The 72,089-nt window shown below is 42.2% G+C and overlaps 1 protein-coding gene across 2 annotated transcripts; it reads right to left on the bottom strand.

Annotated features, from left to right (window-relative positions):
* Positions 1-27,463: 27,463 nt before the first annotated feature.
* Positions 27,464-68,940, bottom strand: LOC117740581 (LIM/homeobox protein LMX-1.2-like). 2 transcript variants are annotated; one of them, XM_034547065.1, is made up of 8 exons: positions 68,874-68,940; positions 67,504-67,690; positions 35,787-36,019; positions 35,443-35,618; positions 34,917-34,994; positions 31,095-31,161; positions 30,000-30,170; positions 27,464-27,621 (listed from the first exon to the last, which is right to left on the bottom strand). In XM_034547065.1, exons 1-8 carry the CDS (start codon positions 68,938-68,940, stop codon positions 27,464-27,466), a joined length of 1,137 nt encoding a protein of 378 aa, XP_034402956.1. The 2 variants fall into 2 exon arrangements, with proteins under 2 accessions (XP_034402956.1, XP_034402957.1); XM_034547066.1 differs by having other exon boundaries at positions 67,504-67,684.
* Between the last annotated feature and the right edge of the window lie 3,149 nt (positions 68,941-72,089).

Raw genomic sequence — 72,089 nt, 5'->3', positions numbered from 1 at the left:
CATGCTCTTTATTAATACTCTCTGCTTGTGAATTACAGATTGAATGGGCTGGTTACCATAACATATGCTGAACACATTCACGGTCCTCAGATGATGAACCAATTGGTTGTAACTCACCTCTGGCAAGACTCTGATCAACATGGGAGTTCTTTCTTCCTCGTGGGTCCGCTTCCAGACCTGAAACAGGAACCCCCTCTGGGCCTCACGTGTGTAGCTCCACATTGGAACACCGAAGCCTCCTCTGGTGAGAGTTGGCCATCAACAGTAAACACTTCAGTGTTTCTTCATCCAGTAGATGGCGCTGTTGTATTACACGATATGTCCATCCATCCATCCATCCATTTTCAATACCGCTTATCCTCATTAGGGTCGCAGGGGCGCTGGAGCCTATCCCAGCTGACATAGGGCGAAGGCAGGGGACACCCTGGACAGGCCGCCAGTCCATCGAGGGCACATGTAGGGACATACAACCATTCACTCTCACATTCACACCTATGGGACATTTAGAGATCAATTAACCTGCAGCATGTCTTTGGACTGTGGGAGAAAGCCGGAGAGCCCGGAGAGAACCCACGCTGCCACGGGGAGAACATGCAAACTCCACACAGAAGGACCGCTACGATATGTCCATTGTAGTTTTATTTTTCAGACACTGGGTATTATTTTCCCACAACTCCTCCCACCTTCACAGAGAAGCCGATTTTGTATGATTCTCGTTTTAAACCTAGTTCATGAGGCATTTTTGCTTTTATTTGATCCCAGGGGTTGTTTTGAATACATATTCACTCTAGACAACAAGACTATACATGCCCCTGTTTTAGATATATGTTTTTTAAATTCCTACTTTATCATTATCATTAGCTTGTTTATTTCTTTGTCCAAAATCTTAGAAACACACACACACACACACACACACACACACACACACACACACACACACACACACACACACACACACATGTTGCAGATCAAATATAGAATATATAACTCACTGCTCTTAAGCCAATACATCCCAAAGACTTGCTTGTATATATATTCTTTATATATTCTTATCTTATTCACCTTCTTTCCTCGTCTTCTCTATTTGATATTTATTTTTCTGTCCCGTTCTTTCAACCCTGCCACGTCCATACTCACACGGTGTCTTCCTGTCGGTCCAAAGCCGAAGCAGAAGTTCAGAGTCACTTCAATCGTAGCCGAAGAACGACGCTCTCGACCAGGGATTTCAGGGACCTTACTACATCTATTGATGACATCCTTTATTGAATACACTATATAGAATACACCACGATATTTATTGACATAAATATATCGGTATTGCTGTGCCAGCTCACCAAAGTCCCCCTAACCTTCCAACAGCTTTGGTTTTCCATCTTGCATATTTTCAGATATGAGGTTGCAAAATGGGGGAAGAAAATGTGATTTGAGTGAACATAACTCTTGATAACCGCCTGAAAACTGCAGACAGATGATGACAACGTCGTAAATATCAGAGATACATTCAGTGAGTATGAATTATAATAGATCATCTCAAAAGATGATGGACAACTGGCAAACAGTAACTATATCCATGTGACTTCCATAATGGTTTGTGAAAATGACAATCCACATTGTTGATGCGTGGCCTTGTGGCTAGACTTTGTCATAGATGTGTATATTCACAAGTGTTTATGATAAGTTTTTACAATGCTATTAGCAGAATGTGTGTAACATGTTTTGGAAGGAGCCATTCAAATTCAACAAGATATGACTATAAAACAATGATATTGTGTAATCTTTAGCATGGATAGCATGTCTAAGCCTCCATATGAAACAAGCATGTCTTAAGCACGAGGTTATCCAGAAATATGACATGGCAATCACATCTAGCTTTCAGATATTTCATGGAGATAAAGTCACGGTTGTCATTTCGTTTTGTCAACATCTGGTCTTTATCTTGTATCTCTAGGTTGTTGATAAATCATTTTTCATTTTCAATCATGCCTCAGTGTTCTACTGAACGACTCAGAAAGTATTTTGTTCCAGCAGCACCTTTAGTTTTTTTTAGAAATAGATTTAGCATCTTTGTGATGGTCATGTTTTATGTCTATTGTTGTCTGTACGAATCTTTGGTGGCTAATGAGTTTCCCTACTGGGGATTAATAAAGTGTTCTAATCTAATCTAATCTAATTATCGTCAACACAATGAAAACTATTTCTAAAAGGTTTTGCGGTGCAAAAACCAAATCAAGCTGCTTCCACTTCTGATTCTGAGAGACAGCTGTCAGTATTCGCATGGCCAAAAGAAGTCACTTAGAAAAAGTTCAACATTTCGTTGGTGAGGACAGAGTCCGTCTATAGATGTCCAAATGATTCCGTACTTTTACTTTGTAGACAACATGTTTAACACCTCACTACGTGCCAAACAAAAAGGGTTTAAAGAGATAGCAGCACTAAGTGAACTCTCATGATAACCGTTACAAGTGTGCATTTCTCACTTGTAACGGTTACGACTTACTTGTTGGTCTAAGACTCTTTTGTGGTGTTAACCCTATAGTTGGACATCTAAGAGGTTCATAAAAGCAGGAATAGTGAGGATACAAAGGAGATCAGGCAGCAGGAGCTGTTTGAACTTTTGGTCCTTCCAGTGTGATTCCTGAGAGCTTGAGCATCTGGATGCGGTTCACAGGCGGCCGGAGCATCTGCTGGGATATGGGGCAGCTTTGCGTGATCCAGGAGCTCAGGGGGACTGCAGGCACTTCTGGCAGGAGCGGAGGTAGCCAGGCTGCTCAGGGTTCCTGCACAAAGTGTATCCAAGCTTTCTTTACTGGCAGTGGCCACAGACAGAGGTGAACGCTCTCCTCCATCTGTTTGACCACGGAATGTATGCAGAAAGTATGCTGCATGCTACTGATCCGATATGTAACCACGGCCTTTTGAATGCCTCGTGGTTTAGCCACCATTTTAAGTTATGGAATGGAATATCATACAGTCAGAGTAACACTTTTCCTTTAGGATTCTGTCACATGATGTATAGGTGACAGAGATGCAGACAACCCAAAGCAATCATTGTTTCATTAAACAATAAAGTATTACACGTGTTTGAGCAATGAGCAAATCTTTTCATCTGTATTCCTGTCTCACCAGATCCCTTGGTGTGTGTGTGTGTGTGTGTGTGTGTAGGTGTGTGTGTGTGTGTGTGCACAGTCACTGTATGTATAAAGGGTACACAGAATATCCACTTCTAAAGGACAGGTATATTAAGGAAGTGTTGGGATTATTTATACAGCTTTATTCGTATGTCACAAAAATGTGTGTGTTTGTGTGTGTGTATATATATATATATATATATATATATACTTATGAATTAAAGAGCTTAGTAACTACAAACAATGGCAATGGTAGCAAAACACAAATGCAAAAAATAGTACAATCTCTGTCCTCATTTAGGCCTGGGTGTCAATTTGTAGATCCAAAAGGCTTCCTGTTGGTTCCTTCATCATTTGGTATGAATGATGGGAGGATTATTCAACCCCGCAGTGTGAAGGAGTGAAGCAGGAGCTCATTCATGTCGGTGCTTTCGGACTTCACAACTCTACTTATTGCATATCCAGAACATTGAATAACATTTGAATCATTTATGATTTCTTCTAATTGACCAACTTCTGTATAGCTGCTTTTAATATTTTTAATTCCCCGTCTATATGGGGTCCATAGGGGTCATAGGCTATAGATCACAAATGAGGTTTTACAGGTAATGAAATGAATAATGGTTAACTACTTCTGGGGTGTAAAATCATACATATTTTGGTCTGGTTTACCTTTGCGCACTGGTTACAATAGTTACACTGTTTCTGTTCATGTGCGGCTGTAGCCAAGTCTCCTCCTGTCTTCACTGTAACAACCTCCTAGATCCCCACCAGTCTGGATTCAAGACAGGCCACTCAACAGAGACTGCCCTCCTTGCTGTCTCTGAGCAGCTTCACACTGCTAGAGCAGCCTCTCTCTCCTCTGTCCTCATCCTTCTAGACCTTTCCGCTGCCTTTGACACAGTGAACCACCAGATCCTCTTGTCCTCCCTCCAGGACCTGGTATCTCAGGCACCGCGCTCTCACTCTTCTCATCCTACCTCACCAACCGCTCTTACCGGGTAACCTGGAGAGGATCTGTGTCTGAGCCTTGTCCTCTGACTACTGGGGTCCCTCAGGGTTCAGTCCTTGGTCCTCTTCTCTTCTCTCTGTACACCAACTCTCTTGGCTCTGTCATTCGCTCGCATGGCTTCACCTACCACAGCTATGCTGATGACACCCAACTGATCCTCTCATTTCCCCAATCTGAAACACGGGTAGCAGCACGAATCTCTGCCTGTCTGACCGACATCTCTCAGTGGATGTCCGCACACCACCTGAAAATTAACCCGGACAAGACTGAACTTCTCCTCCTTCCAGGAAAAGGCTCTCCCACCCACGACCTAACTATTAACTTCAACAACTCAGTGCTGGCTCCGACTCCGTCTGCCAGGAACCTCAGTGTGACACTTGACAGTCAACTCTCCCTGACTGCCAACATTACCACAACAACACGCTCCTGTAGGTACATGCTGTACAACATCAGGATAATACGACCTCTTCTCACTCAGAAGGCGGCACAGGTTCTGGTCCAGGCTCTGGTCATCTCACGGCTGGACTATTGCAACTCCCTCTTGGCAGGTCTACCTGCTAATGCCATTCGACCTCTACAGCTCATCCAGAATGCAGCTGCTCGACTGGTCTTCAACCGACCGAAATTTACCCACACTACTCCGCTCCTCCGTGACCTTCACTGGTTACCGGTGGCCGCCCGCATCCGCTTCAAAACATTGGTACTTGCGTACCGTGCTGCGAACAGATCGGGTCCGGTCTACATCCAGGACATGGTCTAACCTCACATCCAGGACATGGTCTAACCTCACATCCAGGACATGGTCTAACCTCACACCCAGGACATGGTCAAACCGTACACCCCAGCCCGTTCACTTCGCTCGGCTTCTGCCAATCGGCTTGTAGCTCCTTCACTTCGAGCTAAACACTCAACAAAATCACGACTGTTTGCTGTGCTGGCTCCTCATTGGTGGAACGAGCTCCCCATTGACATCAGGACAGCAGAAAGTCTCTACATCTTCCGTCGCAAACTAAAAACACATCTTTTTCGACTATACCTTGAATAGGTAGCACTTAAATGCCGTAGGAGCACTTAAATGTCCCTTACCAATAGCACTTTGTTGTTTAGCACTTTAGTAGCACTTAAATGGCACTTACGGATAGTACTTTGTAGTTTAACTTTATTGAAGAAATTGTACTTGCTTGATTCTTGTTGCTCTGAGTTTGGACTCATGGTTTAATGCACTTATTGTAAGTCGCTTTGGATAAAAGCGTCAGCTAAATGACATGTAATGTAATGTAATGTAATGTAGCTTATGTGGTCGTCCTGAGACCACAAGGTAGCTGGTTCGATCCCCGCTCTCCCCATAGTTCATGTTGAAGTGTCCTTGAGCAAGACACTGAACCCCCAGTTGCTCCCCGGGCGCTTCACTGCAGCCCACTGCTCCTAAGGATGGGTTAAATGCAGAGAAGACATTTCATATATGTAATATGACAAAAAAAATATGGTTTTCATCTCTTTGGTTTTGGACCCAACCAAGTCTTTTGGATGTTAGGTTGTTGATGGCTGTGTACCAGTATGTCTTGTAGTCAGGCAACTCCTGAACTGGTTCAGGGAAGATCTGAATGAGTATATCATCACTCTCAATAATACACCAATTCCTATTCGGAATCTATTTGATGTTCTCTGCTTTTGTACTGTATTAACTATCTTTTGTTTGTTTTGAAGCATTTCTTTGTAGTGATTTCTAGTTTGCCTGTCCAGTTGTTTAGCTCTGGTGCATTTGTGTTGTGTTGGGAAGTATTTCTATATCCTCATTATTAAAAGCGTGTCACCATTTCCTTGGATTTGGCCTCAAACTCAAATTCTCCACAGTCTTTGGAACAGGCACACATTCTAACTGAGCCACGTGGAATAGAAGCTTCTGGCATGTAGTCTGGTGTTTCTGTCTGTTGGTATTCTAAATATAGATGAACGTTAAGTCCCTTTATTGTCTTTAAAGATTTTAAGATCTAAAAAATGTATGCTCTCCTTGCTATAATCCAGAGACAGTTATAGGTTAAGGTAATAACATTCAAAAACCTCTGCCCCGGGGTCTGGTTTGGTTTTATTCATTTACACTGAATGTTACCAAAAGCCTTAGGGAGGAGGAAACAGACAGACAGACAGACAGACATGCAGACAGACACACAGACAGGCAGAGAGACAGACAGACAAACAGAGAGAGAGAGAGAGACAGACATGCAGACAGACACACAGACAGGCATAGAGAAAGACAGACAAACAGAGAGAGAGAGAGAGAGACAGACATGCAGACAGACAGAGAGACAGACAGACATGCAGACAGACACACAGACAGGCAGAGAGACAGACAGACAAACAGAGAGAGAGAGAGACAGACATGCAGACAGACACACAGACAGGCATAGAGACAGACAGACAAACAGAGAGAGAGACAGACAGACAGACATACAGACAGACAAACAGAGAGAGAGACAGACAGACAGACAGACAGACAAACAGAGAGAGAGACAGACAGACAGACATACAGAGAGACAAACAGAGAGAGAGACAGACAGACAGACATACAGACAGACAAACAGAGAGAGAGACAGACAGACAAACAGAGAGAGAGAGAGACAGACATGCAGACAGACACACAGACAGGCATAGAGACAGACAGACAAACAGAGAGAGAGACAGACAGACAGACATACAGACAGACAAACAGAGAGAGAGAGACAGACAGACAAACAGAGAGAGAGAGAGACAGACATGCAGACAGACACACAGACAGGCATAGAGACAGACAGACAAACAGAGAGAGAGACAGACAGACAGACATACAGACAGACAAACAGAGAGAGAGACAGACAGACAGACAGACAGACAAACAGAGAGAGAGACAGACAGACAGACATACAGACAGACAAACAGAGAGAGAGACAGACAGACAGACATACAGACAGACAAACAGAGAGAGAGACAGACAGACAAACAGAGAGAGAGAGAGACAGACATGCAGACAGACACACAGACAGGCATAGAGACAGACAGACAAACAGAGAGAGAGACAGACAGACAGACATACAGACAGACAAACAGAGAGAGAGAGACAGACAGACAGACAGACAGACAAACAGAGAGAGAGACAGACAGACAGACATACAGACAGACAAACAGAGAGAGAGACAGACAGACATACAGACAGACAAACAGAGAGAGAGACAGACAGACAGACAGACAGACAAACAGAGAGAGAGACAGACAGACAAACAGAGAGAGAGACAGACAGACAGGGAAACAGAGAGAGAGACAGACAGACAGACAGACAGACAGGGAAACAGAGAGAGAGAGACAGACAGACAGACAGACAGACAGACAGACTGGTTTAAAGAGACCCGTAGCACAAAGCTTGTTAAGATATAGTGATCATGTCCATATCGTCCAATGAAGAGGATGCATCATTGGTACATTTTAAAATAGGAGTGGTTGCAGAGGATTTAGGTCGGACACCAGATTAGAATGATAGGATGTGAAAGTCATTATTATATTGAAATTTAGTTGATGTACTTTTACGATACTGTGAATAATAGAGATGGACAGGGGTTGAAGCGGACAAGCTGGAACAGATCCCATCCCTCCTACCAGCTGATGCCCTTGAGATACTCACTCAACCAATCAGAAAGGTCCTTTCCCCCTGACCATGTGTGTAATATTAGGTCTGGAGAGGAAATGTATTTGTGGGCAGTGATGAATAAAACATACGTTAACATTGAATTAGTATTCCTGTGTTTATTAATATATCTATTAATAGTATTTTTTTTAACCAAATCTTAGGACTGGTGGTAACAGTTTGACTATTTATTTTCCTAGAAAGGGTTAGGGTGCATGTGGCCCCAGCCTGTCGCCAACACCATCGGGTTCACCTGCCAGATCCTACTTCAACACCTGAAAAGGGGGCTATGGTCATAGAGATCGAGAGGATATCAAATTTATTATAATATTTATAACAATAAACTATGTGTCTTAGCTGAGGTTAATCAATATCGACCTCAGCTTCACCGTTTCCAATTATTGGCTGGATGAACATAGCTAACTTAAATTTGACAGTTCAAACACTCATAATCCAATATCTAAAATGAAAGTCCTCAATAAATGTCATGAAAATTTGTTGGATTTATTGAACTATTTGTTGTGTACATGTGCAAAATATGGCCTACAGCTAAAAGTTGACCTTTGTGATTCATCATCTGGTCATTATGAATCACCACATAAAATTTAACTTTTTTAAAATTAATATATACTACATTGTTATGAACCAAGTCCTTTTCAAGAATGAAAAAGAAATACAAAAATCGTTAGGAATTGTCCTCCGGGGACCATGAATAATGACATACCCAATTTAATAACAATCTAGTTTTCAAGAGCTCCTGGACTGAGCCAAACTGTTGGATAGATAGATGGAATGTCATTCCTTATCCAACCAGTACGGTATATGTTAAATGGTTCATAAGAAAATTGGATTGGTTGGTTAAGACAAGTGGACACATATAAAAATAATTTTGTATTCAATTTCTGTAACACAAATCACTCCTCATTTTCCATTCCTCTCAGAATGAACAGGTGGCATGTTCCCTCAGTTCGGTTTTGTAATATTTTCATTTCAAAGGCCACATTTTGGCCTCGAGCAGCCTTCGTAAGCATCCACTGCAAACATGTCCATAATGCTTTAATAAGAAGCCGAGTTTGTCTGGGGGACAAGGTCCCGTTTATCTCCCTGTGTATCTAACTTGGGATTTACGCACTGAAGCACTCTGTTTGAGAAGCACCTAAGTCGGGTTTAGAGGAGAAAATATGAACCATGTGTATTTAGACTGAAGAGCACAGGGCAATGCAACTTTCACCATTTGTTCCTATGTTTATGTATTCTCTGGGTTGTGTTTCTTTGTCTGGATGATCGGTGATAGTTCAGGCATTATATAGTGTCAGAAAGCCATCACATTCATATAAGACGAGATGAAAGCCAAAGCTGATGGTTAAAAAAACAAGTCCAACGACCCGATTGATTTGTAGATAATTGAGAACCATGACAGGAACCTCCGTATCCCCTTTACGGTTTCAGCTAAAGAAAAAAAATGGATGAATCAAATATGTTTTCACCTGCCTTTAATCAGTATCAAAAGAACATTTATCTGTATCTTACAAGTTGTTATTATTTGAATATTCTATACCATGCAATGTATGTCTGGTACCAGTGTAATAAGTTGCGTGGCCTTTATTTCTTATCTTATCATTCATATACATATAAATATATATTTAACCATAACTATATTGTTCACCAATCCCTAAGCATTTATTTTTATGATTGTTTATTTGCCATAATAACAATCACGTGATATATAGTGTGGAAAGAAAGATAATAATTTAAATTATTTAGAAACACTGATTGACGTCTTACATTTTACCATTAAACCAGTCAATTAGTTTCGGTATTTTTATATTTCATATTCGGTTTAGGTATTTTATTTTATTGATTTTTTGTTTGTAGTTTTGACCATTCATTTTTTTGTTGGTATAGATAGTGAGGAATAATCGGCAAATCATTTGTGTTTTCTCTTCTCTTATTACTTTTCTTCTTGAAGCAGGAAGCATGTTGGATGCAACAATCAGTCTTTTATTTTGAAAAATGTCCTGTATTCTTCAATACATATCCCAACACTTGGGGCATTTTGGGCTAATGGTGATGCTCGAATAAAGGTCACAGGGTCACAATAATCCTTAGATGTCATGAATATCCATACACAATGTCATGGTAATGTCAGTGACAGCAATTTACCGATGATGAAAAAGTCATTGTTTACATTACATAATCACAATATAATTAATATGAGTAAAGAATTGAATAATGCCTCAAAACTATTTTTTCTTAAAGTCAGTTAATACAAATTTGTGGGGAATATTAAAGTGACTTCATCAGTTTTACAGTGGACATATTTCAGTCTTCCAAGCGTTCATGTTTATAAGACAACCTTTTCTCCTCGAGAGCTCTGTACTTATTCCCCAACTAATAACAAACCAATCAATACATGGAGCAAATGTAACGCTGGAGCCGTGGGACCGCCCGGGGATTGAACCATTTTATGAGAAGAGACACCAGTGCTTCAGGTGAGAAATCACTTTGCTCTTTGAGAAAGCTTTCATGAAGCAGCATGACATACATATATCATTAGAAAGCTGTAATTACCTCCTCACCTGCAGTGACTGATCGTACAGTAAATGCTGAAGCTTACTGAACGGTTGACAACCTCGGTACATGACCGCAAGAACGTAAGATATGAACAACATGGGGTACATTGCATTTCCTTCAGAGAGAATATTCATATTGAACATTTCTTAAATATCTTCACTGCCAATGCTCAGTGACTGGATATTCTGTTAATATCATGTTTGGAAGCCAAATTATAGTTAGAGTTGTTTAACTGACAACAACATTGTTGCTTATCATTAATCATTTGCCCTCTATTTTCCCTTCATAAATAACAATCAATTTAAGAATGTGGTCAAACCTCATACGCTTTCCAAGACAAATTAACCTTGTATGATCAATGCAAATAAATCCAAGATTGACAATATACAGGTGTTTGCACATATAAATGAGTTGAACATAATACTTTTATTTGCACAGTAATTGTGGTACTTGTGGGTGACGTGGTACCTTAAGCATCATCAAATGTAAATTCCACTTGTGAAATGGTTTCGTAAATGTTAAAGCTGCATTAAGGGATTTTTTAGAGGTAGCGACACTGACATATCATCATTGAGAATGTGTAAGCAAACAGTGGGCAGAGTATTTGGGGTGGTGTTTGTGTCCATCTGATAAGTGTAAATCTAATATTCACTCTCCTTTTAACTCGGTTTTGGTCTCCACCAACTCCTGAGGTTAATATCTGTCTCATCTTGACAGGTAGAGTTCATCAGAGCTTTTCCACTGAAGGTTGATGTGAACAGAGATGGAGGACTGGTGTATTTTAATAAAACAATCACAATTGTCTTGGGCAGTGCAGCAACACAATATATAGCACAGATAGAGGAGGAGAATTCCAGATGTAATATGCAGCCAATGGCAGGCTTTTAACCAGTCTTCATCAGGCCTGCAGACTAATGGCACTGCATTAAGAGAACACTTGAACATTGAACATTCTTGAATTTTGTTCTGCTTTTTTCATGGGTAAAACAACAAGGACAAAGTGGCCTGCCCCGGGTTTTGCAGTGTAAGAAATCAAATAAACTAATACATATCTATATCTTTTTCAACTGCACCCATGCCTCAGTATGGGTGCTTTCGTATTTCAGCATTAGTTGATGCTCTTAGATGTTGACCTGACTGCTAAGGAATACATGAAAAAACATGTCAACTCACATGGTATAAACCAGCAGTCTGCGTCTCGGTGCCAGCTGGTGACAAACGTCTGTCAGACTCACCTGAAGACGCAGGTAACCGAAGGACTAGCCTTTTATATACACTCCTGGCACTCTAGCACGCTGCTAATGTAGCCGAAGACAGGTGTCAGCCATCTTTAATGTTTATGACAGGGCTCTTTTTCCCTGTGTGCTGCTGATGTCATCAGGAGCCTGCTGTTATTAATGAATAATGTCTGGCAGCGGGAGCTTAGGTTTCAGTGCAAGTTCAGGCCTAAAATGAGTCCATAGCTTCAAATGATCTTAGCAGAGAAGGAGCTCTTTGTAAAACAATAAACGAATCAGCGTCATAAGTTGGGGAAACTACTCATATTACAGGCCACGACAGGACCACAGGGGCCTCATGCAATGACAGACTTGTAGAATGGGGCCACGAATACTCAAATATTAGGTTCATATAGTACGGCACTATAAAATAATGTTCTGATACGCAGCTATTTAAGTCATTCAAAAATAGAAATCATTTTTTCAGATTTCTGTTTGTCTGGCTTGAAGTTGTTATGGTATGAGAGGTGTCCCCTCAAGAAGAACTTCAGCATCACAACCTCGCCGGGAGGAAAGTGTGTGACTCAGAGCCCTGGGGCAGGGTTTTGTACCAAAGCGTCATCCGCCTTCCGGTGCTGACAAACGCTGTACGCCCGGCCAAGTTGCCGCCTGGCGGGGTCGAGGACGAGGCGTGGCAGTGGTAGTAGTAGGAGTTTCTCATTGAATTTAAACCAATTGAATTCAGACCAATAAACAAATTATCAAAACGCACACAGACTGAGGACAGACTGGATGTTAAGATGACTCACTATCGCCTCTCGAAGTATAAATAGTATTACAAGACAGGACAGGCCAGCGCTAGCTAGCTAGTATGCTAATTTCAGTAGTAGCTATCTCTACAAAGCAACACAAAATAACCACATAATGTCCACAATGTAAACGCTTCACATTCTGTTGATAATGTTAGTTACAAAGCACAGTAGCTTCAGTCACTTACAGGCTTCTGGAGGGACATTTTGAAGCTTGGATTTGGTTCACTCGTCATTACTATTATTGTCAGTTTCTTGAGTCAGAAAATCAGAATTGTGTCAAACTGAGTGGAGGCAAGCAGCATAGAATTATATGATATGCTATGAATATGTGTTTACTCATCAATAAGCAGTGGGTGTATCCTAGCAGGTTGGAGCATATCGGATGACAATTCCCTCTGAAATATCATAGGAGTAGATTCCACAAATTAAAAATCCTCAACGCCCAGCTTCAGATCGGGTGCCACGCAGCATGAATTAGTTGATGAAATGTTGGGGGGAAATCGGACAAGAGAGCTTGACACAGTTTTAGAGAATGCAGTCAGGCTCTTTTTGAAGTCTACCATTTTGTGTACACTTCAAAAGAAAAAGGTAGAAGGTGTCCAACAAGAAATGTGAAGAGTGCAGCCATGGTTTTAAGGAGGGGGTGAAAACCATCCAACGTGGAGAGTGTGTACAACTACCTGCCCTCTGGCAGCCCTTCATCTGTCTGAGACACAGACTCAATCAGTGGTTTTCTCCAAGGTGTGGAAAAGTATGGTAGTAATGTGACTGAGGGCAACAGGTTACGGAGCTGAGCTGAAAGTGAGTTTGTTTCCAAGGTGTCAGCCACTGTCTCAGGGTCAGCCAATAGCAGGCCTGCCGTAGACAGCCCCCTTGTCCCCGGGGTAGAGAGCTGTATTGTGCCTGCGTGGTGGCTCGGCCAGATTGACTGCTCTGTTCGCTCACACCTGTGATGTCAGATTACCCTCGGATAAGACGGGTAGAAACGGTGCACTGTCAGAAGCTGTCTCACAGCTCAGTGCAGTGGGCCCAGAGCGGAGCCCTAGGGGCCTCTAGCAACAGACACTCACTATTTATCTCATATTTACAGAAGAGCGCCAAGAATGTGACATGTGTGAGGATTAGAATTCCTGTAAGTGAGATCAAATCTACAGACGCGGAAGAGGCAAAGCTGCCTTCACTCATGTTTAGCAATCAAATCTCACCTGATTCTTTACTGCAACACGCAGTTTGTTTTTTACTGTCAACATCCACTTGATCTATTTCTGAGCTTGACAACAAAGATATATATATTTGATGTACTCTAACTGAAAATTATATTTTGATATGTTGACACGAGAATAAAAGTATCATACACTGAATGTATGTATCAATCAAAAAATAATTATAAAAAATATTTATAATATGTTTGTTTAAAATAATCCAGTAGTTTTAGCAAAATATGGGTCTATTTATTACATTCCTTTAGATCCTTGAGAAATCACTTTTACAACTTTATACATAACAGTAGTTGCGTTACGCCGCTACGTCGTTGGGTTCCGACTGTAGGGTTACGCCATCACGTTACACCGTGGGTTCCGCCGTCGTTGCGTTACGCCGTTACGCCGTTGCGTTATGGAGGTTTCTCAGTTATTTCGAAAAAAATTTCCCTTACAGTGTAACAGAGCTGCCAGTATGGTTGTGGTCTTAAAGTTTCTTATTGGTTAACTTGTACTTAAACTCATTGCTGTTTGTTGATCATGACACACTTTCTAAAAAAAAGTAGAAATATTCAAATGTTTTAAAAAATACTTAAGATAAATGTTACTCCCTCTTATGAGGTGTCTGTTGAAAGCCCAGCAAGGAGTTGTGCGTACACGTTGCGTCACTTTGGCCTCTGAATCACCTGGGAAATTTTTGACGGTAACACCCAAGCCAAACGTTGTTGGGCGGCAGGTTTCATCGTGCAGAAAGCCACTGACATCTGTCTCCCTCTGTACCTTACACCTGACTGAACTCAAACCATGAGCTGTCTTTGTGTGCTGCCGTGTATACGCATCATTTCTTTATGATCAATTGTTTGGCAAAGAGGCAGCTGTTTGTCTTTCATCCAGCAGCTTGTCGGAGCGGAACAAATGGGAGTTATTCCACTCATGCTCACTCACAGCTCATAGAGGAGGAAGGGATTTGTTGCGCGGTAGGTAAATATTGTTGCCGTCTGTCAGTCATGAAACCAGGTTGAGAGGCAGGAGGACCACATGCACTTTTTAGTGAACCAGATACTGCATGTGCACCTGCCAGGTATAAACTCAAGAAGGGAAATCACACTGCAGGGATTACTGGATTCAAATCTGAGGTGTGAGGGTTTGCAGAACCTGTCTGGGCTGATGGAAGCAGTGCATATCTGCTGGTGTGCGTGTGTATACCAGGGAGGAAACCAAAGGGTTAGTTTAGACAATAAGATTTAGATTAGGTGTATTAGTTTGATGCAGCTATAACTTGGGTCAAGGGATGATGTGTTAGTTATGAATCCAATAGAAAATCCAATAAATAATCAATAAGATGTTGCATTTGTAACATTTTATTTAGAAATTCAAATTCAAAGCGTGTCTCTTTTTTCACAGATTTACAAACAAAACGTCACCGAACTAGAACCTACAGCCCATACGACGTCACCGAACTAGAACCTACAGCCCATACGACGTCACCGAACTAGAACCTACAGCCCATACGACGTCATCGAACTAGAACCTACAGCCCACACGACGTCACCGAACTAGAGCCTACAGCCCATACGACGTTACCGAACTAGAACCTACAGCCCACACAACGTCATCGAACTAGAACCTACATCCCATACGACGTCATCGAACTAGAACCTACAGCCCATACGACGTCACCGAACTAGAGCCTACAGCCCATACGACGTCATCGAACTAGAACCTACAGCCCATACGACGTCACCGAACTAGAGCCTATAGCCCATACGACGTCATCGAACTAGAACCTACATCCCATATGACGTCATCGAACTAGAACCTACAGCCCAAACGACGTCACCAAACTAGAGCCTAAAGCCCATACGACGTCATCGAACTAGAACCTACAGCCCATACGACGTCATCGAACTAGAAGCTACAGCCAACGTCACCAAACTAGAGCCTACAGCCCATACAACGTCACCGAACTAGAGCCTACAGCCCATACAACGTCATTGAACTAGAACCTACAGCCCATACAACGTCATCGAACTAGAACCTACAGCCCATACAACGTCACCGAACTAGAGCCTACAGCCCATACAACGTCATTGAACTAGAACCTACAGCCCATACGACGTCATCGAACTAGAACCTACAGCCCATACGACGTCACCGAACTAGAACCTACAACCCATACGACGTCATCGAACTAGAACCTACAGCCCATACGACGTCATCGAACTAGAAGCTACAACCAATGTCACCAAACTAGAGCCTACAGCCCATACAACGTCATCGAACTAGAACCTACAGCCAATACGACATCACCGAACTAGAACCTACAGCCCATACGACGTCAGCGAACTAGAACCTACAGCCCATACGACGTCATCGAACTAGAACCTACAGCCCATACGACGTCATCGAACTAGAACCTACAGCCCATACAACGTCATTGAACTAGAACCTACAGCCCATACAACGTCATTGAACTAGAACCTACAGCCCATACGTCACCGAACTAGAACCTACAGCCCATACGACGTCATCGAACTAGAACCTACAGCCCATACGACGTCACCGAACTAGAACCTACAGCCCATACGACGTCATCGAACTAGAACCTACAGCCCATACGACGTCATCGAACTAGAAGCTACAGCCAACGTCACCAAACTAGAGCCTACAGCCCATACAACGTCATCGAACTAGAACCTACAGCCAATACGACGTCACCGAACTAGAACCTACAGCCCATACGACGTCAGCGAACTAGAACCTACAGCCCATACAACGTCATCGAACTAGAACCTACAGCCCATACAACGTCACCGAACTAGAGCCTACAGCCCATACAACATCATTGAACTAGAACCTACAGCCCATACGACGTCATCGAACTAGAACCTACAGCCCATACGATGTCATCGAACTAGAACCTACAGCCCATACAACGTCACCGAACTAGAACCTACATCCCATACGACGTCATCGAACTAGAACCTACAGCCCATACGACGTCACCGAACTAGAGCCTACAGCCCATACGACGTCATCGAACTAGAACCTACAGCCCATACGACGTCACCGAACTAGAGCCTATAGCCCATACGACGTCATCGAACTAGAACCTACATCCCATATGACGTCATCGAACTAGAACCTACAGCCCAAACGACGTCACCAAACTAGAGCCTAAAGCCCATACGACGTCATCGAACTAGAACCTACAGCCCATACGACGTCATCGAACTAGAAGCTACAGCCAACGTCACCAAACTAGAGCCTACAGCCCATACAACGTCACCGAACTAGAGCCTACAGCCCATACAACGTCATTGAACTAGAACCTACAGCCCATACAACGTCATCGAACTAGAACCTACAGCCCATACAACGTCACCGAACTAGAGCCTACAGCCCATACAACGTCATTGAACTAGAACCTACAGCCCATACAACGTCATCGAACTAGAACCTACAGCCCATACGACGTCACCGAACTAGAACCTACAGCCCATACGACGTCATCGAACTAGAACCTACAGCCCATACGACGTCACCGAACTAGAACCTACAGCCCATACGACGTCATCGAACTAGAACCTACAGCCCATACGACGTCACCGAACTAGAACCTACAACCCATACGACGTCATCGAACTAGAACCTACAGCCCATACAACGTCACCGAACTAGAACCTACAGCCCATACAACGTCATTGAACTAGAACCTACAACCCATACGACGTCATCGAACTAGAACCTACAGCCCATACGACGTCACCGAACTAGAACCTACAACCCATACGACGTCATCGAACTAGAACCTACAGCCCATACAACGTCACCGAACTAGAACCTACAGCCCATACAACGTCATTGAACTAGAACCTACAGCCCATACAACGTCACCGAACTAGAACCTACAGCCCATACGACGTCATCGAACTAGAACCTACAGCCCATACGACGTCACCGAACTAGAACCTACAGCCCATACGACGTCACCGAACTAGAACCTACAGCCCATACGACGTCATCGAACTAGAACCTACAACCCATACGACGTCATCGAACTAGAAGCTACAGCCAACGTCACCAAACTAGAGCCTACAGCCCATACAACGTCATCGAACTAGAACCTACAGCCAATACGACGTCACCGAACTAGAACCTACAGCCCATACGACGTCAGCGAACTAGAACCTACAGCCCATACAACGTCATCGAACTAGAACCTACAGCCCATACAACGTCACCGAACTAGAGCCTACAGCCCATACAACGTCATTGAACTAGAACCTACAGCCCATACTTCTCCTCTCAAACCATGTCCTGACGGGGAAATGTGGAAAATGCATTACATTCCACAACCCCAATTTGCACCAGTTATTTTGACATGCCTTTGTATCATTCAGAGCCCTTTCTCATCTATATACATGGTCCCATAACTTTCTCATTTACCATTACATTAGCATTGCATGCTAATGTAATGGTAAATATGAGACCCCTTTACATCGTAATACAATCCACATCAACAGTCCTTTAATAAAACTCAGAGATCCCTGCTGACCGACAGGTGCATTAAATGTCCATTAAAGATGGACAAAATATTAGACCCTTTAAAAGTTATAATCCTAAAATTATAACTTTTTAAATCATAATCTAACTATGAAGCAGGGAATCTGTCTGTCTGTGTGTTCTTCGGATATTTGAATTTGGTGTAAATGGGAAACGCAACACGTTTGATATTAACAAACTTTAAACAGACATACAGGAAAAGCGCCATTATGGTAAATGGACTGTACTTTTCTAGTCTTTCAATTCAATTCAGTTTATTTTGTATAGCCCAATATCACAAATTACAAATTTGCCTCAGAGGGACCTCACATCGGATCAGGAAACACTCCCCAAAAAATAGAAAAATACCTTTCACAGGGAAAAAAGGGAAGAAACCTTCAGTAGATCAACAGAGGAGGATCCCTCTCCCCGGATGGACAGAAGCAATAGATGTCATGTGTACAGATGAACAGCGTTACAGAGTTACAACACATTCAATGAATATGAAAGAAATGTATGAATAATTAGTAGTAGGCATGGACCACGATCCAGACCTCCACGATCCATGAAACAGAAGGAGGTAGAGAAGAAGGCTACAGAGGCATCAGGACCCAGGACCAGCTTCAGACACAGCCAGGTCCAATGGACCCTACGAAACGTGAAGTCGCAAAGACTGCAGGGAGGAAATAGAGTTAGTAAGGTGCAATGGAGAGATGTAAATTCATCCATAAGGAGAGAGAGAAGAGGAGATAGGTGCTCAGTGTATCCTAAAACATCCCCCCGCAGCCTATAAGCCTATAGCAGCATATCTAGGGGCTGGACCAGGGCAAACCTGATTCAGTCCTAACTATAAGCACTATCAAACAGGAAAGTGACTGTGTCTGCCTCCCGGACTGAAAGTGGAAGCTGGTTCCATAAAAGAGGAGCTTGATAACTGAAGGCTCTGGCTCCCATCCTACTTTTTAGGAACCACGAGTAGCCCCGCATTTAGTGAGCGCAGCTCTCTAGTGGGGCAATATGGTACTACAAGCTCCTTAAGATATGATGGTGCATCACCAATCAAGGCTTTGTAGGTGAGGAGAAGAATTTTAAATGTGATTCTTGATTTTACAGGGAGCCAGTGCAGAGCAGCTAATACAGGAGTCATGTGATCTCTTTTCTTAGTTTTTGTGAGTATACAAGCTGCAGCATTCTGGATCAACTGGAGGAAAAACAGGACACCCTGAACGCATCGCTCTCTCTCTTCCGGTAAGCGTATTGCATCACTTCCGGTTGCCAGCTTAGCAGCTCGCGATGTCTTCCTCACCCCCTCCCGCTCCCTCTTGCTCAGAGTGTCTCATGTATAGCTATTCCTCTGCCTCCCTTAATGATAACGGTACATGCAACAAGTGTAGTTCAGTTGCTGGTTGGAGGCAGTTCTAAGTGGGTTAGATGCACGGCTCCGCACCACCGAAGCGCAGACAGTTACGTTAGTTAGCCCGCCTCCCCCCATAGCCGGTGCGAAACCGCTAGCGTTAACCTCTGTTAGCTCTCCCCCGGCAGCCCCCGAGCAGCCGGATGGCTGGGTGACTGTTCGAAGGCGTTTTAAGTCTAAACAGAAGTCCACTGAGCACCACCAACCTCTTCACGTTTCGAACCAGTTTTCCCCACTCAGTGACACACCCGCTGAGAAACCCACTCTTTTAACTATTAGAGGCAAGATTGATGATCTCTTGCCCTCATCCAGTGTCGATCTGTCATCAAGTGGCGTTGCCTTGGAAACGGCTGTATGCCCTGGTGTATATTTGGATGGCTTTTCTCCCATTAACCTAGACCAATTGTCCTCAACCTGTCTCTTAGACCCCATCACAACGAGGCTTCTTAAAGACGTGTTGCCTTTATTTGGCACCTCTCTGCTGGATATTGTTAATGTGTCTTTGCTAACAGGCCATGTACCACATTCCTTCAAAGTAGCTGTAATTAAACCTCTCCTGAAAAAGCCCACTCTTAATCCAGAGGTGTTGGCTAACTACAGAACGATCTCTAACCTTCCCTTCCTCTCTAAGATCCTTGAGAAAGTAGTCGCAAATCAGTTGTGTGACTTTCTACATCAGAATAGTTTATTTGAGGAGTTTCAGTCAGGATTTAGAAAACACCACAGCACAGAGACAGCACTGGCAAAAATTACAAATGACCTCCTAATTGGATCAGATAAAGGACTCATACTGGTATTATTAGACCTTAGTGCTGCGTTCGACACCATTGATCATGACATCCTATTACAGAGACTGGATCAGTCGATTGGCATTTCAGGTACCGCACTAAGTTGGTTTAAATCCTATTTATCAGATCGATCTCAATTTGTATTTGTAAACGATGAAGCCTCAATGACCACCAACGTTAATCACGGAGTTCCACAAGGTTCTGTGCTTGGACCAATTTTATTTACCTTATATATGCTTCCTTTGGGCAATATTATCACGAAACACTCCATAAACTTTCATTGCTATGCAGATGATACTCAATTATATCTATCGATCAAACCAGAGGAGACCAACCAGCTCGCTAAAATTCAAGAATGTCTTAAAGACATAAAAACATGGATGACCTGCAACTTCCTAATGTTAAACTCAGACAGAACTGAAGTTATTTTACTGGGCCCTGAACACCTCAGAGATCAATTATCTGGTGATGTGGTTTCTGTAGATGGCATTTCCCTGGCATCCAACACCACTGTAAAGAATGTCGGCGTTATCTTTGACCGAGACTTGTCCTTGGTTCCTAGAGTCCTAAAAAGTAGGATGGGAGCCAGAGCCTTCAGTTATCAAGATCTTCTTTTATGGTACCAGCTTCCACTTTCAGTCCGGGAGGCAGACAGTCACCTCATTTAAGAATAGACTTTCCTCCTTAATAGTGCTTATAGTTAGGACTGAATCAGGTTTGCCCTGGTCCAGCCACTAGATATGCTGCTATAGGCTTATAGGCTGCTGGGGGATGTTTTACATTACATTACATGTCATTTAGCTGACGCTTTTATCCAAAGCGACTTACAATAAGTGCATAAAACCGTGAGTCCAAACTCAGAACAACAAGAATCAAGCAAGTACAATTTCTTCAATAAAGTTAAACTACAAAGTACTATCCGTAAGTGCCATTTAAGTGCTACTAAAGTGCTATCGGTAAGGGACATTTAAGTGCTACTACGGCATTTAAGTGCTACCTATTCAAGGTATAGTCGAAAAAGATGTGTTTTTAGTTTGCGCCGGAAGATGTAGAGACTTTCTGCTGTCCTGATGTCAATGGGAAGCTTGTTCCACCAATGAGGAGCCAGCACAGCAAACAGTCGTGATTTAGCTCGAAGTGAAGGAGCTACAAGCAGATTGGCAGAAGCCGAGCGAAGTGAACGGGCTGGGGTGTACGGTTTGACCATGTCCTGGATGTAGACCGGACCCGATCTGTTCACAGCACGGTACGCAAGTACCAATGTTTTGAAGCGGATGCGGGCGGCCACCGGTAACCAGTGAAGGTCGCGGAGGAGCGGAGTAGTGTGGGTAAATTTCGGTCGGTTGAAGACCAGTCGAGCAGCTGCATTCTGGATGAGCTGTAGAGGTCGAATGGCATTAGCAGGTAAACCTGCCAAGAGGGAGTTGCAATAGTCCAGCCGTGAGATGACCAGAGCCTGGACCAGAACCTGTGCCGCCTTCTGAGTGAGAAGGGGTCGTATTCTCCTGATGTTGTACAGCATGTACCTACAGGAGCGTGTTATTGCGGCAATGTTGGCAGTCAGGGAGAGTTGACTGTCGAGCGTCACTCCGAGGTTCCTGGCAGTCGGAGTCGGAACCAGCACTGAGTTGTTGAAGTTAATAGTTAGGTCGTGGGTGGGAGAGCCTTTTCCTGGAAGGAGGAGAAGTTCAGTCTTGTCCGGGTTAATTTTCAGGTGGTGTGCGGACATCCACTGAGAGATGTCGGTCAGACAGGCAGAGATTCGTGCTGCTACCCGTGTTTCAGATTGGGGAAACGAGAGGATCAGTTGGGTGTCGTCAGCATAGCTGTGGTAGGAGAAGCCATGCGAGTGAATGACAGAGCCAAGAGAGTTGGTGTACAGAGAGAAGAGAAGAGGACCAATGACTGAACCCTGAGGGACCCCAGTAGTCAGAGGCCAAGGCTCAGACACAGATCCTCTCCAGGTTACCCGGTAAGAGCGGTCGGTGAGGTAGGATGAGAAGAGTGAGAGCGCGGTGCCTGAGATACCCAGGTCCTGGAGGGAGGACAAGAGGATCTGGTGGTTTACTGTGTCAAAGGCAGCGGAAAGGTCTAGAAGGATGAGGACAGAGGAGAGAGAGGCTGCTCTAGCAGTGTGAAGCTGCTCAGAGACAGCAAGGAGGGCAGTCTCTGTTGAGTGGCCTGTCTTGAATCCAGACTGGTGGGGGTCTAGAAGGTTGTTACAGTGAAGAAAGGAGGAGACTTGGTTAAAGATAGCTCGCTCTAGAGTTTTGGAGAGGAAGGGAAGGAGAGAGACAGGTCTGTAGTTGTTGACTTCAGATGGGTCGAGAGTGGGTTTCTTCAGGAGAGGGTTGACTCTTGCCTCCTTCAGAGAGTTAGGGAAACAGCCGGTTGAGAGGGAGGTGTTAATAAGATGGGTGAGAAAGGGAAGAAGGTCCGGAGCAATGGACTGGAGAAGGTGAGAAGGGATGGGGTCAAGGGGGCAGGTGGTTGGGCGGGCAGAGGTTACCAAGGTAAGAACTTGATTGGGAGACAGGGGGATAAAAGAGGAAAACAAGGGGGAAGAAGGTGAAGTTACTGGAGGTGTAGTTGAGGAAGATGGATTAGTAAATGAAGAGCGTATGTCGTCTATCTTTTTTGTAAAGTAGTCAACAAAGTGGCTTGGTAGAAGGGTGGAGGGAGGGGGGGGGTGAACAGGGGGGTCAAGGAGGTTGGAAAAAATTGAGAAGAGCTTTTTAGGGTTGGATAAAGAGGATTCGATTCTGGATTGATAGAACAAACTTTTGGCTGCAGAGATAGACGCAGAGAAGGAGGAGAGAAGAGATTGATAGGCAAGCAGGTCGCTGGCGTGTTTGGATTTTCGCCATTTCCTTTCCGCTGCTCGCATAGTGGCTCTCTCAGCGCGCACCGGTTCGGACAGCCACGGAGCCGGAGAGGACTTGCGGACCTTTCGAGTCGTAAGAGGACAGAGAGAATCAAGAGAGGACGACAGCGTAGAGAGAAGTGTGTCAGTGGCGAAGTTAGGCTGCATAAGTGCGAAGGAATCGGTTGAAGGGAGGGCTGACAGAACAGAGGAGGCCAGAGAGGAGGGTGAGAGGGTGCGGATGTTGCGACGGACAGGTGCAGAATCCGTTGTGGGAGGGTTGTCAGTTCCAAAGAGTGGGAGAGAGTACGAGATGAAGAAATGGTCAGAAACATGAAGTGGAGTTACAGAGTTTTAGGATACACTGAGCACCTATCTTCTCTTCTCTCTCTACTTATGGATGAATTTACACCTCTCCATTGCACCTTATTAACTCTGCTTCCTCCCTGCAGTCTTTGCGACTTCACGTCTCGTAGGGTCCATTGGACCTGGCTGTGTCTGAAGCTGGTCCTGGGTCCTGATGCCTCTGTGGCCTTCTTCTCTACCTCCTTCTGTTTCATGGATCGTGGAGGTCTGGATCGTGGTCCATGCCTACTACTAATTATTCATACATTTCTGTCATATTCATTGCACCTTATTAACTCTGCTTCCTCCCCGGAGTCGTTGTGACTTCACGTCTCATAGGGTCCATTGGACCTGGAGGTGTCTGATGCTGGTGAGCCGGCCTCCCGCGTTGGCCCTGCTGATGCGGCCCGCCCCCCCTCTTCTCTACCTCCTTCTGTTTCATGGATTGGAGTTCCATTCATACATTGTCATATTCATGTAATGTGTTTATGTAACTTTGTAATGCTGTTTATTCTGTACACATGATATCTATTGCATCTGTCCATCCAGGGAGAGGGATCCTCCTTTGTTGCTCTCCTGAAGGTTTCTTCCCTTTTTTGCCTGTGAAAGGTTATTTTTGGGGAGTTTTTCCTGATCCGATGTGAGGTCAAAGGTCAGGGATGTCATAAGTGTACAGATTATAAAGCCCTTTGAGGCAAATTTGTAATTTGTGATATTGGGCTATACAAAATAAACTGAATTGAATTGAATTGAATTGAGGGACTTAAGTGACTTATTAGAGCAGCCTGATAATAAGGAGTTGCAGTAATCTAGTCTGGAAGTAACAAACGTGTGAACCAGCTTTTCTGCATCTTTTTGAGACAAGATGTGCCTGATTTTTGAAATGTTACGTAGATGAAAAAATGCAGTCCTTGAGATTTGCTTAACGTGGGAGTTAAAGGACAAGTCTCGGTCAAAGATAACGCCGAGATTCTTTACAGTGGTGTTGGATGCCAGGGAAATGCCATCTACAGAAACCACATCATCAGATAATTGATCTCTGAGGTGTTCAGGGCCAGTAAAATAACTTCAGTTTTGTCTGAGTTTAACATCAGGAAGTTGGAGGTCATCCATGTTTTTATGTCTTTAAGACATTCTTGAATTTTAGCGAGCTGGTTGGTCTCCTCTGGTTTGATCAATAGATATAATTGAGTATCGTCTGCATAGCAATGAAAGTTTATGCAGTGTTTCCTGATAATGTTGTCCAAAGGAAGCATATATAAGGTAAATAAAATTGGTCCAAGCACAGAACCTTGTGGAACTCCGTGATTAACGTTGGTGGTCATTGAGGCTTCATCGTTTACAAATACAAATTGAGATTGTACAACTGACACTACATGTCATCATTCACCCATTCATACTCATTCATACGCTGATAGGAGGAGCTACCATGCAAGGTGCCACCTGACATCAGGACCATCTAATCATTCATACAACGCAGGAACAGCGACATGGAGTAGCGGAGACGGAGATCGAACCGCAGATCCTCTGAATGAAGGATGACCCTGCTAAGCAGTATATAAGAGTTGCATATTTTAAAGTTTTTTCGGGGCCTTCTGTGAGTTATTTTGGGGTACAATGTTAGAATAGTTAGAATATAAACATAATTAAAAATGTCCAAACATCATACAACAGCAACAGCAACAACATATAGGCCTTAATTTAGGGGTATAAGCTCCAAAAAAAACATGTTCACTTTTCTGTCGCATGATATTTACTTTGTGTGGGAAAATTAAGATATTAGCATCCAATGGGTAAAAGCCTTGAGAATACTTTTAATGTTATGGCGTCTGTAGGGTTAGTTAAGGTCAGCATAACAATCTACTTGTTGCCTAGAGCAAGAGAAAGGAGAGCAAGAGAAAGGAGAAGGCACTGACGAGTAATGGAGAGCCCTCCTCCTTCAGTGTACTCAAGTGCAGTAGTTGAGAAAGGAACCAATAAGAAAAGAACAACCAGTTCTGTTTATCAAGATAGATCTCTGCGTAGGTTTGCGAAAAAAGGAGGTGAAGCGCAAATGTCGAGCTGATCTGCTGTCATAATGATGGAAGAGCCGGCCAGGTGTTGCCTCACATCTCACGGTGTTGCACACCTCGGGCAAAAACTCTCACCTACTGAATCCTGTGAATTCCTCACCTCTTTTTTTCCCCTCACTCTTTGCACTCTGACTCTCTCCCTTCTTGTCGTTTATCTCTGCCACTCTCTGTTTAATCTACCTTTTCTGCCCATGACCTATTTCATTACATCCAGCTCGTGGGAAGCTTCCCTCAAATGACATTAAGACATCAGGATTTTTTGGCGTGAGGATCGAACTCTCACAGCACAACATACTCAATTAGTATGTAATACATACTCCGTATGAAATAAACAATTAAGTATGGCATTACCAGCACACTCAGGTACACTCAAACAATAAGTTTGACATTAGAGGTAAATAGACCTGTATATCTCTTTTATTGTCTTCAGACCACTCAAAGCTCTTTAACACTACTTGTCATCATTCACATCCATTCACACACTGATGGCAGGAGCTACCATGCAAGGTTCCCATCAGGACTATCTAACAATCACACACCGTAGAACAGCTACGGGAGCAATGTTTGGGTGAAGTGTCTTTTCCATGGACACATCGACATGGGCTAGCGGAGCCGGGGATCGAACCCCCGATCCTCTGATTGAAGGATAACCCTGCTCGGCTTTTGTTTTCAATAAAGTTAGATGTATTTTACAATGTTCTGTAAGCAAACAATTAGTTATTGTATCATTACAGAGATTAAAATGCATTTCTATAGTTTAGAATGTATTAGAACTATGTCAATTATAATACACCACGATTTTGGAGCGAGTATGTTGCCCAAGGACAGGCTGGGGATCGAACAGTCGATCATCTTTAGATTAGAAAACCAGATCAGTTGAATTTTCTCGCCATTGTTCATTGACCTGTTCAACAAAAGACGACAACAATTCAAGTAAATGCTTTTTTAAAATTATTTCAAGTACCAACACTTAAGTTAAGTTAGCAAATCTAAAATGCCCTTATGACAATGTCCATATGTTCTCAATGGAAAAATAAATAGCAAAGCAATAGTAATTTACACACTCATTAAACAATGCAAATAACATGATAAATAGAATAAAATCATCAATGAATTAGGTTGGTTTTTTGTACTTGACAATGGGATCATACTGCTTTTTAAAATAAAATTTCTTGATTTATTTTATACCAGCATGTTGGTGAGAAATAAATAAAGCGCTGCCTATACTAACATGCAAAACTGGATGTTTCTGAAGAACAGTAATTACATTTAGAACATTATATACATCCTGCAACAGGTATCAATCCGTTGGCTCACTCCTTTTTATTTTACACCAGAAGAGCTTGGTAGTCGGCTAATATTACATCACCAAAACTACATTTGCCTAATAGTCCCATCAAACCTGACAACCTTAATTTAAAGTAGCTATTAAACGGTGTTACATACTGAGAAAGATGGAGCCTAATGTTTCTGTGACAGTTTGATTTGGAGTCAATTCTCCAACTTTTCATAGCACTAATAAACACTTCCATTGTGACATCTGTACACATGTTGAAATCCAACAAAATGTACCCATTCAAAAGCAGAATGGAGGCTCGCTGCTGCAAACCCCCGCGCAGACAGCGAACGGCATGGGAAGTTTCAGTCTCAAGTTTTCCCTTTTCCTTTGGCTGGTGGAGGTCGGTCAGGTATATTTGGTGGATTCGGCCTTGCAGTCACATTTCCCTCCTCACTGAGTCATGTCTCACAGGACATGTGTCTTGTGTCTTCACCGATGCGGGCTCACCTTTTGGATTACAGTGTGGTGGGTTGGCTGGTACCGACGGCGATGGTGGGTTCTCAAGTGGCAAAATAGGAGCTCTGCATGGAGTACAGGCGGTCGATGGGGTTCCCCGCCCGAGCCTGCAAGGAGCCTACATCTGGAGTGGCCATGAAGCAGTCACTCAGACTTGTCAGAGACGTGTCACTGTCCATGTCATGGAAGATGATGTCAGTGCCTGTGAAGAGCAGAGAAGAAACGGTGGAGTCAAACACAGCGGCTGTAAGAAGTCTCCTTTAACACAGATACCTATACTTAAAGCTGCATTCATTGATTTGATTGGCCACCGAGAGGACAGAAGAAATGACCAACCAGCTGACAGACCAGTGTAAAAGTTCTGAGAATCTCGAGCTGCCTGGTGCTTGGAAGAAGAAGCTCCGAAGCCAGATATATATATAATAATCATTATTTAATCATAACAAAAAAGAGTCATCTGTATACATACAGTCCCGGCCCGGACGCGCTCACATGGCTTCGCTTCCAGTCTCCTGACGTAGCCAACAGTTTCTGTCTGGCGTCACCACGTAGGAGACCGAATTCGCGTCTCACAATTAGTTTTATTCTCAGTCCATTGGCTGAGCTAAGCTCCCATTGGTTAGTGGAGGTATTCATGTAAATACCTTTCAGAGACACAGCATGCTGCTGACCAGCGAATAAGACATGAGGTTCACACCTGAGGGTTAGTTCCATTGGCCACTTCAAAGAATGCCTCATATCGATAAACTAGCGGGGTCAAAGCTCACACTTCCGGTCAAGGACAGGAAGTTCCCCTTCAGAATAAAACCCTATTATCCTGCCTTCAGAATAAAAGCAACATCTCAGGTTTCAATCGGCATCCCTTTAACTATTGTCTAAACAATAAAACATCATTCATTCTCATGCATCATACAATTAATCATTACATTTGTCATCAACAAACAGAATAATAAAACAGTGATCCTCTCTTATGCTTCATAATACATTCCTCAGAATATTCCTCAAATTAATGATCATAACTTTCTTTATGTATTAATTTAAAACATAACCTCTCTTATCTACATGTGCAAGTGTATATAAAATCCACTACAACTCAACACCGGACATATTGTATGACTGCCATATGAAACGCTGTCTGCTGCATCTTGGTGGCAAGGTGTCTTGGATGACATAAAACCACTAACAATGAGTTGGAAATAGCTTTCTGTTGGGTCGCTTCCATGTTACTTCTTTCAGAAAGCTATTGCTTTCATGTAAAACGATCATCACATATGGCCACATGAAAGTTATAGACACATTCCAGTTGAATAGTCTTTATTACTAAATAATAATGTTCACTTCCTGGTTTGACTGCCTGCGCTGACGAGGCAGTCGGTATGGAACGAACAACAGCAGCTAGCATATTTATACTTTCTTTCTTTTCTTATATTCTCGGCGACATCGCGCTGCATGTCATCTAGCAGGTTGTTTTTATTCTGGAGATGGGCACTGCTCACCCAACTCCTCCATAGCGCAGGTTTGAGCAGCTAACTTGTTCATGGAAGAGATCCTCGCCTTGACCCTGTTGCTAAGCAACACATTAGGCTAGCTTTTATTTTTTTCAGACACGGAATGATACTGAAAGTGCAAAGGAATTAGCAGTTGTATATGGGTAATATATCACTGCTATGAACCAATCAGATTGCTTGATTTGAGATAACTGCTTCATAAGAACTGAACTGAACTGAATAAAATAAAAATATTCACCGGTGGAACATGGAAGCACATCTTTAGAATTGTGTTCCAGAAGTACAAAATGCTACAGTGATAATCCTTGAATGCAGACAACTAAAAACCAAGGCTTGGAGCATGATGCTACTTCACAGTTTATGTGGCCCCGCCTCCTGCCATGGCCCTGCTGATACCCCCCCCTCCTTCTGTTTCATGGATCGTGGAGGTCTGGATCGTGGTCCATGCCTACTACTAATTATTCATACATTTCTGTCATATTCATTGAATGTGTGGTAACTTTGTAACTCTGTTCATCTGTACACATGACATCTATTCATCTGTCCATCCGGGGAGAGGGATCCTCCTCTGTTGCTCTCCTGAAGGTTTCTTCACTTTTTTCCATGTGAAAGGGTTTTTTCTGTTTTTTTGAAGTTGTTCCTGATCCGAAGTGAAGTCAAAGGTCAGAGATGTCGTATGTACAGATTGTAAAGCCCTCTGAGGGGAGTTTGTAATTTGTGATTTTGGGCTATACAAAATAAACTGAATTGAATTGAATCCATATCTTAGAAAAGGATGGTAATTTCTTATTTTTTAAATGATCAACTATTATTTTTCATTCATAAACCGAGGACCAGTGCAGCTTAAATGTAAAGGTCCAAAAAAAGAATACCCAGCTATACTCTCTACTGTGGAGGAGAGCTGCAGCCTATCCCAGCATGCATTGGGCGGCAGGTAGAGAAACACTTTAGACAGGTCTCCATCTGTAGACCACTACGGACAAGAGTCCACATCACATTAACATGAAAGTGAATACAGAGAACATATAGCAGAAGGTCCACAGATCCAGCCCTTATAGAGGGAGGTGCTCACCGTAAGGGTTCATGTGGTCGCCCGGCATCTGTGGTGGCGTGAGGCCCTGCTGGAAGGGGTCAGAGTGGTAGCTGCTGTGGTCCATGCTCACCAGCTGCTGCTGCTGCTGGTTGGGAGCTAGAGGACCGGAGTAGGAGCTGAGCAGGCCCTCCATACAACCCGACATCCCTTCTGGAACGATCAGTGGCAACAAGTTACAGGGTTACAACTCTCAGCTGTAGTGGTCACGTAGCACATCTTGTCTTCACTGACACTGTGTACATGTTTATTATCTACACCAACCATTCAAGTGAGTTACTACAAGCAGCCACGGATGCTTTATAATAACTCCATTATATTCCTGGAGCAGTAAAGAGCCCCAGACATCGTGAACACAGACACTACATCTGTGGGTTTCTTTCTACGGACGATGAACGCTGCACAACAAATGGTTTTCTTACAGGAGCGTACACCGTACATGCATTGTCTAAACTGACTGGCTGTTTGATCTTGAAGATATCTCACCAGTCATCCGTGAGGCTTCATCTCATCCTAACATCAATGTCAAACAACCCCCCGTTTGCTGGTTTGCTTAGCTCATTTGGTTAACAACAGCAGTTTCCACTATAATAAACCCTGCTGCTACGCCAATATTGACATGCTGGAAGTCCCTGAACAGATAGAGGCAGTGCTTGCCAAAGCACTGAGACACTTATCTAAACTGTCTGCTCATATACGCGGTGAGACCACAGTGGCAATAAGCCCTTAGCCATGAGGAGCTGTGCTGCAGGGAGAATCGTGGCTGTGGCCCACACTTTACAGCTCCACTGTTGGGAAAAGCTCATATTTACCAGCGGAGATGTCACTCCGGCTTCAGAGTATGGGACTCATTCTAAAGCCTACAAAACTGGAAGTGTTTGCTGAGTGACTCCACTCTGTTTATTGCTCCCCTAATAAATTTAATATTTCAAGCTGTTTCTACAAATAATTCATAAATTACCTAGCTCTCAGTAATCACTGTCATTACAATTATAATGGACAGATTAAATCATGCAGATGGACACCAATGAAGGCAGCTAAGCAGTACAGTATACACACACACAGATAATGCCTCACCTTGGCTGAGCCTTTGGCTGTTGTGCTGCTCCTGCTGTTGCTGTTGTCTGCGGGCTAACTTCTTCATCTGTAAATAGATTTGTTTTTAAAAAGAAGAAAAGCTTGGTATGCGGCTGAGAGGCATTTATTGAGGAGACACTGACTCGGAGCTCACTTGTTAATCTCCTCTGAATTATGTTTTTAAAGTATCAAGTGACTTACAAAGGTTTGAGGTGTGGAATAAATAACATGACCAGTATGAACAACAATACATAAAGAGGTGTGATGTGGTCGAACCACACCTGAGACCACGAAAATGATGTGCTTTGAATATTGTGGTGTTTAGGGTTGCAGACAGTGATGGAAATATAATTTAGTGACATCATTCACAAGTTTATCATAACAATATACATTTTATACACACATCTCAATGTCATACTTTAATTTGAAAAAGACAATTGTAAAGTGAGGCCTAGAAAGAATGGGCTGATGGGCCTGTATTCATTTGACTATGGAAAATCTAATAAATAAAGAGACATAAAGCATCTTCATCAATAGAGTGTTGCAGGGAGGACGTCTATGTGGAAGTTAGAGTATCACTGTTTACCCCAACAAAAGAGCCAATGGGATGTTCCATTGGGTTGTGGACTATTGCAGAAAATATGCTCTGTGGCAAACAAACAGGAATTAAAAAATTCAAGGCTGGGATATTAACTGACGTATTTTATGACATAGAACAAAACATAAACATCTCTTCAGCTTGTTTGAACCACTATCATTATTCCAGGCATCAAACTAAAATCCCATTCAAAAAAACCTTGATTTTGAGGAGAGATAACTCATTTCTGGGCTTTAGGGCTCATTGCAGTGAATCAATGAGTAGACATACCTAATGGACGTACCATGTGGACACTTATAATAGACCAGTACTTGTAAAGCTCTGTTCTAGTCTTCCAACCACTCAAAGCTCTTACAAACACTACATGACATAATTCACCCGTTCATACACTGATGGGAGGAGCTAAGGTTCCACCTGCCTATCAGGAGTAACTAACATTCACACACATTCATACAGTGATGGGCGGAGCTAAGGTTCCACCTGCCTATCAGGAGTAACTAACATTCACACACATTCATACACTGATGGGCGGAGCTAAGGTTCCACCTGCCTATCAGGAGTAACTAACATTCACACACATTCATACACTGATGGGAGGAGCTAAGGTTCCACCTGCCTATCAGGAGTAACTAACATTCACACACATTCATACAGTGATGGGCGGAGCTAAGGTTCCACCTGCCTATCAGGAGTAACTAACATTCACACACATTCATACACTGATGGGAGGAGCTAAGGTTCCACCTGCCTATCAGCAGTAACTAACATTCACACACATTCATACAGTGATGGGCGGAGCTAAGGTTCCACCTGCCTATCAGGAGTAACTAACATTCACACACATTCATACACTGATGGGAGGAGCTAAGGTTCCACCTGCCTATCAGGAGTAACTAACATTCACACACATTCATACACTGATGGGAGGAGCTAAGGTTCCACCTGCCTATCAGGAGTAAAGGACACATTGACATGGGCTAGCGGAGCTGGGGATCAAACCGCCGATCCTCATACACATTGAAGTGTGTGGTCATCCTCCTTAGAATTATTGTTAATACATCCCATAAGCAATCCCTAACCAACACTGTGTGAGTCTGTCTCTCTACCCTGATGCTCCAAGCCCAATGGTTCACACTGAAGATGTAAATCTTTAAAAAAAAAAAAAATCACAAAAATACACTTTAAATATTCTGTCAGTACTTTCTTGTCGTTGCCGTTGGTCACTGCAGTTGTTATACAATGTCACTCAAACAGGAGAAAATAGTACATTTGGGGACTTTTTTCAGCGTGGATTAATCCACATTTGGTGCTCTAGTGAGTGTTTGTGGCAGCAGGACAGTGTGTGTGTGACTGAGTCAAAATAAACTACAGTGTGTGTTCATGATAATGAAGCAACATGTCGCCCAGTGCAACAGTGGGGCTCACTGATGTGTTTTTAACAACAATGGTGCTCCACTAACCTGACGCGCCAGATGGTTGGTGTTGTTACACAGAACCATCTGAGAAGCCAGTCATTGGAAACAGTTTGGAAAAGGGCAAGCACTTTCAAAAAAAATACTTGGCAGGTGATTGGATGAACCATCTGTCAATCAAACTCTTGCCAAAGCCAGACGAGAGCAGAGCGAAAAGCCGTCAGTGCTGTTATACTCTCATAAACTCTATTAGAATCCTCATATACAGTACATACAGGTACATTGCATTTCGGAGTCGTGAGCTGGGATTACATACAAAGACGATGCAAAAGATGCAAATAGACACAAATTGAATGCTTAAAATTCACGTCATTCGCTCGAGATGAAATATTTCTTGTCGTCACTGACGTTCTCACGTTGAGGTTGAAATGGTGGGGAAAACCAGTCTGTGGGTACTGATGGGCACCCATTGTTAACTCATATTTGTACAGATATGTACACATATGTCACATGTCCATTCATACCCATGTCTGTGTATGAATAGAGTATAGGCCGGACCTAACAAAGCAGGAAATCAAACTTTTTATATATATCGGCATTATTATGTAGTTATCTCTGCAGCCTGTATCGATTTATTGCAGGTAAATCGCAGAAGAATGTGTTTATTTTATGTTCATACAGTGTCACATATGTGTCACACCTAAACCCTGCCTGTAGCTGCCGGTAGCTCCTCACAGGACACAAACGCATTATTGAAGCCTGACATGATTGATTTTTGTTTGAGCTCTGGATATTGCATGAATCCAGCTGCCATGCAAGGTAAGAGCTTCGTGGCAGAGTAATAAGAAATATGGGGCTGAGATGAACACACAACATTTCATGATATCACATTTTTTTAAAACGAAATATCACCAGATTTCAATAAAGTATCAAAATCAAAGTATTGTGTAGTGTCAAGCAGGTATGCCTGTGAGACGGGGCTAGGAGTGTTTTCAGCTGACAGAAGATGGAGAAGGCTGGTGAATGTGATGTCTGGGTACTGAGACATAAAGCATGTTCCACTGCATATGATTATATTCTATCTTATATTCTTGTCAAAAGCGGAGAGGTGGTAAAACAGTGGCCATTACAACATAACCAATATTTATCCAGCAATTCAGCATTGATTGTGATATATTGTAGACTGTGTGACTTATTGCTTATTGACTGATAACTGACTTCAGTAAAAGGCCGATTGGATATTCAGACTTTGACAAGCTTATTCTCCCAAATGCCACCAAGTCGAGCAAATAGAGGATCATAAATTATAGATCCACTGGAGCTTAACTGATGTAGAACTGGTTTAGACAATTAAGCACTTTTGGCAACAAAAAAAAGACAGTAAGACCCCATTTCCGCACGCGATCCAGATCTGGATAATGACATCAATTGGGAACGCCAGCGTTGGGAATATTAGGTCGGCCAACTTGGTGGACCGGACCACAAACACGGTGCTTCTAAGGTCACACTAAGGTACGTTGAAAGAGGGTCATGTGACAGACGGAGACAGACACAGGACTTTCACCCAAGAGACCGCTGAATGTGTCCTGTGTGACACCAAGCCAGCTTTTACTAATTTTAACGTCAGTTACTTAAAAAATGTAAATAAGCTTATGAACCACCATCTTTTTTTTATAAACCTAACCAAGTTAACCTTAAAACTAAGTTAATCTGTACGTTGGAAATGTTTTTTGTCACGCCGTCTCTGACACTAAAATGAGCACATAGGCCGCTGACCAAGCAGCCGAGACACAATGTTTTGGGTTTACTGACCTTTGCTCTCTGGTTCTGAAACCAGACCTGGACCACCCGTACGGTGAGTCCTGTCTCTGCAGCCAGGGTCTCTCTCACCTGCAAGTTACAGCACAGCAACACCTATCAGCCATTTTTACACATCATATGAGTGCATTATAACGCTGTGCATATTTCCCATGTATCAGAGACGCATTATTTTCTTTTTCTTTTCTGCCTACAAAAGGGACAATTAAATATGACATTATTTTAGACAGTAACAAAATAAGCCAACAAAAATGCACCATGTGTAATTTCATATTATAATGATCTCCGGATGCATCTGATCAGAATGTCTTGGCCGATCTAAAATGTTTTTGACAAAATATACTTGTTAAAAACTGCAGTGATCGCAGCTGTACCTTTTAACTGATTTCCAGATTCCACAAAAGGAATGACAACAAGAAGGTGATCTAATCTGGCCACCATGCAAAGCTTCAGAATGCCATTGTACAGTTCGATAGTGCATCATTGGACGGAAATATCTCACTAATCTTCTCTGTCTCACCTTTCTGCAGGGTTTGGAGGACACATCGAAGGAGGCCTTGAAGGCTCTCCTCTGCTGGGTGTTGAGGATGGTGCGTGGCCGTTTGGGCCGGCGAGGGTCTTTGCTGTCATTGCTGCCCTTCCCGGCTACAGGGCACTTCTCTGACTTCACATCCAGATCCTCATCCTCACTCTCATCTGTCACCGGACAGAAGAAAAAAAAACAATTCTTCGACTTAAGATTTGTGTCTTCTCTGTAATGATGCTCATGAGGACCATCAAAATGACGACGCTAATTCATTCAATGGATGCGTTTTCAAAGCCCCTGTGTTCGTAATAAGCCTGTGACGGTATCCCCAGTGGTACCTGAGTCCGAGTTGTCTGGGCTGACTGTGCCGAGCGGGTCCCTCTCCCTCTCATAGTCACTCTTGCAAAGCAGCTGACCTTCTTTCAGAACAAACTCGTCTCCTTTGCACAGCTGGCGATCACAGATGCAGCAGCAGAAGCAGCTGAGATGGTAAACACTCTCCAGAGCTCGCATTACCAACTCTGTGGGTGCTATCTTCTCCAGACAGCCGCTGCATTTGGTGGAAAACAACCTGAGGACACACGGGAGAGAGAAGAGCTTTAACCACGAATAATGTATGGGGGAGGAGTGTTCAATAACCACATTACATCATTTCCCACTGGACTTGAGGCCCACTGTCACTAATAGCACCATGTATATACTATGTAGTTGCATTTACTTTTGAAACATAATTCACATGAAAAAGTCCTGATGGACAGCGTGAGATTGGGGGTGGGGTAGTGGTTATAGTTGCCATTATTGCACCTTGATAAAGTAATTAGTCACCACCCGGCAAACCTGTGAAGTGAACTAAATCAAAGCAACCCCTAACGTTGCCCGACCAATGCTGGGTCTAGCCAACATGCTAAATGCTAAATTGCTGATGGTGGTTCCACCGGTTTGAGTGACTTCCACCTTGAGTGTGAGGCCTTTCTACTGTTTGAGACCATAGTTCCTGACTGCGGAGACACATTCAGTTGAGTGGACTGGTTATAGTGGGACAGAGAGACGGTCTGGTTATATTATATATGGAGGATGAAGAGCAGAGGCGTGTTCAAGGGTTTCATTGATGTGACTTTCGTTGTGGTCACTTTTTGGAAGCATTAACGATGTGGGGGGTGTGTGCGTGTGCGGAGGTGGACGAAGGGAAGAGTGATGTTGGTAAATTGTCAGGTTCTGACTAACAGATTGACTCTTTTTCTAAAAAGCCAGATATTAATGAATAAATATGTAGTTGACCAAAGGAGCATTTATGGCACCAGACAAAGCAACAGGTCACAAATTATTTCAGATTCCTCTGAAAATGTATTAAATCCCTCAGGTTGAATGACAGCGTGGCCAGTAGTCAAAGATATTTTGTCTGACAGACCAACCAACCAACCTCTTCTAAAGCGTTGAACTAATTAGCTTAAGTAAATATCATGAGTAAATGTTCTCAAATGGATCGAGAAACTGTTATTGCAAAGGTAAAATGTTTGTACGGAATGTATATTGGGCAAAACACTGTCAACAGTATTTTATTTATTTAGCTGCAATATGGCAACTAAATCCTCACAAAGTATTGTATGGCTTTTATTCAACATATACCTCATACAACAGTTTGTATACAGTATATATCTTTAAAAATATTATTAAGTTAATTAATAATATTAAGTCCAGCAAACAATTTCCGTCACATGCATCTTCGAAAGAAAAGATGCAGGTTTAGGCCTCAAAACTACGGCATAGCTAGTTACGTTATCATGGTTGTGATGTTATTTATGTAACCTAAACCAAGCAGTTCTGTGTCCTAAACATTTCACAACGTTAACCACGTGGCATTGTGCTAATATAAATGATATTCATGAAACGTAGTTTTGATTTAGAAACGTCGACATTCAACATACAGCTTATGATGGCAGCCGACTGACGCCGGCTTCTGTCATTTAAAAGTATCATTCATGTGTTGTAAATAAAGTGTTTTTATTCTAGTAAAACTATTATTATTAGATTATTTGTTAGGTTGTTTCTTTCCCTACCAAGTTTGTTTTACAGTGGCAGAAATAGCTTTACTTAAAGCTTCACCAAGTAACAGTTTTATATTACAATAGATCAAAACACATCTACTGACTCATCTCTGTGAAGCTTCAAAGAGACTCACTATAAGACAGATATTTCCTTCAGGAGTTGGTGAAGACCAAAAACAGAGCTCGAAGAGAGTGATTAGTCACATTCATCAGTTGGAAACAAACACCACTAAATATGAATGAATGATACGTGCGGTTCTGTGTTAGCTCCGCACATATTTTAATAGATTAATCTAACAAAAAAGTTCTTGATTAGACAATTAATCTAACGAATCATGTATTGATTATTGTAAAGATTATTTATTTAAATTCCCAATTAATTTAACATTGAATTTAACAAAACATAAATATCAAAACATTGTCGGATCAGTTTTTCACATTATTTTAAATCAACATATTTTCATCGTTGATAATGTTGATTATGTCGCCCCAGCCCCACTCTTTGTCTTGGATATGTAAATAGAGAACCATTTACACATCTACATGTTTTTACCATGTCGCACTGCCCCTGAGTGGCCCATAATCCAAAACAATTAGCAATAGCTATCTGGTAAAGTTTAAAAATGAAAGGTCTTATCACTCATTTCAATGTATATTGGCTGTGGCTGCTGTATTTAAAAAAGGACTTTAATTGATCAAATCTGATGCTCTTTACTTTAGATAAGTTTGGAAATAATAATAGTGTGGTTCACTGGTGTAAGTGGTGGTATCTGATCTGGGAACAGGTTTAAAGGAGGGCAGAGTAGAGGGATGGGAGGAGGAAGGAGGTAGCTTAAAGGCAGGTACAGAAGGGCTCAGTGTTTGGACAGCTGCACTCCTCCTCCTCCTCCTCTCTGAGTGGGACTCCCCTCCTCTATTCAACAGATATTTCTCCCTGCTGTCCAACACCCTCTTTACATTTACACTACAGGCTTGTCATTGCAGACAGCAATGGCTGTGAAGTAAGACTCTGGTTTGAATCTGAAGTTTGTCAACATACATTTGAAATGATGTATCCATAAAATGTAAAGTGTTGTCCTTAAAAAAGTGAACTGAACAACTAAGTGAGCTTCAGTAGAGCGTTCACTATTTACAAACCAGTTCAACAGTTTTTACAGGGTCCATGTTCTTCTTTTAAACAGTCCTCAGTTTTTCATATTTAAGTTGTACAAACTCATTATCTATAATCATTCCAAGATTGCTTGTCGGTTTGATAAGCAAAAGGTAACTCTTCAAAGGCAATGTGTCAGCTGCATGGTTTTCATAGTGATGCAAATAGCTTTGGTGCAGAAAAACACCAGAGTAACTCAGCAACACATGGTTGACACATGGGACTAAAGAAAGCTTAAGTGGTTACTATGATCTTAAAAATAAAATATCTGTTATGTAATATATGTAGTTTCCATTTAATTTTCAAACAAAGGACTTTCACCCAGGAGGCCTCTGTTCGTGTCTAATGCCATTGTGCGTTTCTGCAAGCGTTATATGAGGCTGTTATGAAAAGCATTTATGAAAAAATGTTGGTTCAGAAACATCGACAATCAACGTTTCCCGTGGCACAATGCCAAAGAAATGTTGCTGACTGGGTTTAAACTCTTACAGGCTGTCATTATTATACACAATATTATAGTGTTGACTGAAAGTCAGTGTTGACGGTTTTGCTATTCTTAGCCTTACCAGTAAAAATACTCTCCTGTGTTGTGCTTAGAGCTCTGCTGGAAGCTTTCTATTTAGCCATATATTAAGTATTTGGAAGATAAGCATACTAACTGCTGAGTTATGCATGAAATATACAGAGCACTGTATGCTCCCATGAGGGTGAACCTTTTGATTTTAACAACCCCATGACTGTTCTCCTGGACAAACGTATTATTAATAATGACAGCAACATTAGCATTCTGCTGTTGGTTTTGTCCATCACATGTGGGGCCTACGGAACCTTCAGCTTCAAGGAGCAGCTAGCGAGGCTTTAAACTTAAACAAATAGCTTCTACCGAGGCTCTAGACTTTTAGTCTTGTTTATTCCATAGCCTTGTTTGGTGCAGCTTTCAATGTGAGCGAACGTTGGTTCCAACAGAGGATTCATGAAAAGTCCTCAGCGGTAGATTTCAGTGAGGACCTGGACCACCACTACTAGGGGCCGCCTCTTTCGAGGACCCTCCTTGACCCCCTGGCCCTGTGCCCTATGCTTCCACACTGCTCCAGCGGCTTAACAAGCATAAAGAGGTACAGGATTAAAGAGGATAAGAGGAGTGGAGAAAGGATGAAGCAGGAAAAAAACAGACTGTGTGTGTTCCTTCAGTGTTCTCTTGTTTGCTCTCTCTCCTCGGGGAGCTGGGTGACCTAAAGGAGGAGGCTGGGTGGCGGCTTCGGGTGGCAGCTTGTTGGAGGTTTAATTAGTAGGCGTAATCAAAAGATGATTGTGAAGGAGGCAGGGGGAAATAAAAGCCGGATTCAGAGAGTGGGGATGTGCTGTTTGCTCAGTCAAAGCTCAAGAAGTCAGAGTAAGGCCTCGAGATTCTCTGGGGACTCACTTCAACATGTTTGTTAGCAGGGAAATTATCTCAGCAATCACTCAGATGCACTCATTAATTCACCTTCTGGAGGTTCACTTTGCATTGAGGGAGTCTATCTGAGGTGGTGGTGTTGGAAAAACAAGTATTTGGAGAAGTGAAGGTGTGCGATTGGAAAATAAAACCATTCCATCCTTAGATGTATGCTATGTACATCCACATGGTCAAAGGTATAGAGACACCCAAAAAAACCTCCCATTCCTACAATATGTGAGGGTTGAAGGTGTGATTATAACACCATGGGCGTGCGTCCACCAGATGTTGGAACCTTGCTGCAGGGATTTTCTCCCATTTAACCACAGGAGCAATAGCGAGGTCCAACACTGATGTTGGACGAGTCCAGTTCACCCCAGAGGTTCAGTCAAGTTCTTCCACAGCTGACTGGGAAAACCATTTCTGTATAGAGCTGGCTCTGTGAATGGGTGAATTGTCATATTGAAACTGGAAAGGGGCAAACACAAACTGTTGCCACAAAGCTGGAGGAACACTGTTGTCTGGAATATCATTGTATGCTGGAGCAATAAGATTTCAGTTTCAGTGTTTTCTCAGTTGTTTACACGTAAACACTGGTACTTGAGACCACAACCTGTTGATGCAACTTCAGCGCCTCTAACTTTAAGCACCGAAAGATTCCCATGGTACAGGAGAGGCTGTCGGGGCGGGCCATACCGAATTGAAGAGAATAAACACGCTCGCTCATCGACACAAGGAGAGACTTGAGTATGTATACTCGCCTGCAAGTCTGTAAGAAAAAAGATACCTACTGTGATTCTATTGCTAAGAGAAACCTTTATTCATAATAATGTAATCTTGCTCAATTTGGCAAACAAAAATGATTTGCTTTTAAAATAAATGCTTGTTCTTTCTATCTTCACCGTACAGTTGAGAATACATCTTAGTTGAGTCCCAATGTTCACCCCTAATAAAGGGTTTAAAGGTTGGGGTGAGCTTCATAATAACCAAGAATTGATTTATGACATTTCATTAAGAAACAAATCAATAGCCAGAGTTTGTGACACAGTTTGAGACAATCCTTCAATCCACAAGACCAGAAACATGACCTCAAACTAAAACTGCCAACTGCTCATTCGCGACCTATACTCTCTAATATACAGGCGACTTAAGACACAAATAGAGAGAAAGAAGACTTTGTACCTCAGAGCTCAGGGACAGTGGGAAAATTGCATTGTGGGAAAAAGCAGGTTGCCATGACAGCTGTTGGCAGGTTATGTGATATTAAATCTTGGCTATGATAGAATGGTGTTTGACACCCTGTGTGAGACGGGTGGATCCTCACAATATTATATATCAATGCCTAAGGGGATTCATGTTTCCATCCTTATTATATATGTGTATGTTGGTGCATACTTATGTACAGTACATTTACGAGGACGTTTGTTTTTTCCTGCATTAAGACTGCAGTGCAAGACTAAGCAGAGTGCTCAATGCACTGAGCACGGTATCATACTAATACCTACTAATTAAAGTGTAGTATCAATCAGGTCGACGCTCCACGTTTAAACAGCAGGTGGAGGTGATTGTCTATCCCGTCAATACAGCAGAGTTGTGTTGAAAAGAGAAGGGGGGGATTGCTTTCTTTTGGCAACGAAGCAGAATAAAATGTGATGCCAAGTACCACACAGAGAGAGTCAAAGAGAGTGAAGGAGGGCGAGTCCACAGCCAAGAGGTCCTCGGGAGATCCTCGGGTCCAATTGGTGACAGTGAAACAAAAGAAAAAAGCTAATTGGATAACCCTGACATACAGTTGTAAAATCCCAACAGTGGACCATCGTGAATCAGGTGGTTTATAGATTTAAATGCAATCCGGTTTCACTCCCAACTCATCAAATACCAACACTTGGTCGGTGCCCTTGGGCGTCTGATACCAATATCTGCCGGTTATCGGGCTTGCAGCTAACTCCAATATAAACCCATCCACGTCAGTGTAAGGCGCTCAGAGCAATTGTACAGAGATGTACAATAAAAAGTGAGAAGGGAGGGTGAATGTGTCAGGATCTGTCGTGTGTCGTGTTTCCTGTTCTATTTTGAAGTCCTTGTCTCTCGTGTCCTCTGTTTCTCTGTACTTCCTGTCCCTGTGATTGTCTGCCCTGTCCCTGATTGTTTCCTCCTGTGTCCAATCACCTGCAGCAGCCCTCTGTATTTAAGTCCTGTTCATGTCATTCCCCTTGGTCGGTTCGTCTTGTCTAGATCGTGGAAGAGCTTGTGTGTGAGACTGTTTTGTATCCTGTTTTTGAATCCTGTTTTTGGATCCTGTTGAGCAATAAAGTTGCTTTTCCATCGTTGACGGCGTTTGGGTCCTTTGTTTCGAGCTGCACATAACAGAATGGCTCAAAGAAAAAACTAATGTTTACCCAGGAGACCGCTGTTTGTGTCCTGTGTGAAACCAAGTAAATTTTGACATATTTCATTACATTGGCTACAACAATTACGTAACTAGATATTATATTAAGTACTTTTGTTGCAGGTGTAAATTTACAGTGGAATTTTATTTTGAAAAGATACCATGTAACATTATAGGGGTACCTAGAGCGTTATAGTTTGAAGCTTAGGGCCACTGACCAAGCATCGGTATTTGACGAGGTGGGAGTGAGAATGTGTTGTTAAATGGGTCACCCAGCTTCCAGTACAACACTAGGGCAAAGCTATTCCATCCTATCAGGTTAGGATGGAATATCTGACTGACTAACCAACGCTCTCTGTCCGTTCGTGAGCAAGACAAACAGACCAGCAGGATAGAGTGAGACAGAGACACAGAATACTGTCTAGACATTGCAGCATAAAGCAAAAAAAAGGCCTTGAAGCAAACCACATGAGACGAGGAAAGGAGAGGAGAAGAGGATCCTGCTTCAACATGCAGCTGCAATAGTTTTGTTCATCTCTATATGGGGGATTTCTTACCCCTCGCTCTGTGTGTGTGTTTTGTTTTTCTATCCTGGTGGGGTCCATCACCTGGCCTTGGGGACCAATTTGTAACGTGAGGACCGGTAGCAATAGAAAACAGCCTGCTGAAATTCCTGGTGCACTTTTCTTGAAAAAGAAAAGTGGACCTCCCGGAGTTCATTTTCATTACTCTGTGTGTGCCCCGGTGGTCATAGATGATATATTTAAAACCTAGTTGTATTAAATCAGAATTATCTTTTAATCCCCTCTAGCATCACCATTAACACTTTGTCGGTCGGTTTGGACTTCCCCATTGTTTTGCAAGTGTATCCAACTTAGTTTGATTTTACTACTTCTCTACTAGTTGAGAGAGTAATGGCTAAACCTGAGAAGTCAAAAGAAGGGACTCGAGCTACTGCTTTAGATGCTATCCAAGATACATTAATGGAAAATGAGCTTGACAACCTGGAGCACCAGTTAGGGCAGGTTCACGATATGGACAAATGCACCGACGGCAAACTGAGTGCCATCCAGAACGAATATTGCCTCAATAAAATGTGAGATTAGAGATTATGACACTGGAGACAGTGCTGTAAGAGACATCTCAAAGGCCATTGCTGTAGATGATGGAAATTAAAAAATGCTGGACAGACGCATAAGCTGCAATATCCATCATAATGCTGAAGGAGGGGACAGGCGGGATGTTATGCTGTGCAATACACGGTTACTTTCAAAATAATTTACACCTCTGACAGTCAAACAGCCAGAGGTCATGCAATAATTATGCAGGAATTTGAATATATGGCTAGCAGCAGTCCTGGCTGGGGTGGGTGTTTATTATCTTTGTTTTCCATTTATTTTGGCAGGTGGGTACAGGGATGAAAGTACCGTCTACTACACACACATACACACCTACACATAAACACAAAGCTGCAGCTGGAATATCGCTTACGTGTGTGTGACGACACGGAAAGGCGGCTTAGAACCAAAGAGGTTAGCTTATATGCTGCAATAGCATTAGTTGTATCAGGAGTGGAAAGAAGAGCAAAGAACGGCACTTAAGGCTTTTCTTGATGTAAAAGATGTTTTCGCTCTTCTGTCTTCTGTAAGAGTTTGATTGACAGATGGTTCATCCAATCCCTTGCCAAGTACCTTTTGAAAGCACCTGCACTTTTCCAAACAGTTTCCAATGCCGGCTTTTCAGTACCAGCTCTTTTAGACTGAATTCAGTGAGGTGGATTTTATCCTGGAAACCGTTTGCTTCAATTTGACTAAGGTGCCCATAACATACTCAACTATAATGTCATTCCTCCTCAGTTAAATAGGTTATTGTGCGTTTGCTCAAATGGAGTCAAATGGAGTTGTTGATGATACAGAGGATTGGGAGATGGTAAAGGCTCCATTGGCCAAGGACCGCATACCTGTCCCTTCCGTCACCAAACAATATACCACGGCAACATACTCAAACTCGCGTCATCAGACAGGATTGTCAACGCATTACACAACATCGTCAGTTTGACATTGTCTCCACTCGATTTCCATGGAGGGGGTGGAGGGGTTACATTTTCGCTAACCAATCAACCAACAGGTGATGTGTTGCCATGTCAACATACTTTGTGCCGGTATTTCAAGAGCGGAACGACGCTATAAGAGAAAGTTACAAAAATCAAAAATACAGTTATTTATTTATTTGTTGACGCACCCACTCACCACGACCTCTTCCCTACCGTACCAAGACTGTATCACTCTATACTACAACACCGGACTGCTGGAGCAGCTGCTCTGAGCGTCTAATAATGATGCGGATGGGTTTACGTTGGAGTCAGTGGAAAGCCATGCACGTCTCCTACAGAGGCTGAGGGATGCCTTGTCTGCAGTATCAAACAGAAACGCTGGTATTTGACACCTCAATAGTGAGGCTGAAGAATAACGCAGATTTTTTTCTTCTCACGGCTGATATATAAATATAGCTGATGAAATGACCACTAATATGGTATGTGTATGTTTTTTGCCTTTTGATGTATGATCTGTTCCCACCTGCTGCCCAGACAAGACTTTTCAGGTCTCCTCAACAACCAAAATCTAGATTTGCTGGTATCCCCTCAGACAGTTATGAAAGATTACATTTCACAAAGATGACACTAATTGTTTCACGTGGTGGTGGAGGACATACTGTATACAATGAGTATTGTCATGGCAATCTGGTGGGTTTCATTTAGGGCCAACAGACTTTCTGGCCCCTGTGCATCCCTCAAAGTATTGCTTTGGGTCATGATGGAGTCATATTTCCAGGCTGATCACGGCTGCTCCTCGTCATTGCTAAAGTGATGACAGCCTCAGGCGTACTGGTTGGTGTGGCTTGTGCTCCAGCTGGCTGTCACAATTCATTTGTTTCCCGACACGCTGCTGTCCGTCACCACACAATGCCTTCAATAGCCCTGCCTTCAGGCTGCTAACCCCTCCTCCCCCGTGGCCAACCTCTCACCTGTGCTCGTCACCGCTGCTCAGCTCACATCAAGACTCATCCACCTCCACATGCAGTCCGCATGAACCCTCACTAATATGTCATTAATAAAACAACTTTAGATATACCTGTAATGCAAATTAAGCTATTTGTGTTTGTTACTAGGATACAGTACATGAGCCTGATCTTTCAAGAATTTGTGTTATTGGTATGACAATGAATGGCATTCTTTCATGACTATTTCACATGTCAATGAAACCGGGAACAAAAGTGTCAAAATGCTGAAACCTAAATTTAAAGGGGAACTGTCATGAAATAGTAGTTATGTGGAATACCTCCTATAAAAACAGACTAAAGCTATGGGAGAGTTTTGTGATATTAACATGAACAATTAAGTAATTCATGCAGCTGTTATTTTTGATTGTTTAAAAAATATATATATATACACATATATATATATATACACATATATATATATATATTTACACATAAATATATATATATATATATATATATATACACATACATTGTAGCAAACAATGTTAGCAAACGGATACTGCTGTGTAACAGCAACACATTCTCACTCCCAACTTGACAAATACCGAAACTTGGTCAGTGGCCCTACGTTTCGACGCTCTAGGTAAAATGGACCTGTACTTGTTTATCTCTTTTCTAGTCTTCTGACCACTCAAAGCTCTTTAACACTACATGACATCATTCACCCATTCACACCCATTCATACACTGATGGGAGGAGCTAAGTTTCCACCTGCCCATCAGGAGTAACTAACATTCACACACATTCATACACAGTAGGAACAGCTATGGGAGCAATTTGGGGTTAAGTGTCTTACCCAAGAACACATCGACATGGACTATCGGTGCCGGGGATCAAACCGCCGATCCTCTGATTGAAGGATGACCCTGTTCACCACTGAGTCACAGTCACCGCTAGTGTCAGTTTTGGACAACTCAGGGAGGGTGTGCTAGTTTTTTCAAAATAAACATCTATGTTCACAGAAAACATATCTAGTTTCTGCTTGTTACATGCATCTAATTTTTTTTCAAAATAAACTTCCAACATAGGTTTCCTTAGTTCTTTGGCTACTTTTTTTTGGGGCCGCTTATGCAACTACAATACTTAGGTTTAGGAAGAGATCATGGTTTGGGTTAATAAGTATGTTTGATATGGAAAAAATAACAATTGATATGTAGCTGACTTTAGTGAAGTACAAAACTTATGTGACAAAACTCGACTTGGTTTCACATACATTGGGCGACATGAACAGCGGCCCCCCCTAGGTGAAAGTTGTGTGTTTGTTTGACCTATCCAATGGGTTTACATTGGAGTTAGATGAAAGCCCTGTGCGTCTCATACAGACGTTGAAGGAAGCAGTATGTTGGTATCCATTGCCGAGGGCCACTGACCTAGCAGTGGTTTGATGAATCAGGAGTAAGTTGGTAACGGACATTACTGACTCAGTATGATGACTTTATGACTCTTCATTGTTTGTGGACCTTTTACACTGTTAGCGTAGAGTTAGCCCTTGTGACTAAATATATAAAAATACAGGACTACGCAGTCATGTTTCAATATTATACTGTTTTTCATGAAAAATGTATGTGGCAGAGAAGGCATTTAGGTCAGAGACGGTTTAAAGGGACATGGACATTATCATCGGTGTTGGAATACAACTATTTGTTTGACGACTGTCATTGGCCTATTGTGTGCAAGAGACACACTCACAGAGGACTGATGTCCCAGCTGCAGACTGAGAGGTGCTGACAAGCCTGTGTCAAATTTAACTAGCACACTGATTCATCACAGGGCTCTCTTCTGTTGAAAATTGTTGAGTTGTAGTGGATTTTATATACACTTGCATATGTAAATGAGAGTCTGTTTTAAATAAATACATAAAGAAAGTTATGATAATTATTTGAGGAATATTCTGAGGAATGTATTATAAAGCATAAGAGAGGATCACTGTTTTATTATTCTGTTTGTTGATGACAAATGTAATGATTTACTGTATGATGCATGAGAATGAATGATGTTTTATTGTTTAGACCTGAGATGTTGCTTTTATTCTGAAGGCAGGATAATAGGTTTTATTCTGAAGGGGAACTTCCTGTCCTTGACCGGAAGTGTGAGCTTTGACCCCCGCCAGATTATCGATTGGTTTTGCGAACAGAATGGCGGCATTCTTTGAAGTGGCCAATGAAACTAACCTTCTGGTGTGAACCTCATGTCTTATTCGCTGGTCAGCAGCATGCTGTGTCTCTGAAAGGTATTTACATGAATACCTCCACTAACCAATGGGAGCTTAGCTCAGCCAATGGACTGAGAATAAAACTAATTGTGAGACGTGATTTTGGTCTCTTACGGGGTGACGCCAGACAGAAACTGTTGGCTACACGAGGAGCGCTCGAGGAGAAGAGCTCAGCCAGTAGACTGTGGAAGCGGAATCACGTGAGCGTGTCCGGTCCGGACCATGTATGTACTTGACGATCCTTGTTTGTTATGATTAAATACTTTTGATTATATATCTCTGTCTTCGGGACTTCTTCTTCCAAGCACCAGGCAGCTCGAGATTCTCTGAACTTTTACAAAATCATCTCTACATTCTAAACACAAAGGGCAGGTGTGAACGGCAGGATTTTGGGTAGGGTCATTCTTTCCTTTGTTTATGCAATAAAAGAACACACAGTTAAGGTTAAGGAAACATGGTGGTTATATAATAAATGTATGGACTTATGTATCTGAAGAAATAAAGTAAAGTAAAATACCAGTGTAGAAATACTCTGCATACCAAATTATATGAGTAAAAGTACAAAAGGAAATAGACTCATTGAATGACCCATTTTAGAATAAGATATACTATTGGATTAAGTATTGATGCATTAATTGTGAACATTACTTTAATGTTGTAACTTATGACCAATAATGTTTTCTCCCTCTTCCAGTCCCCAAACATTTTGGAGCAAAAACGGCAAAAATGACATACCCAAATTAAAATGACTGTAGCTTCTGAACCATTCTGACTATATGCATCATTTAGGTCTAGCCAGAAAGAAAAAACGCTAAAGTGTATTGTGTAAGTGTCAGAAAACCTGTAGGTCATATACAGAAACAGAGCAATGGGCCTTTAAAGTCAGTAACAAATACAACATGTTTAGTATATTCACTATAAAAGTATCTTTCAGTATAAATAACTGCCTGTGGCTGTAAAGGACAGTGTAGGGCTGTAACTATACTATTTGTGAACACCTGCCTTAAATTTGAAGAGGATAGGACAAAGGATGACCATTCCACAGGTTTTTTTCATGAAAACATCCAGGCGGAGCTCCAAAAAGACATTTGAAGCACCTGCTCCACACTGGTTATTACACAGTTATACACATTGGTATATGTTTGTGCTAATACCAAAAATCAATTGAACAATTGTAAATTTCTGGTATCCGTAAATAGCGGACAAGCTGCGTGTAATAGCGTACGAGCGAGTATGCAGGTGGCTCAGTTACACATGACTGTAAACGGCCCATGCTCAATCTCCAAATGCAATACGTCGTTAGAAAGCCTGAAGTCTCCACTAGATGAAGGGAGTGACAAGACCCGACTTGCAGTGGTTGTCGTGACTTTCGACAGTGTGAGTTTGGGCTCCTCTTGTAAAATTATAAGAAATTAAAGAAAACATGGCCATGCGAGCCGTAAGAAAGGGAGGGGAAGAGGTTTTAAATAATGAAATAGTACAGATTATTTGTTGAGTAACTAGTAACTAAACATATCAAATAAATGTAGTTGAGTAAAGAAATACATTCATTTTAGGTGGGCGACATTGCAAAAATATATGATCGTATTTTTTAGGATGTTACCACATTTCTTTTTCATGTTGGTTTTAACTATTTTGCAAATTACTGAACAGTCCAACTAAACTTTCCCTATTAAAAAAAATATAGCCTTACAAGGTAGTTATAAGTTACTTTTCGAAATCTACACGAAGCACTCTTCCCATTGGCATAAATTAGATCCACCACTCAGCACATATTTTAAAAGAAAATCATTCATTTTTAAAGTTGGTTTACCTGTTACTTCGTTATTTCCTTCTAACCAAACAGTGGTGAAGAAAACCAGGAGCAAATGCCAGGATTTGAGTTTTCATTCAAGCTAAATTATGCCCGATGTGTTAACTGCATGCCAAATTAGTAAGAACACCCATGACCAAGTGTTATTGGTGACTGACAAACAATGTAGCATTTAAAAGGCATTCTTTTTTAAATGGAGTCTGGTGCAGTGCTCACTCCACATAAAACGCACCAGGGCTAGATTACATCACTTCCATCTTACTTCACGTAGAACAATGATCTGTTCAAACCAAATCATCTCTGGTCGAGCTCAGCTATAGATACATAAACACTTAAACCATCCGCACCTTAGCTAACGGTTCACTCCACCGAGCTGGTTTGTAACCGGTACCAACGTAATCTTCATTTTACTCGTCTCTCCACGTGTGGAGAGCCTGAGACCTGCACCCAGTGAAACCGGAGCTTTCAAACAACTAAAAACGTTGGTGAAATTACGTTTGGTGAGATGTTTTGCAGGAGAATATTGCAACGAACAGCGCGCTTAGCATAAACAACTTTGTGCTTGCTAGTAGCTCTACGTAGTGTAGTGCCACGCACAGGTATTAATACAGCTTAATCATTCACAAGCCAATATGGTCAAATTGCCCACCCCTATACTCAAGTAAACTACAAGTACCTCAAATTTGCAAAATCCTGTCATTTTACTTTGAAAGCACACCGAGTTGGATTAAACTAGCTTTCTACACTGCATGCCAATAAGAAATTAATGAATGCAATAATGAATGTACAGTATGAAAGGATTCATTTTTGCAATAGGCAATAAGGACCACTTTATTTTCAACATGTTAATTACAATATATGTGTCATGTGCCTCCATTTTAAGTGTAAATGTAAAATGTGTGTAAATTATAAAACTAAGCAACACATCATTTGGGCCTAAAGACACGGTCTATTGGTCCAGAACAAGCTTACAGTCTATATTGCTGTGTCATTAGTGAACAATATTAGCCATGGTGATGTTTATGCAAAGTGTGTATAGCCTAGTTGGCTTGCATCCATGCAATCTTGTATATTGCGTATTGAGGTTGCGAAAGATCGGCGAGGGGGCCTCACATTGCCATTGGCTATTTTGGTTACTTCTAGTGAAACTATGAGTGTTGATTTGTACCCAAATCTTCAGTTCCTCCACTAAGTGCTCATCTGGTCTTAGTTTGAAAATGACTGCTCTGTAACAGAGTGTTTTTTTTAACAATAAATAACGTCAGGCATTAATTCACTTGCATTAAAGGTGAGACATAATTTCCATTCAGCGTGTCAGTCAGCTTGGACCTGCTACTAATAAACATCCTGGAGGCACACAGACTTAACACCACTTATAGCCTCATAAATAGACACGCTTTGAGCAGATAAAGAGAGGAGGGGGGGTTGTGGATGGAGGCAGACTTTATTTCCCAGGGGATCCCCCATCCTCCAGCCCCGACATTTGTTTGAGGAAGAATACATCACTGCTGGCAGTGCAGGTTGTCTCTGAGTATCTGTTACACCCCCCCCCCACACACACACACACACACACACACACACACACACACACTCCCCCACCGCCTTCACAGCCCTCTCCCAGGACAAGACCGGATTGATGCACCACCGACTGATACCTGGCTCAGAGTCTGACAGAGAGGGCAAAGGAGGGATGACCTCCACTGTTATAAGCTGTGCTGACGTGCGTCTTTGTTCGAGACAAAGAATAATCAACAAGCCTTGTGGGGAAAATGACTCCTCAGATTAATGTGAGAAATCTGTCAGAATATCAAATGTATTCTCTCAATTATGACACGTCTCACGAAAACTCAAATGCACATTTTGAATCAATGTCAGAGATGGAGAATGCAATTAAAATTGGTCAAGTTTTCACAATTCCGATTTGTGTCGCAAAAAATTCACTTCTGATAACTTCTAATTGTTTTAGTGCACTTGGTACGTCGAGGTTTTACCATTAATTGCAGCAACATGCAATTTGTTTTGATGGTGTGGCTCTGCTAACGTGATGCTCTGGAAGAAATCTGAGCAAGCATGAGACACACAGTCCGTAGCTCAGAACCTCTGAGTCTGGAATACACAACATTTAATGAACGTAGATAAAATCTAAATTCACATTTGATTAAAAGATAATCCAGGGGGAGGCTGTGGAGGCAGTTACATCCCTGACAGCAGACAGAAGTAATGTTGCAGACTGAATGAGCTTCAAATGGTTATATGGAGGGCATTTTGTGAGATATTCCATACCAAACGACCTATAATTTGAATCAGATACTTAAAAAAATAAAATAAAAAATGCAACATCCAGACATTTGATTCTCAGTTGATGTTTTACAGATATTTTTTAAACCTGCTCTAATGTCACAAGTGCACAGTGCTTGCATGGTCCAGCTTCTGCTCGTCAAATACTGACGCTCTGTCGGCGGCCCGGTGTAACTACGTACCTCTGACGTCTCAGTGACACCTTGTCAGTTTCCGCTCCTTATGCGCATCGTGTACTTTTAAAATAAATGTACTTAGTGTTCATGTTCACTTGGTTAGGGTTAGGGGTTTGGGTTAAAATAAGTTTGTTTACCTAACTACGTAAGTTATGTCACAAAAGTAAGAAATAAAATATGAATGACCTCGACCGTGTGTCGGGACACGAACAGCGGCGTCTTGGGTGAAAGTCGTGTGTTTGTCCGGCTGTATAATACAACGAGGAGTACATCATTTATGTGATTGTTTTAAATGATTTTTTTAGTTAGTGTTTGGAGAACTGGCTTGCTTACACAGTACGTTTTTGTGCTGCATTCAATGACCTCATGTAGTTTAGGTCTGCTTTACTATATATTGTATGTCATCTAGTCACTCTTTCCATCTTTCACCGGTCACCCTGTAGCACAGTACAGAGTGGGTTTCTTGAAGCCGTACAACTGTCAGGGGGATTAGAAATGTATATTTTTCTAATATGCTGTTCATCACTGTCAAAGAAAAACCCAAAACATTTCACCAATATTCCCATCCGAGGCCAACACTAGCGCCTCACACGCGTATGTATACACACACACACTGGACATAAATACACACGTTCACAACGCAAAGGTCCAAAAAGCCTCAAAGTCCAGGTTTCCAAAGAACAAAGATAAACACAACTTGCAACAACAGTGTTTAGTGAACATAAAAACATGGTCGCCCTTTCTCTGAGCTGCATGGTCAGTCCCCGTGCTCGGAGCCTCATAAACCAGTGCTGCAGTCCAAACTCCCACGCTCCTGTTAAAAGACAATACTCACTCTTTTATTGTTTGTGTCATTTGGAGCTGAAACTCATGCTGTCAGGGTTTAAATGTGCCGGAGATATCCCTCGTGCTTTAGCCACGGTTCACTCAATTAAAACACGCAAAGAAGATGCTACCAGTAAAAATGAAATTCCCATACTATTCCCAACTAAAAGAGGAAATGTGTTTGTTTCGTTTTATAAGAATATCCTTTTTAGGAGACCAGGATTACGTTTCATTTTTCAGCCGGGTCTCCAAAAAAATGACTCTGTTACGTTTAACTACACACAACATAGTAGTTTTGTTTTGTTTCAATGTACAATCACATTAAACCGTTTCCATTGAAATATAATTGAGAATGCATTTTTGTTGCGTCTGAACGTGGCTTTGTAGGGTTTGACTTATCACATCAAAACTCTGAGCAGACATATATAATAAACACTTCAGACAATGACAATGTATGCGCGTGAATGAAATAATTCATTCTTGAATGAATATGAGCCTTTAAAGATCAAGATAGACTACATTCCATAAACAGAGATGCTTTTCTAAACCATTCACGTGCATTCTTTCTCATGTAGGTGCAGTGAGCGCCCAGCAGGCCTGCTCTGAAAATGTCACTGCTGGTATTTGAACTTACCAGATCAGATGACCTCTGTGAATACTTAGACACTCTAACTGCATAATTGGATAATAGTTTCTAAATTTCAAAGGGCCTAATGATCCACTGCAGTAGACTCTGAGGTGAACCCGGGGAGCTAGATGGAAGATAAAGAGAAACCAACTCTTTAGCACTGTTCTGGGTCACATGTGTTAGCCTAACACATCAGATATCACAAAGGTAACTCCTGCAGTGGTTACATGGAGATGTTGGCCTGCAGGTAAAGGCGTGAACACACATGCACACACACACACACATAACATTGCCATAAAAATAGTGGACAAATGTGCTGCCTTACAATTTCCCTCCTCTGAGATGAGATCATTATATTGAGGCCCAGTAATGCGTGAGGACAGGGTGGGGGTGAATGTGTTGTGTGGAACAGCACCAGGAGTTTCTTTTTGCTCTTTGTTTAACGGCAGCTCCATGTAGGAGGCAAACCCAGCTCCAGATTAGAAGCTGTTCTCATACACTGTTCGTTGCTTTTACTTGTGAAAAGTAATGCACAGTAATGATTCATTTATAACCCAAGTAAGCAATTTGTTATACAATACTGTACACGTAAGCACGAGTCAGGACAGGTGAGATAGTATAAAGAATGGGGGTGATGTCCGGGTGGACCTGAGACTTTCACACAGGAGACGGCTGTTTGTGTCCCGCGTGAAACCAGAAAACAACATTGCCTTTGTCACGTAACTTCTGTACTCAAGTAACGCCACTTACTTAGTTCTTTTTACTTGTCATTTAAACTGCATACTTAAGAAATGTTACTTACGTAGTTCTTTTTACCCAAACAATGACTTATTTACCACGTAACTTCCATACTACCATGTGTGTGGATGATTGTCACAGGCTCAAACATGGACTATCACTTGATGAAGTATAATTGAATTGTGTCCTTTTTGACAGAAAGGATGGATGAAAAGAAGATGCCTTGTGTCCAAAAGTTCAATTCAATTCAGTTTATTTTGTATAGCCCAGAATCACAAATTACAAATTATCCTCAGAGGGCTTTACAATCTGTACACATACGACATCCCTGTCCCAGGACCCCACATCGGATCAGAAAAAACTCCCCAAGTTGTGTCTGGAATAACATCAGCTTCAGAAATGTTGCAAATAAGACAGGCGTCTTCATCTCTCGCTCTGTGGTAAACATACTAGTTTCTTCCTGTCTGCAATGTGTCAACAGATGCACAAATGGTTGACACTGGTGAGCTCTGTGCTCCAGATTGTCAAAAGTGATGCAGCACTCAAAGAAAATAATCCTTCTTTACATAGTATATTTGAATAGTTTGGAATCATCTCCTTAAAGCTACACTTGGCAACTTTGGATTTTGGTGGCACCAAATGGCAGGAGGTGGTATCAGAAATGCTGTAAAGCGACATCAGTTAACTGCGGACAGCATGATCATGTTTGCCAAACTGAAAGACATCAAAGAGCAAGAGAGAGAAAAAGTGGAACAGTAGAATTATTTTTAGCTACAAAGAAAACTAGGTTTTGAAACTTCTGACTTGGGTGCCTCTAAGTGGTAGTATCCTCCAAGCTAGCCAAGCTACAAATTGGTCCTCTCTTGATGTTTGTATGTCTCTATAACTATTGCTTAGCAAATGACAAACTGAAGCAAGCACTGACTCAACAGAGAGTGTCTTCTCTAGTTGGTAAGAGGAGACCGTGTTAGCTGTTAGCAGCCTGTGGGCTAATGAGGTTAGTACAGCCAACAGAGCTAAGCTGTTAGCGTGGTTCAGAATCGTCTGCATGGGAAGAGCCTTTGGAAGAATTCAGCTAACAACTTCTCTCATTCTGGTAGATTTATTTCTCTGATCACAAGCAAAGTATAAGGGCTGATATTGCAACGCCAGGGGAGTCACAACAACTCTAGAACCAGAAGCCCCGGCCTTTACATACACAGATTTCGTCACAGGTTTGTATGCATCATCCTAACTTCTAATTGGTGCTGAACTATCAAGGAGGCAGATAATTCCGTCTCACAGGCCTGAGCCCTGCAAGGCCAAGCCACTTTTTGATTAGTCTAGTCAATAACATGGGTGTGTTGTGACCTAAAGCGAGACATTCCCAGACACAAATTTCACCTTCTATGTGTTATTCAGGAACTTGAGTAGCCTGACAAAAGCATAACATTATGACCATATATAAGCATTTATATTATCAATAATAAGGCTAGTACAGCTAACAGCTAATGAGGCTAGTACAGCTAACAAAGCTAACAGCTAATGAGGCTAGTACAGCCAACAGAGCTAACAGCTAATGGGGCTAGTACAGCTAACAGTGCTAACAGCTAATGAGGCTAGTACAATTAAACTGTAGGTTACAAAGGGGGCCTAATGTCTCCCGACACACCTGGCATGGAACTGTGTACTTTTGTAGTTATCCATGGATTACATTGACAACCAATGTATACATTTTTGATGATGAACTCATCACTACTAAATAAAACATTGGTTATAATTGTTGCTCTGCCTCATAACCCATTGTTGATTGGGCAGCGATGCATCCTTTGATAGTTTTGAGCAAGTTGCAGGTTAAAAATCAGGGTCCGTCACCCTGGTGTCACAGACACTCACAGTATTGTCTGAAGAGAAAGAGACAGACAGAGAGAGTCCAGAGGCATCCATGATGGATGCTGCAGAGAAAGAGACCAACAAGATTACAGACGTGTTTGTCCTCGTTATTAAAAAGAGGGACACGGTTTATGCAAATTCTCTGCAGCAGTGTAATTAGATAAGGAATATCAATGAAGTGATTACTGTTACACTGGTGGTGGAGCAGCTCTCTGACAACACACACGTCTACTTCCTGTTCTCCCGGGGAGAACCAGAGGCAGAACACCAGAGAACGCCAAGAGAACAGAGAATCATAAAGACGAAGTGTGTGTGTGTGTGTGTGTGTGTGTATGAGAGAGTGAATGTCTCCTTTGAGAGCAGGGAGCTAATAATGTGGACAGCTTGGAGCAGGCAGGTTTTGGATGAGCCCTTGGGGTCTTGAGTCGTCTCAGCCTTCTAAATGCCAGCCAGATTCCCGGGAGAGGCCAGCAGCGCTGATATAACGATTAAACAGGGGGGAAGTAGAGGGAGGGGAGAGGGGAGAGAGAGAGACACGCAGCCAACCACAGACTGGCAAACATGATTCTGTCAGAGCAGAGAGCTGCTGTCAGCTCACTCTGGGCTCAATCGTACCAACAGTAATGTCATCATCTTCTGACCGGCAGAGCAGTCAGACTATCAGACGGGTAGGAAACTAACTTCCAGGTTAGTCAAAACTATTTGGACGAGAAAAGGTGACCGGTACCCTTACTGTCAGTAAACAGCCATCACAGTTTTAGGGACCAAGCTTTGGCACATTGTTACGATGCAATGAGGCATTGTTAACAAAATTCCAGGTACTTCTGGTGTGGATACAGACTGTACATATAGACGGACAACATGTCCTCGAATAATGGGTCATGGGACGTTCAGCGAAAAGTTACTCCTTTTTTTGCAACATGTGTCATTTTCCGCTCGTTACATGCATGGGGTCTTCCGTCTTCAGGGGAAACTCCTTAGTTAGCTTTAGGCACGAAAACTACTTAGGTTTAGGAAAAAGATAAAACATCATCCCTTGGGTTAAATAATCACGTAACTAATTACGAAAGTTACGTGACAAAAACATAAACGTTGATTTCTCGGGGGACGAGCGGCAGTCACCTGACAGAAAGATTGCCGTTGATTGGACCCCTCCTCCCTCCCACCCCGTTGGCGTTTCAGCTGTCTTTTCATGTCCTTGTTCATGATTTACGGATAACATACACATTTCATTTGTGGGATTTCTACAAATTACAGCCCACTACTCTTTGTAGGTATTGCTACAAATGCTGGATGAGACCAGCCTGAGATGGACAATGCGTCTCCACTTCCGGATACGAGTGCCGCCGTCCTACGCATTTTAGAGGCAGGGTCTGTGCAGCAGTGATGAGGGAGCGCAGGCGGGGTGTCCAGGTCCCGCCCGGCCCACGATTGCAAACGCGGCCACAGCTTGTTAGTGTTATGGGTGCAGCTACAGGACACTGGACCCAAACGCCGTCAACGATGGAAAAGCAACTTTATTGCTTAACGGGATTCCAAAACAGGATTCCAAAAACAGGATTCAAAAACCAGGATACAAAACAGTCTAACACACAAGATCTTCCACGATCTAGACAAGACGAACCGACAAAGGGGAATGACACAAACATGACTTAAATACAGAGGGCTGCTGCAGGTGATTGGACACAGGAGGAAACAATCAGGGACAGGGCAGACAATCACAGGGACAGGAAGTACAGAGAAACAGAGGACACGAGAGACAAGGACTTCAAAATAAAACAGGAAACACGACACAACACTACAGATCCTGACAGTTAGAGCCACTGTGCTCCATGTCAGTAAATGTATTGGATCACTCTTGAAAATGAAGTCCCTCCTAATTGAACTGAAGTCATCCTGAGTTTATATTTAATTGGTGGAAATATGCCTCAAAATCAGCCTGGGTTTGACGAGGAGGAAGTGGGCTGTGGTCACCAAAACAACAGACTATAGTGGATTTGTGAAACTAAAGCAATAAACCAATCAGCAGGCTGGCCAATGACATAGTGGAGGACAATAAAACACACTGATGTCCGTCTGTCACATGTGAACTGTTGTTGTGAGGGACAGCGAGGATTTGATTCCCTCCGGCTAGATGGTAATAAAGATAATTATTAATTCAACAAACTCCTCAGTCCCACACTGGGTGCTCTATGAGTCCAAGTGTTATGGCCCACATGGCAAAATAGCCTGTGCAACCCCCAACGCCAACCCCTCTCTTTGATCCGCAGGACCATTATGAATCTACTGCATGGGCGCTTTCATGTCAGGGACACATTAAGGACTCAGACAAGGATGAAGTGCAGAGGTGGTGTCAGGGTGGAAAAGTGAACGGTCACAGATAAAAACCGTGAGTGGTAAAAATGTGGCATGTCTGCTAGAGAGTAAAAACCCACAGGCCGGCCACTATTTATTGGCTATTGACTTTCACTCAGGCCTTACAGCACAAAAGCCGGGGGAGTTCCCACAATCGTTAAAACAGCGGCATGATGTCAGATTGTTCCTGTGGTTGAAATCTCCCCTTATTATACCATGTCAAAAACATATCGTTAGTGAACTTAGAAATGTTCATCAATCCAAAATAAAAGCATCCCGATTCACTCCTCAAACAATAGTATGGATTAAAAAATATGAATGTTAAATAATGACTAATATTAAACCATGACAATTTAACAGCAACATATCTTCCCAGAAACAATGCACGGAGTAGTTACTCTGTGATTCACAGAACTCACAATTATTTGGTACAAAGTAATATGAATACTGAGTATTCTTTTTTTTTCTTTTTAAATGTAATTGTTACACCAAACCAAGTATTTTAGATTTTTAAACCTCAAGTTGTTTTGTTTATATTCACACCGTTAAGTTTTACTTTCATAATGCGGTCGGTGCAGGTTGGTGCGTCTGAAGCATTAAGGCCTTTACGCACCAGGGGAATGACGGATAAATGAAAACAAAATTCTAAAATACTCACCTGTTATTATTTTTCTTTAAAACTATTCATACCAGCACAGGCGGCAACCTCCGGTTCTGATGAGTGAAGCCAATGCATAAGTGTCTTAAACCTTCACTCTCTCTACTGACCACCAGTGGGTGACTCCTATGGTTGTATAGAAGTCTATGCTTCATGTGTTAGAGCTGCATTCCCTCTCCTGACCACCAGGGGGCGACTCCTCTGGTTGTATAGAAGTCTATGCTTCATGTGTTAAAGCTGCATTCCCTCTCCTGACCACCAGGGGGCGACTGCTCTGGTTGTATAGAAGTCTATGCTTCATGTGTTAAAGCTGCATTCTCTCTCCTGACCACAAGGGGGCGACTCCTCTGGTAGTATAGAAATCTATGCTTCATGTGTTAAAGCTGCAGTCTCTCTACTGACCACCAGGGGGCAACTCCTCTGGTTGTATAGAAGTCTATGCTTGATGTGTTAAAGCTGCATTTTCTCTCCTGACCACCAGGAGGCGACTTCTCTGGTTGTATAGAAGTCTATGCTTCATGTGTTAAAGCTGCATTCTCTCTAGTGACCATCAGGGGTCGACTCCTCTGGTTGTATAGAAGTCTATGCTTCATGTGTTAGAGCTGCATTCTCTCTCCTGACCACCAGGGGGCGACTCCTCTGGTTGTATAGAAGTCTATGCTTCATGTGTTAAAGCTGCTTTCTCTCTCCTGACCACCAGGGGGTGACTCCTCTGGTTGTATAGAAGTCTATATAAATAACTCTACTTCTCTCTTGATTTATTCCCTCAGTAAACATTGTAAACATTAGTTTTTGGTCTCAATCTCTAGTTTCAAGTCTTCTTCAATACAGCATGATATTAATTTAGTAAATGATGGTCATTTGGAGTCAAACAGACCATAAAGCAGGGGATGCTTTAGGGCGGGGCTACTGTGACCAGAGCCGTATACTGAGTCCTTATTTCACTCCTTCGCATTCCAAATATGGTAACTTCCGTTTATTGGTTGAACAAAGCCAAGATGCACTGAACTAGAGGCTTCAACCAATCGGTGACGTCACGATGACTCCGTCAACTTCTTATATACAGTCAATGAACCGGGAGCGATGCCAATTTGTGACAGTTGCAACATTTATAAATAAAATGTTTGAATATATTCAGGCGGCGGACCAACAACCAGGATCCTATAGGGAGGCAATCTCGTTTCGGAAAAGAATCCACGGTAGTCAACAGCTCGAGACAAATATGTTTGTGATCCCGTATGAATTGTGCTATGAATTTCACATATCATTTTTGTTGCAGGTTAAGGGAGTTTGACTTTGTCGCAGTATCATTTAGTTGTATTAGTGAACTTCAGCTCTCGTCTTGATAAACAAGTACTCAGTGTTTATGTCGAGGGCTTTTATTAGGAAGTTAAGGATCTGGTGAGGCTGCCTTCATCAAGGTTGAAGGGAGTACTAAAGATGGACGCCTTGGTTCAGACCGCCGAGCCTCCTTGTTGTTGAGCACCGTAGTATAAATATTTAATATGTACATTCTGCACGTGATTGGTTGATGCCTGACCTTACTTGAAAAACAACTACGCGGCTTTTGCATGCGTTTGAAAGAGTTGACTCCCGTCATTGGAGTGAATGGTACAACATGAGTTTTATTGGACTTGCTGCTCACTTACAAAAAGGCAGTTTTCTGCGTTACCTTATAAACCCCTCGATGTAGATGTAGATATTAGAACTGACCACGACCCATCTCACTCTAAATCTCAGAGAAACGTGAACTAAAAGTAGAACAGAGAGTCAAACACCTCTTTTTACTTCACACTGTATGTGGAGCAGGGATTAGTTCAAACGGCCACGCTGTGGTATTAAGCCATGATGGATGGGCTGGCATAAATGTTCAGATGCAGATTCATCATCATCCTCTCGGAGCATTCAACAGAGACTGCCTGCGGCCCCTTAATGATTTGTGGCTCTCTCAACTTTTTAGAGTCCTTCCCAGTGTGGTAGAGGAATGCCAAGCTGTTCTGAAGTCAGCGGGAAGAAACACAGATCACTTCCTAAATGACTAACACCTGACCTCGTGTGATAAAACAACAGGAAGCTGACTGTGTAAAGGGACAGTGTTATCAAATGTATATGAAATGTAGCCATGAACTGTACAACTATGTGGGAAAAAGTCGATTATTATGACTTTCTAATTGTTTTAATATTTTTCATTTGCGTTATATAGTCTTCAGAGTTTACAAATTCGTTTATTTAATGTTCTAGTTTTGAAATGTATTTATATTTTCTTTTGTCTTTTCCTCTCATTTCCCTTTTCCTCAAGTGTGTGCGTGTCAATGGCCAACGTGTAGCAAGCACCAGTTATTCAGAGATACGTGGTGCGATAACGAGTGTACAAGGAGCATTATGTAATAAGGTCAGCTCTGGGTGTTGGCTGTTTATTCACGCCAGTCAATAGGCTTGTTTTCTGGGTTGTTTTTGTGACAAAGAGATACAGATTATAACTTTGTTACAGCCTCTGTATCTTTACTCTCAGATTAACACCCAAGAATCCCAATCAGCCAGATCTATACATCACTTTTACTCTCCTCATGTATCCATTGTTTCAGTAGAAACGGGGATGATTTTGTGTTTTCCTCAGACGGTCCTGTGAGCTGAGGCCAAACAGAGGCAACTCATGTTGCCTGTGTTTGAAGTCAAGGTGGGGTCAGAGGACTGGGGGCATAAATCACTGCCGTTCGATGATGTTGGCGACTGGGAGGAGGACAACCTGCAGGAGTCTGGAGAGGCGATGAAACCCAATCTGCAACGTTTTCACGAGGCCTTGTTTTTGTAGCGCTGAGCTCGGCCGTTGATCAGCTGTGGTATCCAAACAGAACAGCGCTTTAAGGAGCTCACGCTGGTTCCTGTGTTGTTGCGTTGGGTTGACTTTGTACACCCCCCCCTCCTTCTTTTCTTTGCCCCCCGCTCCCGGGGGGACGGGAGTGTATTTAGACTCCTGGACAGCCTGCTGTGTTTGGGTCCAGGATTTAGTCCCGGATCCGCACCTGAAGGGGTCTCTGCCTTGATTAATGTTGAACACGCCAGGTCCTCTGGTTTCTAATAAAATAAACCTTTACAATGACACGTCCCACATACGTCCCGGTTTAAAAATGAATAATGGAGGGCTCACACACAAGGGCGGGGAGAAAAAGAAATGTGCAAAGACGAACCCTCCAAAGTCAAAGAGGAGAGGAGAAGAAGTCAGGACCGTTTGAGTGGAAGATGAAGATGATGGAGAAGAAGCTAACGATGCTCACACACGGTGTTCACCCAAGGGAGCAACTGGATCACAGCCTGATAGATCTTCTCCATTGTTGTTAAAAACATATCAGGGAGCCAAGCGCTGTTGTTCATTCTGACCCAGTCCAACAAACGCCGTCCTGCTGGACCCAAACACTCACTAGAGCACCAGATGTGGATTAATCCGCCGCTGAAAGTAGTCCCCAACAAATCCACTTGTTCCCCCTGCTCGAGTAACGTTTCACAAACACTACGAAGGACAGCTATTTTAGGAAATTACTGAGCTTTAAAAACAAATGTACTATATAGTAGGGAAGTCAGAAAGGATTAGGAGACAGGCTAACACGTTGTTGGTTTTGGCCTTTTCATGGGAATTGTTAAAAAAAAAAAAGAAAACTATAAAATATTAAGAATAATTACTTTTAATTTACAATATAAATATTCAACTTCACACATAACTAACATAACAAGAACTGACACAAAAAAACTACAGATGTTAATATGAATTAAAATAGCAACACATATCTATCTAATAGTGTCAACATATTGCTTATGCATAATGAGGTGTTGGGGATGTATGCCAATACTCAGATGTATTTCACAGGTCACAACATTCCCAAATAAACTCAACAGAATGAGATCTCCTCATATGAGGTGATAAAGAAGACGGCATTGAATGATTTCCCCAGCTGTTCAGCTAAATACACATAAATACCCAAATATCAGCTCCAAAGATAACAGAGTGACGCGTCCAACAACCACGAGACCGGCGCTCTACACTGAATGTCCTAAAGACTGTTTTCATGAACCCAACTATGTGGTTATTTTTGCCTCAAGCTAACTTTCCTTTTGTAGAGTAATGTCATGAAAGAGAAGTCATGTTGCTCTTTATGTATTCCCTCAGTAAACATTGTAAACATGTTTATGGTCCCAATCTCTAGTTTCAAGTCTTCTTCAATACAGCATGATGTTCATTTAGTAAATTATGGTGATTTAGAGTCAAACAGACCATAAAGAGGAGTATGCTTTAGGGCGGGACTACAAGGTGATTGACAGCCGCTACCAGAGACGTGTCCTTTATAGTTTTATAGTATGTGTGTAAAAAGACAGAAAAGTCAGCTTTTCATAATATGCTCCATTAGAAAGCCCAAATACAAAGCTGAAAATGTGTTATAAGTTCCTTTTAAATGAAGAATTAAAAACCTTGAGAGCCATGTTTTATTGACAAGTTCAATGGAACTCGTGGATATGTAAAATCCATCAGATTAGAAGCCCCCGTTGAAACAATGTCCGTATGATTTACATGAGTAAATGTAACTGTGTTTGTAAGCGCTGTGTAGATGCTTTTTCTTTCCAGGTTGTAAAAACATGACCATAAGTGTACAAGCTACAGAACAGTAGAGTTAACCTCCTCTCAGGCTGAGTCTGTGAGGAGCCGCGATTAAACCCTCGGCCACTCATTTTATTGCCGTTACATCAATATTTCTTCTCCCTGAATGGCGAAGGAAGATGAGGGGAGCAATTTAAGCCACAGCATAAAGCAGCGAGGCGGAAGCCCGGGAGAAATTCTCCTAGCGCTGAGTCTGACCTGGATCCTGAGCTGCACTTGATTAAAAAACAACATTTAATAAGACGATGCCGTGGTAGTCAACAAAGACTGTAGCACTCACACTTGGAGCAGAACAAAAAATGAGGTGCCTCTTTGCCAAAGATTTTTTTTAATTGGTATAATTATAGAAAGTCAAATCTGCAAATACAATTCTTCTAATATTTTTTTCAGAAGCTAAGCAGAAATGTACATGGAGAGTAAGGCTGTATTTTGGCCCCCTTTGTTTACCATTTATAAACAGTATGTAGACAATTAATAAATGGTTTGTAACGGTCATTTTCCAAAGATGTGGATCGCACAAAAATGCATTTTGGGTTGCCAAAACCTTTTCTTTCATAGTCATTTGTTTAAAATGGTTATCTGCACTACCCTTTTGGGCCACACGAGGAAGCCTGAATGTTCGTAGTGATCTGATAACTAACACTGAATCTAATGAGAGGCTGGTGTACATTTATTCTAAATGCCTTTATTCTGTACTAAGTATTTAACAAGTGTATATGTTTTCAATAACATGCATGAAACGAAGTTGTGATTTATTGAATGTAAATCTCTTCTAAATGTCTGGTTTACCCATTTGAGAAAACCATTGGGAATGCACAAATTTGCTTGGCTCAAGGTTTATTAATGAGGCCTGTTATGAATTGGGTGGATTGATGTCCTCGTCTATTCTTTCTTTTTAAATGCATCCCAAGAAAAATAGTTTTAGGAAACACAGGTTTGGAACACACTGCAACGCAGTTATGGTGACGGCTAAAGGACATTTTAAGTCTCTGCTGCACCTTCAGATTCACTCATTTATTGTATCTCATTTCCTCTAAGAAATTATTATTATGTGGCATTCATTATAAATGAAGTGTCTAATTTCTAATAGTACTCTGGTGAGTTTAAATAATCCTAATATTAACCTATGATATTTCTCTCATTCACTATTGTGTTTTTTGTTGTTTGTAACCCATTTCTCATCCCACAAATGGCAATTTCTTCTCATTTCCATAAAGGATTCCAGTGAGTGTCCAGAGCTTCTCCACATCCAGAGGAAGACATTTGTTTGTCCGTCGGTGTTTGTAACGCCTGACGATAAAAGCCGAACAGATACATCAGAAGAATAATGGAGGAATATAAAGAATAAAACATATAGATTAGTTTTTTTCTTTAAATCAATTTATGGAGTATTTTTGTACCTCATGGACTTATTTAAATGAACAAGTTACTGAAAGAAATACATTTGAAGGATTTGGAGCATTTTACTTTATGTCCACATCTTGAAATGCAGTAGTAGTGTTGTGAACTTTACTTGTATATTTGTTTGCATCAGATATCCAATCAAATAATAAATATCCAATTCCCCACGGCTGTCACTTAGAACTCATCTCTGCATTTTGAATGCCATGTAAAGAAAAGCTGTTTAACAATTCAAGCATTACGTTGAAACACACACAGACCTTTGAGAAATGGAGAGTAAGTGTATTATTATTTTATTTATTTTTACTGAAACTAATCAGACCACCAGGATCATTTAATCCTTATTTTATTATTACTTGGTATATTGTGCTTTAGTTTACAATGTCTCACTATTGGGGAAAAAAAGCTCAAATGTAACTACATTTATATTTAACTATGCCCTTAGTGAAATCTTGGTTTTATTTTTATAACATTTAAATTTCAAAAGATAAAACATTTAAAATATATCCATCCAGGCTTTTATTTGTTGTATTACTATCATCACATGTTATTATAACTAAATATAATCATTCTATTTATATTTTTGTTATTTTAACTAAACCTTTTAGCCAACCTGTCTTTTGTCTCAGCGCATGTCATCACTCAGTCAAATATGTGCACATTGTATATTTGGCAAATAAGGCAATTGTTAAATTTTCCTCATTGATTTATATTTGACCCCACTCTCGTTTTAGCACTTCTTGTAGTCTTTTGCAGGTTCCAGGGTTGATTATTAAACCGGGTACACCTTTTGTTTGAATCTTCCTCATCTTCATCATATGTAACAATTGATGCTTGTTTTTTTTCAGATGGTGTTACAAAAACTAACTGAAACATTGACAAATAAGGGGAAGAGGTAAAAGGTCAATCTGTGTAGTTTCCTGGTTAAAAGGAATGGGACGCGGCGCTATATGGGAGATGCGTGTTACCCATTGTGGTCGGCCGACCTCCAGCCGATGTTTAGAGCTGCAGCGCTACGGGACAAAAGGCCCTTAAAGAAAAGCAGACAGGCTCACAGAGACACCCAGCAGAGGGCTGATGTGACAGTCAGGCGGCCCGCTGTCAGCGCGCTGCACAGGCTGTCTGGGAAAAAGAAAAAAGAAGAAAAACCTCAAGAGGCAAGACCACCCAGCTGCACCAACGCTCTGTTAACCACATCCAATTGGCCGACGCCACGTTCACACTGCTTTCAGCTGTGAGCAACACTCTCTATTGCTCTGAACTTATCACTCTTCTTCTGTGCCTTTTTTATTATATTCCTAAAAATAGGGCCTACACATATTCTATAGAACACTAGGTGTAGCTGGGTGATATGATTTTTCTCAATGATAACCGCTGTGAATTGTTATGCTGCGTTAATGTTACTACGTTATGAGGTACAGTTCACCGTGTTTTAAGACGCATTAAAGCCAATGGAGGCCCATGCTGTAATAACACAACGCCTCTCCACTCAAAGCTCCTTACAGAAACATTATCCAGCTGCACACAACCTCACCCTCACCCTGTGTACACTTACAACAATAATAGTTATGCCATATTTAAAGCATATTTTAGAGCCCCCATTCATTACCAATGAATGTGACTAGGTCTACACATTAGGTCAAAGACTTCTCATGTTTTATTAAGTCATCCAGAAGCAATGTGTGTGTTCTTCTCCGGTTATTATTAATGCAAACTCTTATTTGCTCAACTACATCATTATTAGATTTCAGTTGCCAATTTTCTCGTATTTCACAAATAAAAATAATGGCTTTAAAATGTAAATATTATAATTTAATAGAACAGATAGTCTGTGGATACAAACATAAATGAAAACACATATTAATATGCAGAGAAACGGGCAAGGCTGCCTTTGTTTTCCTGAAGTCGTTCAAACGGATCTGTGATTTACGCCATTTGCGTAAAGAACAAAGTAAATAATGCCAACTGCGTCGATTCCCGACGTGCGATTTTTAAAGCTAAAATCCAGGATTCAGTCGTTTTTCCCAGCAGGTCTGATCCTCGTTCAGCTGTTAACTGCGCTGCAGGTGAAGAGAAACACTTTCGGGGCGCCGCTCGACCGGAGGCCGGCGTGCCGCTCGACCGGAGGCCGGCGTGCCGCTCGACCGGAGGCCGGCGTGCCGCTCGACCGGAGGCCGGCGTGCCGCTCGACCGGAGGCCGGCGTGCTTCGGAATAGGCCCGACCGGCCTAAACACCGCGGTACTTAAAAGAGGAGCTAGGCTACTCGGTCCTTCCCCGACCGACCCCAAACACACATTCCGCCCCAGAGGCCTCAGCAAGCCCGAGCGCGTGCCGAACAGAGCGCGCCTTACTGCTGGTAGTCGGTCTTGCAGTAGAGTCTCGTGTCTCTGAAGTAGCAGGTGGCGGTGAGCGGCCGCTGGCACGCGGCGCACTGCAGGCACTGCTCGTGCCAGGACGCGTCGTTGACCCGCATCAGGAAGCGGTCGGAGATGACCCGCGTGCAGCCCTCGCACACGGCCCGCTGGAGAGAGTCTCCGCCTGACGGAGAGGAAGGGGCACACAAATCAAACGCTGCGGTGTAGCTCGTGTATTTAAACAAAGCAGGAGGAGGAGAAGCTCGTGCAGCTTCGCCGTCATGTTCATCCTTTCATGTTTCACCGTCCTTAATGAATAAGTCAATAAAAAGAACAATAATGTGACATAACCCCAGTCCAGTCTCTGTCTTCTCACAGTTAGTTTCCCCTCGTTGGTTCTCGCTCTGTATTATAACTATAAGTTCACATGTAGCTTCTCTGCGTCATCATAGAGCTTTTATGAACAGATTATGATCCATTACATCGGCTATATATGTCCTGGCCGAGGCCCGAGCCTTTATTACGGCTCCACAAGTCCTCGGATTTAACTCACATCGGGGTGAAAAATATACATTATTATTTCTTGATTGATTGATTCTTGACTCAAGGACCCTCTCTCCCCCAAAACATATTATCTCCTAATAAACATAACAAGGTAAAGAGGTCACATGCTTATTGTATTGTCATTGCAGAACGAAATGCACATGCAGTCCCATTTTGCTCAACAACAAAACACAAACAAGCACACACAACTATATCATAAGAGTTAATAATAGAACATTAATGTATGACAAGCTGAACAGAAGAATATAACTGATGATGAGACACCAAATCGAAAATTGTTCTTGTTTCAACATTCATTTTTTTTAACCCGCGATAGTCCTTGTTGAGAATTAAAATCATAGATTAAAAAATAACGACAGATGTATGTTATCCGATTGATGACGTTGCAGCAGATCTCCATTCAGCTCTCTCCTCATAGGCTTATCGGCTCATAATAATACCAATACTAATTGTCTCTATATGAATATATATATATATATATATATATATATATATATATATTATTGCAATCATGTATCTATTATTATTATTATTATTAGATAATAATATTAAGATGCGTATAGTTGTTCTTCCAATACTTGATATATATATATATATATATATATATATATAGATATTTACGTATATATCCATATATATGTATGCATATATTATTATTATTATTATTATTATTATTATTATTATTATAAGCCCAATAATAGAGCTGAATGGAGATCTGCTGCAACGTCATCAAAGAAAGAAAAGAAGAGAAAAGAGAAGAGAAGGTAAATCTTCCGCAGCAGTAAAGAGGGCCGTGAACTCACCGATCATCCCGTCCAGAGACCCCGCATCAGTCCGCAGACGATCTTCTATCTTAATGTCGTTCAGCATCCTCCGGCAGCGGAGCGGGGCCGCGGCTCACGCGCGCCTCTCCGCGCGACTTGTTGCAACTTCCACAAAGCGCGAGTTCCCGGTCTGCGTGACAAGTCCCCCACGAAGCCTCGAGCAGCGGCGACCCTGAACCACGAAGCGAGATATTGAGTTTGTAGAATCCGCGAAGTTGAACAAAAAAACTAAACACGCCGGCGGGCTCTGAGTGTCCGGGAAGACCTGCGGAGTGCTGGACCGGAAGCTGGTGTAAATCCAGAGGTGTGAAACGGAGAGGGTCCTAACCTTGATGTGCCACCCGGAGCTGGAGCCGAGGGTTACGGCGGAGCTAGAAGACCACCGCCCCCTTCCCTCCTCCCCTCCTCCCCCCGGCCTCCGCCGAGCGGTATCCGCGGCTCTGCAACCGTATTGGTGCCCGGGGGTCCGGGTGGATCCGCCTCCACGCAGCTGCACAGTGAGTCCGTGTCGGCCTCCTGAATGCTGCTCCATGAGCAATCAAATCACCCCTCCACATGTTCCTCCGCGTCATGCGGTGCTCCTGGGCCTCCCGGTACACGACGCTGCTTCCCCCCGAGAACATGCTCCATGCGCAGGATGACACGGAGGAAAGACCTGCTGTCAGCTCTCTGGGCATTTGGGGCTTTTAGCGTTATGATTTCTGTAGACTCAAGTTCACTGCAGCAAATCAAAGTAAGGGATTCATAATTTCTGTATGAACTGCCAGCATTTAGACCTTCATCACATGGAACAGTAAAGGGTGAAGGGTGTGCATTATGGATGCGCCCTGTCTGTAACAATATCTGTATTGTCAACATATTTTACTGCTAAAATATTCAGGACGCAGTTTATTTCATGGTCGCACCCTGATATCAAATGTATAAATATTATACATGTTTTATACGCATTCCCCCGTTGTGTGTGCTGATCCATAATTGTATTCATTTGTATGTATCTTTTTTAGTGGAAGCTCAGTTTGTGAATATCACCTCCATGCAGAGGACCCGCACACCATCTTCTATTTTATTGCAACCAAGATTCAATCTGCACGTGCAGCCTGATGGAGAATTTGCATAATGACGCACACTGTTAAAAGGAAACTTCTCCCCGCAGTCGGCTTTCACAATGCGGATAAATATTCACGTTTCTATTATTGAATATTACCCACAGATAGCATCACGTGATTCTAAACGGGCACGATATGAGAAGCGGACGATATATATCCGGCGGTTTCAAATAAACCTCCGCAGATTGATCAGCCCGCCGCCGCAGGCCTGAGATCAGCTGTTTGAAAAGCAATATAAAGTCATCAGCTGTCCGCCTCTCGGCTCGTGCTGCATTTAGCGCGTTGCCCGCAGATAGGAATCACCGTGATGTATGAGCGGCGCGAGGAGGCTTTTATTAACGGGAAATGAAATATATTGAAAGACGCGCCCCGGTCGGGTTCAATTAAGCGCGTGGGGGGGGCGTGTCCTCCAGTCAGTATTATAACACACAGGTGTTGTTGGCTACATGAGAAGTATATAAACCTATATTGTTTCATACACCATATACAATGGTCAAATCAAATAGAGAACAATAATGTGTATATTTCCAAAGGAAACTGTATAGAATGTGAGTTGTCAGTCAAATGGAAGGTGATGATCCATGCACATCATTAATCTGAAGTTTATCAAAATTGAACACGGTCGTTAATGTGAATATTATTAGGCCAGTCATCACGGAAACCTGTTGTTAATCAACATGTTAATTTTAATCGATTCATTATAGAATATGTTTGCTTTTTTAAGATTTCTTTTTCATTTCCATAATTCCTTTATTCTTTCAGAAACGTTTATTTTGAATGAGGTGTTGGTGTGCAGATAAAAGCATGGAGTCTCAGTGAGAGGGAGGATGGGAGGCCGTCTCCTTTAGGCCAGTCCTGACGCCCTGTGGTCAAAAGATGAAGCTCATGGAGGTCAGAATGAATAAAGTTACCATACAATAGGAATGTGTTTTTATTGGAATTACATACAGCACGGGATACTCCCTCAAAAAGCATTTCCTTAATGGAAGCTGTCAAATACGTCTCACACTGTGTGTTATTTTAAAGGGAGGCAACCTTCATTTCATGCAACAACCTAACACATTGCCCTCATTGAGAGAACATGAACAAGAAGAATCATTATGAGTGCATTTATTACCCTTATATAACAATATACAAAGAACAATAATATTCAACTCATCCGTATGTCAGTCACTCACTATCAGTCCCATGTGACAACAACCCTCAAGACAATGTGACAAACGTCCCATACCGGCATGACGACGCTAACATTTTCACACCCATTCATACACTGATGGGAGGAGCTATGGTTCCACCTGAACAGCAGCAGTAACTAACCTTCATAAACATTCATACACCGGCACAGCTACGGAAAACCATTTGGGGGTTAAGTGTATTCCCCAAGGACACATCGACATGGGCTAGCAGAGCCGGGGATCGAACCACCGGTCCTCTGATTGAAGGACGAACCTGCTCACCACTGAGCTACAGTTGGACCTCCCACCACTTGGCGGTGTAGGAGGATAATAGGAGGATCACAAAGGCCAGGTGTTGCTAGACTGGCAGTCGCTGACCGTGTGATAACGTGTGACAATGTGTGGTAACTTCTGATAATGAATGTTTTGATTCATTTTTATTATATGTTTCAGACAAATGGGTTATGACAGAGAACGTGGCTATCTTCTTTTTGTGTCGGAAAACTTGACGTTGTAATCGCACTAATCAAACAGCACGGCAGTGGCCTCTTTTTGATAAGTCACTACAACATGAGTTTATGGTCTCTAGTTTCAAGTCTTCTTCAATACAGCATAATGTTCATTTAGAGTCAAACAGACCATAAAGCAGGGGATGCTTTAGGGATGAGTTGTCTTTGTTTTTTTAACTATAGGCACCCCTTTTTGCAGTGTTTTTTACGTCACTTCTGGGTTCCAAAATGCCAGACTCAAGGCTTCAAAACAGTCCACAAACAAATGGATTACTTCACGGTGACTTTGTCCACTTCTTAAAGTCGAGGGTTGCCTTGCCAAGAAAAGTACACACATCTAAACCATAGCTCTCCCTCATACTTTGTAATGGTAATACTTGTTATATTATATACCAGAAGCACAGA

The sequence above is a fragment of the Cyclopterus lumpus genome, chromosome 12 (assembly GCF_009769545.1).
Source record: "Cyclopterus lumpus isolate fCycLum1 chromosome 12, fCycLum1.pri, whole genome shotgun sequence".
In the NCBI taxonomy this organism is placed as follows: domain Eukaryota; kingdom Metazoa; phylum Chordata; class Actinopteri; order Perciformes; family Cyclopteridae; genus Cyclopterus; species Cyclopterus lumpus.
This window is presented reverse-complemented; position numbering and strand designations above follow the sequence as displayed.

Bases quoted from the DNA above. Each gene is read 5' to 3' on its own strand.
- LOC117740581 (XM_034547065.1), bottom strand. From the start codon at position 68,940: ATGCTGAACGACATTAAGATAGAAGATCGTCTGCGGACTGATGCGGGG. The intron at 67,691-68,873 runs GTGAGTTCACGG...CCTCTCCGTCAG, and splicing joins GTCTCTGGACGGGATGATCG to GCGGAGACTCTCTCCAGCGG. The intron at 36,020-67,503 runs GTAAGGCGCGCT...GTGTGTCCTCAG, and splicing joins TGCAAGACCGACTACCAGCA to GTTGTTTTCCACCAAATGCA.